We start from the raw sequence: 54094 nt of genomic DNA, 5'->3' as shown, positions 1-54094 counted from the left end.
GTCAAATTGGAGGGCCTGTTGTCCGGGCCTCTGGCAGTCTCTATGGGGGTGCCACAGGGTTCAATTGTTGGACCGACTCTCTTCTCTGTATGCATCAATGATGTCGCTCTTGCTGCTGGTGAGTCTCTGATCCACCTCTATGCAGATGACACCATTCTGTATACTTCTGGCCCTTCTTTGGACACTGTGTTAACAACCCTCCAGGCAAGCTTCAATGCCATACAACTCTCCTTTCGTGGCCTCCAATTGCTCTTAAATACAAGTAAAACTAAATGCATGCTCTTCAACCGATCGCTGCCTGCACCTGCCCGCCTGTCCAACATCACTACTCTGGACGGTTCTGACTTAGAATATGTGGACAACTACAAATACCTAGGTGTCTGGTTAGACTGTAAACTCTCCTTCCAGACATATCAAACATCTCCAATCCAAAGTTAAATCTAGAATTGGCTTCCTATTTCGCAACAAAGCATCCTTCACTCATGCAGCCAAACATACCCTTGTAAAACTGACCATCCTACCGATCCTCGACTTCGGCGATGTCATTTACAAAATAGCCTCCAATACCCTACTCAATAAATTGGATGCAGTCTATCACAGTGCCATCCATTTTGTCACCAAAGCCCCATATACTAACCACCACTGCGACCTGTACGCTCTCGTTGGCTGGCCCTCGCTTCATTCTCGTCGCCAAGCCCACTGGCTCCAGGTCATCTACAAGACCCTGCTAGGTAAAGTCCCCCCTTATCTCAGCTCGCTGGTCACCATAGCAGCACCCACCTGTAGCACGCGCTCCAGCAGGTATATCTCTCTGGTCACCCCCAAAACCAATTCTTCCTTTGGCCGCCTCTCCTTCCAGTTCTCTGCTGCCAATGACTGGAACAAACTACAAAAATCTCTGAAACTGGAAACACTTATCTCCCTCACTAGCTTCAAGCACCAGCTGTCAGAGCAGCTCACAGATTACTGCACCTGTACATAGCCCATCTATAATTTAGCCAACTACCTCTCCCCCTACTATATTTATTTATTTATTTATTTAGCTCCTTTGCACCCCATTATTTATATCTCTACCTTGCACATTCTTCCACTGCAAATCTACTATTCCAGTGTTTTTCTTGCTATATTGTATTTACTTTGCCACCATGGCCTTTTTTTCCCTTTACCTCCCTTATCTCACCTCATTTGCTCACATTGTACTGTATATAGACTTATTTTTCTATTGTATTATTGACTGTAATGTTTGTTTTACTCCATGTGTAACTCTGTGTTGTTGTATGTGTCGAACTGCTATGCTTTATCTTGGCCAGGTCGCAATTGTAAATGAGAACTTGTTCTCAACTTGCCTACCTGGTTAAATAAAGGTGAAATCTTTTTTCTTTTTTTAACATATATCAGAAGGCCTTTGTTTAAGCGTTATACCCAAATACAGTGGTGTTAGGAATCTCCTGGTTTACAGGCCACATCAGGCCTGCAAGTCACATTATACTGGCTTGAAAATTGATGTGTAATTCCTATTGGAATCCAGCCAGAGTTAGGATATCCAACAAGTGGAATTGTTAATCACCTGCAGCCTGCATTTAGAATGACTGCTAGGGTAGGGAAGGGTAATTTATCTTTGTGTAACATAAAATATATCAACCAATAATGTATACTGAAAAAATAAACGCAACATTTAAAGTGTTGGTCCCATGTATCATAATCTGAAATGTAAGATCCCCGAAATATTCCATACTCACAAAAAAAAGCATATTTTTTCTCAAATTCTGAGCACAAATTTGTTTACATCCCTCTTAGTGAGCATTTCTCCCCTGCCAAGATATTCCATCCACCTGACAGGTGTGGCATACCAATAAGCTGATTAAATAGCATGCTCATTACACAGGTGCACCTTGTGCTGCTTACAACAAAAGGTCACTCTAAAAAGGTGCAGTTTTGTCACACAATACAAGGCCACAGATGTCCAAGTTTTGAGGGAGTGTACAATTGGCCTGCTGACTACAGGAATGTCCACCAGAGCTGTTGCTAGAAAATTGAATGTTCCTTTATCTACCATAAACAGCCTCCAACGTAATTTTAGGGAATTTGGCAGTACATCCAACCGGCCTCATGTGTAGTCATGCCATCCCAGGACCTACATGTCACTGGTGTAGATAGGAGTAGGCAGGAAGTAGTCAAATGTTTAAAACTTCTGAATTTATTTAAGCATCATGTATCAAATAGGCACAGGGCGAACCCAAAGTGCAAAATATGAAGTACTCAGGAAATGGTAGGAGAGATTCATCTCAGGAAAACAAGTAACATTTACAATGACAGACAAAGACAAATAACAGAGGGAGTATATATACAGTGATAGAGTGGGGATTGGAACCAGACGTGCGTAATGATGATGAGACATGCCCGGGGTTGATGAGTGAAGGGCGTTTGCCAGCAGTAGGTTTGGCAGCAGCTAGAAGGCCGGCGACGTTGAAAGCCTGAGCTGTACAGGAGGTGGAGCCAAAGCAAAGGCTGTTGTGACACTACAGTACACATCCGGCTTCTTCACCTGCGGGATTGTCTGTTACCAGCCATTTGGACAGCTGATGAAACTGTGGTTTTGCACAATAGAAGAATTTCGGCTCAAACCGTCTCAGGGAAGCTCATTTGCGTGCTCGTCGTCCTCACCAGGGTCTTGACCTGACTGCAGTTCGGCATCGTAACTGACTTCATTGGACAAATGCTCACCTTCGATGGCCACTGGCACACTGGAGAAGTGTGCTCTTCACGGATGAATCCCGGTTTCAGCTATACTGGGCAGATGGCAGACAGTGAGTATGGTGTCATGTGGGCGAGTGGTTTGCTGATGTCAGCGTTGTGAACGGAGTGCCTCGTGGAGGCGGTGAGGTTATGGTATGGGCAGGCATAAGCTTCAGACGACGAACATAATTGCATTTTATCAATGGCAATTTGAATGCACATCCTGATGAGATCCTGAGGCCCATTGTCGTGCCATTCATCCAGTGCCATCATCTCATATTTCAGAGTTATAACGCACAGTCAAATGTCGCAAGGATCTATATTCTTTCTTTTATGGCCTGCATACTCAGACATGTCACCCATTGAGCATGTTTTGGATGCTCTAGATCAACTTGTACTAAAGTATGTTCCAGTTCCCGCCAATATCCAGAAACTTCGCACAGCCATTGAAGAGGAGTGGGACAACATTCCACAGAACACAATCAACAGCCTGATCAACTTTATGCGATGGACATGTGTCGCGTTGCATGAGTTAAATGGTGGTTGCACCAGATATTGACTGGTTTTCTGATCCAATCCCCTACCTTTTTTTAATGGTTTTGTGACGAACAGATGCATATCTGTATTCCCAGTCACGTGAAATGCATAGATTAAGGCATAATGCATTTATTTTATTTGAGTGATGTCCTTATATGTACTATAACTCAGTAAAATCTTTGAAATTGTTGCGTGTTGCTTTTATATTTATTTTCAGTGAACATGCAAAAAACACAGATATCACATTAAAACAACTAATTCTGCCATCTCCCTGCAATAGAGCGAGCTGGGAAATATTATATGTTTCTATGTAGAACCCTTCATGTCTTCCAAATAATCATCAAAGAACCCTCTGTTCCAAAAACAGTTCATAGGATGTTAAAGAGTCTAGGTAGAACTCTTTGCTTTACAAACGATTGTCTTCCCAAAAACAGTTATTCTGATGTAAATGGTTCTTGGTAGAACACTATCCCTCCGCAATGAACCCTTTTGAAACTACTTTTCCAAAGTGTACAGTAACTAAATCATTATCAACTTTGTTGTCAGCTCCACCATTGTCATCATAACTATCCTCTACCCAGATTCTGCACTGTTCTGCGTGTCTCCACAGTGTGTTGTTTATTTCAGTGCTCTGGTTAGTGGTTTGTGATTTGGATGTCTTTATCTCTGTATGGATCAGTAGAGGGAGATGTAATCCCTGCCAGAATGCATCCCAATAGACTAAAGTGGCTTCCTCTCTTTTTCTCCTGCCTTTCATCTGCACAGATGTGAAATACCTATTGCTTCCACATATCTTGTGTGCTCAGATCTGTTAAGGTTATTGATAACAGATCACTATTTCAATGCATTTCTAGTCTAAAGTGATACACATTTTGCAGTGTGCAGACCACAATCAACCTGATACCTCTGAGGACTCATTCTTCTGGTGTTTCTGTTCATCCTCCCAATGGCACATGTTCAAAGTGGATGAAAAAACAAAAAACAACACTGGCTGTTAAATCAAAATAACAAATACAATTAGAATTACAACCCTTGATGACTCCATCTTAACTTAATTGTATCCCATAAGGTAATTCAATAAATAGTCAAATAGACCAGAGACAGGTGTCCCTCAGTCAGGGCCAGCACTCGCTCTCTGTCGTTCTCGTGGTTCAAATCACACATAGGACTATTATAAACTATTATAAACTTCTGCTAGTTATTAGTGCTTACATAGCCCATTTAAATCTCAACCAATGTCTAGTCTCTTTAGTAAGGGTGATCAGGCCTCACCAGAAAGTCAGAACAGAGGTCAGAGGTCGTTCAACCCCATTATGTGATTGTTTCTTTCCCTGTACCTCAAAAATTATTTAAAGATATTTCAAAAATGTCAAACATTTTGTGTATCAGGTTTAGATTGGGTTTTAAATGACATTTTCTATCAAGAGAATTTACATATGTGCAACCAAAACTCGGACAATAGATACTTCAGAACATTTAATTTGTGTGCCCTTTAATAAGGTACATCATTTCTAACCTGTGAAAAACCCACTCAAACCAAAATAAAAGACCCCAAACAATAAAGCAGTATTTTACACCATTAACAACATTCATAACAGGTAAAAACAAACAAAATGGCCAAGCCTTACTTAATTTGGGGCTCCTTCAACAGCCAACTTCGGGAACCTTTATACTAACTCCCAAGGCACCTGCCTCAGAAAGCATTTCAAAATGGAGAGATACAGAATTATTGATAAACACGTTAAAAAAAACTTGGAAGTCCTGGAAGAAAGAAAATAAACATGTTCTTAGTTTGCAGATCTTAATCAGTCCTAAAAATTGATCAGTCCTAAAAATTCTTAATCTTAATCAAGATTACTGCATTTTGGGCAGGAAGTCTTGATAAACCCATCCGTATACAGAATTATACTTCAGACACATCAGATGATACGGTGTCCCGTAAAGCTGGATAGACACCTTCTGAAGTAAACCATCTCAGAGCTCCTCTCTGTAATCTTAATCTTTTTGACCTGTTGCATTGACATACAGGTCTGTACTAACTGTCCCTGGGACATAAACAATTCAAAATATGAAACCTAATCAAATGAAATCAATGTTTATTTGTCACGTGCGCCGAAAACAACAGGTTACACCTTAGGTGTAGACCTGTTGTTTAACCCCAATTTTTTCCTAAAATGACATACCCAGATCTAACTGCCTGTCTAACTGCTCAGGCCCTGAAGCAAGGATATGCATATTCTTGGTACCATTTGAAAGGAAACACTTTGACGTTTATGGAAATGTAATAGGAATGTGGTAGAATATAACACAATAGATCTGGTAAAAGATAATACAAAGAAAAACCAACCGTTCTTTTGTATTTTTTTGTACCATCATCTTTGAAATGCAAGAGAAAGGCCATGATGTATTATTCCAGCCCAGGTGCAATTTAAATTATGTTCACTAGATGGCATCAGTGTATGTGCAAAGTTTGAGACTGATCCAATGAACCACTGCATTTCTGTTCAAAATGCTGTATCAAGACTGCCCAAATGTGCCTAAATAGTTTATTAATATCCTTTCATGTTCAAATTTGTGCACTCTCCTCAAAAGATAGCATGATATTCTTTCACTGTAATAGCTACTGTAAATTGGACAGTGCAGTTAGATTAACAAGACTTTAAGCTTTCTGCCAATATCAAATATGTCTATGTCCAGGGATTTATTTTATTACTTACAACTTCATGCTAATCACATTAGCCTACATTAGCTCAACCGTCCCATGGGGGGACACTGATCCCGTAGTTAACAGCCACTCGCGACAAAAGCCCCAGCTGAAATGCTATTGTCAGAATCCATAAATGAAATTGTGTAATGAAGCATTTGTGTAACTGTATGAAGCGAAGGTCTTAATAAGCCATGGTTTTACAAAAACCCAGAATGAAGGGTTTGAAATTATGAAGTGTCTGGTTTTATGTGTTGATTTCCCTTACTTTGATAGAAGTATCAGACCTTTTGATAGAAGCTATAATATAATGCTTACCATAAAATGTAATGATAATTATCACAGATTGAGTGATACAAGGAGGGAACGTGATAAAAAAATGTATGTTTGTGCTTTTCTATTAACCAATTTCTGTGTTCTATGTTTGTGCTTTTCTAATAATCAATTTATGTGTTCATGCAAGTGATTGATTGCAGTATCTGCAATTTGTCAGTACGCCCAGACCCTTGTTTTGAGAACAAAAGATATCTCAGTTTCAAGGTCTCAGCTTAGAGAGAAGAAGCCTCGTGAGGTATTGGTCTGTTACGTGCAAGACCCAGTATATGTCGGTCACATAAATGAAACAAACGTTAATGATGAATTAAATATGAATGATGAAAAAGCTAAACCATTCAAATATAACTTGTCTGTATATAAGAGAACTAACGGGACTGCCCCAGTAGAGCATGTGTACTTGGTGCATTGAGTTGGTTGGAACCTCTCCAGCAAGCTGATAAAAAATAATGATTCATTTAAGATTAACTTCCAGTGTCCCTGTGTAGAATTTCCACGACAGTGTTTACAGTAGGCTATATCCAGATTGATGGCAAATAGTTTTTGTGCCATATCCATTCACTGTCATGCATTCCACTCATATTGTCTCGTCCTTAAATTCCCGCATGGAGTCACTCATCTCAGTAATCTATTAATAAATGCATTAAATGCATACTTCCATGTTATTCATGTGTTGTATATTGTTTGTGTATTCAAACATGAAAGAAACTCAGCAAAAAAATAAATATTCCTTTTTAAGGACCCTGTCTTTCAAAGATAATTCGTAAATATCAAAATAACTTCACAGATCTTCATTGTTAATGGTTTAAGGATAGGCAGAATGCTGCCCCCTTTGGAGGAATTGCGTGCCCAAAATGGCTATATATTGGCTGTGTCTTTGGTGGTGGTTTGACATAAATATGTGCTATGTTTTCGCCGTAAAACATTTTAGAAATCTGACTCGCTGGGTAGATGAACAGGGTGTTTTTCTTTCATTTGAGCTATTGGACTTGTTAATGTGTGGAGGTTAAATATTTCTAAGAATATTTTTGCATTCTGTGCGCCATCTTTTGAGTTGAGCGTGGGGGGGGGGGTGCCCTTGGGGAACCTGGTAGCGTGAACAAGTTAAACACTTTCCCATGCTGGTTCAATGAAACATAAACAATTAATGAACATGCACTTGTGGAACTGTCGTTAAGACATTAACAGCTTACAGACGGTAGGCAATTAAGGTCACAGTATTTGAAAACTTAGGACACTAAAGAGTCCTTTCTACTGAGTCATCTGCGTGAACGTGCCTTTAGGCATGCTGCAAGGAGGCATGAGGACTGCAGATGTCGCCAGGGCAAAAAAATGCAATGTCCATACTAAGACAGCGCTACAGGGAGACAAGACGGACAGCTGATTGTCCTCTCAGTGGCAGTCCACGTACAACAACACCTGCACAGGATCGGTACATCCGAACATCACACCTGCGGGACAGGTACAGGATGGCAACAACAACTGCCAAAGTTACATCAGGAACACACAATCCCTCCATCAGTGTTCAGACTGTCCACAATAGGCTGAGAGAGGCTGGACTGAGGGCTTGTAGGCCTGTTGTAAGGCAGGTCCTCACCAGACATCACCGGCAACAACGTCGCCTACGGGCACAAACCCACCGTCGCTGGACCAGACAGGACTGGCTGAAAGTGCTCTTCACTGATGAATCGCGGTTTTGTCTCACCAGGGGTGTTGGTCGGATTCGCATTTATCGCCGAAGGAATGAGCGTTACACAGAGGCCTGTACTCTGGAGTGGGATCTATTTGGAGGTGGAGGGTTCGTCATGGTCTGGGGCGGTGTGTCACAGCATCATCGGACTGAGCTTGTTGTCATTGCAGGCAATCTCAACGCTGTGCATTACAAGGAAGACATTCTCCTCTCTCATGTGGTACCCTTCCTGCAGGCTCATCCTGATCGGACCCTCCAGCATGACAATGCCACCAGCCATACTGCTCCTTATGTGTGTGATTTCCTACAAGAAAGGAATGTCAGTGTTCTGCCATGGCCAGCGAAGAGACCGGATCTCAATCATTGAGCGCGTCTGGGACCTGTTGGATCGGAGGGTGTGGGCTAGGACCATTCCCCCCAGAAATGTTTGGGAACTTGCAAGTGCCTTGGTGGAAGAGTGGAGTAACATCTCACAGCAAGAACTGGCAAATCTGGTGCAATCCATGAGGAGGAGATGCACTGCAGTACTTAATGCAGCTGGTGGCCACATCAGATACTGACTGTTACTTTTGATTTTGACCCCCCCTTTGTTCAGGGACACATTATTCCATTTCTGTTAGTCACATGTCTGTAGAACTTGTCAGTTTATGTCTCAGTTGTTGAATCTTGTTATGTTGATACAAATATTTACACATGTTAAGTTTGCTGAAAATAAACACAGTTGACAGTGAGAGGACGTTTTTTGTTGTTGCTGAGTTTATGTGTGATGACTGTAGGCCTATCTGCATGGTGTGCTTCCATGCTCATATGCGTGTATGAAAATATGTATGTGTCACGCCCTGACCTTAGTATTCTTTGTTTTATTTATTATTTTGGTTAGGTCAGGGTGTGACATGGGTGATGTATGTGTTTTTCGCACTGTCTAGGGGTTTTGTATGTTTATGGGGTTGTTTACCATCTAGGTGTTTATGTCTGTCTATGATTGCCTAGATTGGTTCTCAATTAGAGGCAGCTGTTTATCGTTGTCTCTGATTGGGAACCATATTTAGGCAGCCATCTTCTTTGGGTATTTTGTGGGTTATTGTCTATGTCTAGTTGCCTGTGTCTGCACTAGTATTATATAGCGTTTGGTTTGTTGTTTTTGTAAGTTTGTTCAGTGTCCGTCTTTATTAAAAGTAACGTATTCATATCACTATGTGCCTTGGTCTCCTCCATTCATCGAACATGACAGAATAACCCACCATGAAAGGACCAAGCAGCGTGATAAGGAGGAACAGCGCTTTGTGGAATCGTGGACTCGGGACGAAATACTGGACGGTAAAACATCCTGGACGGTAAAACATCCTGGACCTGGGAGGAGGTAATGGCAGGGGACAAGACCCTTCCATGGTAGCAGGTGGAGAGAGCACAGAAGGAACGGCGAAGATATATGGGTACACGGCTAGCACGGAAGCCCGAGAGGCAGCCCCAAGACAATTTTTTTGGGGGTGGCACATGAGGAGATTGGCAAAGTCAGGTAGGAGACCTGAGCCAACTCCTCATGCTTACCGTGGGGAGCATGTAACTGGTCAGACACCGTGTTATGCAGAGATGCGCACGGTGTCTCCAGTGCGCATTTCTAGCCCAGTGCTGCATTTCTAGCCCAGTGCTATATTCCAGCTCCTCGCATTGGCCGGGATAGAATGAGCATCCAGCCAGGAAGGAGGGTGCCGGCTCAGCGCTCCTGGTCTCCAGTATACCTCCATGGACCAGGATATCCTGCGCCGGCTCTGCGTACTGTGAGTCTGCACAGCCCTGTGCGTCCTGTGCCAGCACCCTGCACTCGCCCTGAGGTGCGTGTCCCCAGCCCAGTACCACCAGTGCCAACACCACGCACCAGGCTTCCTGTGCGTCTCCAGAGCCCTGTACGCCCTGTTCCTCCTCCCCGCACTCGCCCTGAGGTGCGTGTCCTCAGCCCGGCAACACCAATGCCGGTACCACGCACCAGGCCTCCAGTGCGCCTCCAGAGCCCTGTACGCCCTGTTCCTCCTCCCCGCACTCGCCCTGAGGTGCGTGTCCTCAGCCCGGCAACACCAATGCCGGTACCACGCACCAGGCCTCCAGTGCGCCTCCAGAGCCCTGTACGCCCTGTTCCTCCTCCCCGCACTCGCCCTGAGGTGCGTGTCCTCAGCCCGGCACCACCAATGCCGGTACCACGCACCAGGCCTATAGTGCGCCTCGGCAGTCCATTACGCCCTGTTCCTCCTCCCCGCACTTGCCATGAGGTGCGTGTCCCCAGCCAAGTACCACCAGTGCCGGCACCACGCACCAGGCCTACAGTGCGCCTCGCCAGTCCAGAGCGTCCGGCGACAGTACCCAGTCCAGAGCGTCCGGCGACAGTACCCAGTCCAGAGCGTCCGGATCCGCCAGAGTCTCCCTCCAGTCCGGATCCGCCAGAGTCTCCCTCTAGTCCATAGGTGCCACTCACTCCAGACTCGACCATCAGTCCAGTGGTGTCCTCTAGTCCGTAGTCGGCGGTGAGGGTTCCCGCTCCAGAGACATTAAGTGGGAAGTGGAGCGGGGTTCACGTCCCGAGCCAGAACCGCCACCTCGGATATATGCTCACCCAGACCCTCCCATATAGGTTTAGGTGTCCGGCCGGGAGTCCGCATCTTTGGGGGGGGGGGTACTGTCACGCCCTGACCTTAGTATTCTTTGTTTTCTTTGTTATTTTGGCTAGGTCAGGGATGGACATGGGTGATGTATGTGTTTTGTACTGTCTAGGGGTTTTGTATGTTTATGGGGTTGTTTACCATCTAGGTGTTCATGTATGTCTATGGTTGCCTAGATTGGTTCTCAATTAGAGGCAGCTGTTTATCGTTGTCTCTGATGGGGAACCATATTTAGGCAGCCATCTTCTTTGGGTATTTCATGGGTTATTGTCTATGTCTAGTTTCCTGTGTCTGCAATACTATTATATAGCTTCACGTTTGTTTAGTGTCTGTCTTATTAAAAGTAACATGTATTCATATCACGCTGCGCCTTGGTCTCCTCCATTCAACGAACATGACAGTATGCATGAACATAATGATGAATATATGTGTGTGCAGACATACAAACATGTATGAATGCATATAAATGTGTTTTGGAGCTGTATGTTAATACAGACCTGAAAATACATAGGACTACATGCGAAAATGGAGGCAAACTCACTCTGAGATATAAAGGGGGGAGAACAAGTATTTGATACACTGCAGATTTTGCAGGTTTTCCTACTTAAAGCATGTAGAGGTCTGTAATTTTTATCATAGGTTCACTTCAACTGTGAGAAACGGAATCTAAAACAACAATCCAGAAAATCACATTGTATGATTTTTAAGTAATTTATTTGCATTTTATTGTATGACATAAGTATTTGATACATCAGAAAAGCAGAACTTAATATTTGGTACAGAAACCTTTGTTTGCAATTACAGAGATCATGTTTCCTCTAGTTCTTGACCAGGTTTGCACACACTGCAGCAGGGATTTTGGCCCACTCCTCCATACAGATCCTTCTCCAGATCCTTCAGGTTTCGTGGCTGTCGCTGGGCAATAAGGACTTTCAGCTCCCTCCAAAGATTTTCTATTGGGTTCAGGTCTGGAGACTGGCTAGGCCACTCCAGGACCTTGAGATGCTTCTTACGGAGCCACTCCTTAGTTGCCCTGGCTGTGTGTTTCGGGTCATTGTCATGCTGGAAGACCCAGCCACGACCCATCTTCAATGCTGTTACTGAGGGAAGGAGGTTGTTGGCCAAGATCTCACGATACATGGCCCCATCCATCCTCCCCTCAATACGGTGCAGTCGTCCTGTCGTCCTGTTCCCTTTGCAGAAAAGCATCCCCAAAGAATGATGTTTCCACCTCCATGCTTCACGGTTGGGATGGTGTTCTTGGGGTTGTACTCATCCTTCTTCCTCCAAACAGGGCGAGTGGAGTTTAGATAAAAAAGCTCTATTTTTGTCTCATCAGACCACATGACTTTCTCCCATTCCTCCTCTGGAACATCCAGATGGTCATTGGCAAACTTCAGACGGGCCTGGACATGCGCTGGCTTGAGCAGGGGGACCTTGCGTGCGCTGCAGGATTTCAATCCATGACGGCGTAGTGTGTTACTAATTGTTTTCTTTGAGACTGTGGTCCCAGCTCTCTTCAGGTCATTGACCAGGTCCTGCCATGTAGTTCTGGACTGATCCCTCACCTTCCTCATAATCATTGATGCCCCACGAGGTGAGATCTTGCATGGAGCCCCAGACCGAGGGTGATTGACCGTCATCTTGATTTTCTTCCATTTTCTAATAATTGCGCCAACAGTTGTTACCTTCTCACCAAGCTGCTTGCCTATTGTCCTGTCGCCCATCCCAGCCTTGTGCAGGTCTACAATTTTATCCCTGATGTCCTTACACAGCTTTCTGGTCTTGGTCATTGTGGAGAGGTTGGAGTCTGTTTGATTGAGTGTGTGGACAGGTGTCTTTTATACAGGTAACGAGTTCAAACAGGTGCAGTTAATACAGGTAATGAGTGGAGAACAGGAGGGCTTCTTAAAGAAAAACTAACAAGTCTGTGAGAGCAGGAATTCTTACTGGTTGGTAGGTGATCAAATACTTATGTCATGCAATAAAATGCAAATGTATTACTTAAAAATCATACAATGTGATTTTCTGGATTTTTGATTTTTAGATTCCGTCTCTCACAGTTGAAGTGTACCTATGATAAAAATTACAGACCTCTACATGCTTTGTAAGTAGGAAAACCTGCAAAATCGGCAGTGTATCAAATACTTGTTCTCCCCACTGTATCTGGTGCTGTGAATCATTTTTCACATTATACCCTTCATACTGATGGCTTCCATATTAGTAAAAGCATTTACATTGTATAAGGTCTGTAGTGCTCTATTGATCATGTTGGGGGAGATGACAGGTAACAGTATAGGCCAGGGTTTACCAAACTTGGTCCTCGGGACTACAAGGGGTGCATGTTTTGGTTTTTGCCCTAGCACTACACAACTTATTCCAATAATCAACTAATCATCAAGCTTTGATCATCAAATCAAATGTATTTATATAGCCCTTCTTACATCAGCTGATATCTCAAATTGATGTACAGAAACTACAGCCTAAAACCCCAAACAGCAAGCAATGCAGGTGTAGAAGCACGGTGGCTAGGAAAAACTCCCTCGAAAGGCCAAAACCTAGGAAGAAACCTAGAGAGGAACCAGGCTATGAGGGGTGGCCAGTCCTCTTCTGGCTGTGCCTGGTGGAGATTATAACAGAACATGGCCAAGATGTTCAAATGTTCATAAATGACCAGCAGGGTCAAGTAATAATAATCACAGTAGTTGTCGAGGGTGCAGCAAGTCAGCACCTCAGGAGTAAATGTCAGTTGGCTTTTCATAGCCGCTCATTAGGAGTACCTCTACCGTTCCTGCTGTCTCTAGAGAGGTGAAAACAGCAGGTCTGGGACAGGTAGCATGTCCGGTGAACAGGTCAGGGTTCCATAGCTGCAGGCAGAACAGTTGAAACTGGAGCAGCAGCACGGCCAGGTGGACTGGGGACAGCAAGGAGTCGTCATGCCAGGTAGTCCTGAGGCATGGTCCTAGGGCTCAGGTCCTCCGAGAGAGGACTGTTCACCTTCACACTCCTGGGCCAGACTACACTCAATCATATGACCCACTGAAGAGATGAGTCTTCAGTAAAGACTTAAAGGTTGAGACTGAGTCTGCGTCTCTCACATGGGTAGGCAGACCATTCCGTAAAAATCGAGCTCTATAGGAGAAAGCCCTGCCTCCAGCTGTTTGCTTAGAAATTCCAAGGGACAATTAGGAGGCCTGCATCTTGTGACCGTAGCGTACGTGTAGGTATGTACGGCAGGACCAAATCATCTTTGATCATTTGCATCAGCTGTGTAGTGTTAGAGCAAAAACCAAAACATGCCCCCCTTGGGGTCCCGAAGACCGAGTTTGGGAAATGCTGCTATAGGCTGAAGCATATGTCGCACACTGTAAAAAGTCATTAGTTCAGCTAACTACATTTTTTTTGAGGAAACCCATTGCCTAGAACCATTCGAGTAACCCAAAGTATTAGTGTTCAAGACTTAAAGTAATAAAGTGACATCGCCAACCATATAGTTATCTTTTTAAGTTCTAAATACTTAACTGTTTTGTGTTCTATTAACTTTTTAACAATAAATTGTATTATGTATTCTGAAATATAACGATTGAGGTTACCTGAACATTATGTGATGTACTGAACATAAACATGCAGGGTTCCCTTTCACTTAATTATTTACCTTCATTACTTTTCTTTCTTCAAACATGCATACAACATTGTGTAAAAGTATCCTAAATTCAACAACAAAAAACATAATTTGCAAAAACGTAATAATTCTATATCAGCAAAACACAGATAAATCAAGTGTTTTTTTACTAAAATATCAATGTGTCTGACTACTACTTTGATATTTGAAGACATGTATTTATTTTTTCGACAGTATTCTTATTTAGTCTCCTACGCATCTGGAATAGACACTATTCTGTAGTTAGGACCTTAAAAGAGGGCTGGCAGCCTCTTATCATTTAAGTAAAAATGCAAAACATAATAGAATCAAGTAAGATTAACTTATTTAAGAAATGTTCAATTGACTTTAAAATATTAAATAATCATTAACTTTACATTAGCTGAACACAAATAAATACAGTTATTTACTCAGTACGTTAATATTTGTTAACAGTACTCAAAAACATGAAATTATATGAAATCTTATTGACATATAATTTAGTACCACTTTTATGATTTGAGTTCTACTGACGGTTGGAGATGTTTGAGTAGCCACTACTCATTTTCATTAATGAGTTAGCCAGTGACTTTTTAAAGTGTAGGTAGCCTGAAAAAATATATATATATTCCCCATGAAATAGCCCACTTAGGCTATAAAGCAGGTCCAACTCAGCCATGCAATGGTAGAACTCAGGGCTCCATCTCTCTCTAAGCAAAATGTGTTTTTATTTGATTCCCCGTACCCGTTACTTGCAGGCATGATTATTTATTCTTTGCACGCACTGGGTTCACCTAAATGAATGTAGTCCAGACACACGTGCACGCACACACACAGTTTACTTTCCCATTTCTATCTCACACACAGCACAGGGAGAAGGGAGAGAGGCGGTTTCTGCACGCTGCTGTGCCAATGCGCAAACACATCACGCCGTGGGATAGGTCTCCCCAAATTGAGGCTGTGCTTGAGACGATCATGCGATTGAATGATGAGCGCGTCATGCTTGTCTTTCTGTTCGGCGCGATCGGTGACTCGGAGCTCCGCAATCCCCTGGGACACTGTTCCGCCCTCGATAGCTCTGCGATCGGCGTCTCGCCATTGCTCACAACGAATGGCTGCCTGTAGCAAGAGAGTGCGGGGAGAGGGCTATCGAATCCTCCATTGAAACGTTTTGGATCAGTTTCCCAGCTAAGGGGTGAGTATCTGCTGGAGAATGAGGATGTCTGATGGGGTCGTATGAGGATGCAGGGGCGGTGGGCAAGACCGGTGTCCCTAGTTGGCACCGCGGTTTGGGGCAGATATTAGATGGGTTCGGAATGTTTCGTGGGGGTAAACTATTGTTTTGGGAAAGGTGTGCGATGGGGGATGGGTTGGTAAGAGGATGGCACCATCACAAACTTTAAACACCTCACCGGCTTGCGACTTCCGAGCCCCACATGCCTTTGTGGCTACTTTCTCCTCGGCAATATGATCGAAAACTTTTTACAGTGCACGATCAAATATTTTTATGTACCGTCAATTGTAAGAATTTATGTGAGCTACACGATTAAAATAATTGTAAGTTTCGGATACAAATATTTTGGCCATCTATCACATTGGTGAGAAGTGGTTAAATAGATGTCTTGTCTACCGACTTGAAACACCCCTGTTCTGTGCCGCACTGGTTCCGTCTGGCTCGCCCTCAGCTGCTGCGTGTCCTGAGATGACCTGTTGATGTCGGTAAAATGGAGTATAGCAGTGGGAGTCATTTCCCCATCCCCAAAATATTTAAATAAATACGATTTGGAATCGATAGCTGACACCGTGGGACAACTGTCAACCTCATCGATACAGTTTGTGACAATCTGTTGTTTTTAATTCTTGGGTAATCGCGGAAGCAGCGGATACTGTGCGGTTGTCTGAGTGCATGAGGTGGATGGTGCGCTGGGGCGAACCCAAAATATTTTAGCAGTGCTATGTTAGCTTGCTAGTTTAGCTAGCTTAGCTAGTCCTGACAGGCACCCGATTCACAGGCCTGCGGATGGGATGCGTATATTGCAATGAAAGACGGGACTAAAAGCGAAAGATGTGGACCTTTTCAAACTGATTAAAGTTCGTTAATATATCCGTATACGTTTTTGACAGCTGGCAAACGCCGTGGCGCTCCTGGATCGCGTGTTGCTGCAGTCACTGCCATTCTCTGTCGCCCCCCGGCCCGTGCCAGTGGAGCACTCCGAGCGGGCAGACTGGCACACGGCGCGGCGGTCACCTCCGTACACAGACAGCTATCGCCGCGGTTTGATCTTGTATCCTGGTCAAAACGCAACTCGCTGGAGATACAATTTGTAGCTAGTAACAGCTAGCTATCACTTAAGAGGTTTGCTTTGAACTGTTTAATTTAATTGGTATTTAATGAATGTGGTTCGGGAACAGTTTTCGATGTGATCAATTTGAGCATGCCTATATCAATTTGCATGTTACGTGAATTCATTGAAACGATGAATAATGTATTTCAATGATGGTCAGTAGCCCTTCAATAAGAAAAGTAAACATTGAATTGATAGTTGCATTGTGTGTAGGCAACATTTTATAGCAGGCAAGCTATATCCTTACAGTAGACATGGGTTTTGAAACCAGGAAATGCCTATAAAATAGTTGTGCCAGCACCTTATTTTTTTTTACCCTTATTTTACTAGGTAAATTGACTGAACACGTTCTAATTTAAAGCAATGACCTGGATATTGTTAAAGGGGAGAGGGGGGGTGTGAATGTGTGAAAGCTGGTGATGCCAGTTTGGAAATGTATCCAGGACACCGGGGTTAACATAACACCCCTACTCTTACAATAAGTGCCGTGGGATCTTTAGTGACCACAGAGAGTCAGGACACCTGCTTAACGTCCCGTCTGAAAAATGTCACCCTACACAGGGCAATGTCCCCAATCACTGCCCTGGCGCATTGGGGTCTCCTTCGACCAGAGGCAGTGGTGCCCCCTACTCCCATCCCGGGACTGACCAGGACCTTGCTTAGCCTCAGAGGCAAGCCAACAGTGGGATGCAGGGTGGTATGCTGCTGGCCACCACCCATGCAACCCTCTCTAATAATCTGTAAGGCAATCTAAATTAATTTAGCAGTTGGTGTTTTCACAGACTATCGTCTAGGAGTGTGGATAAACTGGAAAATATTTTTTACTTTCTATAAGATCACAAATACGTCGGTCCTTGGTCCATCACAACATCACATAAGCTGTGGCTGCATTTTAAATGCTGGCAAAACATTCTTGAGGCTCCTGTGAAAAGACTGGCACTTATGTTGACACTGTGTGACCTAGTTCTGTGACTGACTCCACTGCCCGGTATGAGATGTGAGGGTGAACTGGACTTCTCCTCCTCTGCCCTCTAACCTGGCTGCTGTGCCTGACATGACCCCTTTGCTGGGCACAGCCCTTGTTCAGGCCCCTCTCCTACCCTCCTTGGTCGCTCTCTCAGTGCAAACTCCACAAACACACCCAGGCTTTATTCTATTCTGTGTGTGTGTGTCCTGCCAAACTGTAAACAGGCAGTATTGTTTAGTGTGTGTGTGTGAATGTGTGTGTGTTTGTTTGCGTTGGTGTGTGTGAGTGCACATCTGTGTTTTTGCGAGAGGGCATAAGAGAGAGGGATGGAGACAAAGACGGTGTTTCTTTTACCAGTGTGGCTGGCTGGATCCCAAAGCAAGGCTTATATGTTGGGCTGCTTACTTCACCTTTAATATGTTAGTCAGACTTCTTGTGTTTCACTAGGTGAGAAGATTCTAACGGTCTGTTAATGCTGCCGCATAGTATCCACCCCGTCAATGGCAGCTTTTGTGTGTGTGTGTGTGTGTGTGTGTAGTCTATAAGCGGATGACTGCGTGTTACTGTATGTAGGTGCATAGATGCATGCTAGAACATGCATGTGTAATGGATGCAATAATAGCCTATAGCATCAGTTAGCGAATCAGATGCTTTTATGAAAAGTGACTAGTGACAGTGACACATTCAGTATGGGTGGCCCCCTGCCCGTGTTATGGGGTTAGCTGAGGTGGATGTCTGTGCTGTTTATGATTGTTATGGGGTAAGCTGAGGTGGATGTCTGTGCTGTTTATGGTTGTTATGGGGTAAGCTGAGGTGGATGTCTGTGCTGTTTATGGTTGTTATGGGGTAAGCTGAGGTGGATGTCTGTGCTGTTTATGGTTGTTATGGGGTTAGCTGAGGTGGATGTCTGTGCTGTTTATGGTTGTTATGGGGTAAGCTGAGGTGGATGTCTGTGCTGTTTATGGTTGTTGGATGTCTGTGCTGTTTATGGTTGTTAGGTGGATGTGTCTGTGCTGTTTATGGTTGTTATGGGGTAAGCTGAGGTGGATGTCTGTGCTGTTTATGGTTGTTATGGGGTTATGGGGTTAGCTGAGGTGGATGTCTGTGCTGTTTATGGTTGTTATGGGGTAAGCTGAGGTGGATGTCTGTGCTGTTTATGGTTGTTATGGGGTAAGCTGAGGTGGATGTCTGTGCTGTTTATGGTTGTTATGGGGTTAGCTGAGGTGGATGTCTGTGCTGTTTATGGTTGTTATGGGGTAAGCTGAGGTGGATGTCTGTGCTGTTTATGGTTGTTATGGGGTTAGCTGAGGTGGATGTCTGTGCTGTTTATGGTTGTTATGGGGTAAGCTGAGGTGGATGTCTGTGCTGTTTATGGTTGTTATGGGGTAAGCTGAGGTGGATGTCTGTGCTGTTTATGGTTGTTATGGGGTAAGCTGAGGTGGATGTCTGTGCTGTTTATGGTTGTTATGGGGTTAGCTGAGGTGGATGTCTGTGCTGTTTATGGTTGTTATGGGGTTAGCTGAGGTGGATGTCTGTGCTGTTTATGGTTGTTATGGGGTTAGCTGAGGTGGATGTCTGTGCTGTTTATGGTTGTTATGGGGTTAGCTGAGGTGGATGTCTGTGCTGTTTATGGTTGTTATGGATGTGTCTGTGCTGTTTATGGTTGTTATGGGGTAAGCTGAGGTGGATGTCTGGGCTGTTTATGGTTGTTATGGGGTAAGCTGAGGTGGATGTCTGTGCTGTTTATGGTTGTTATGGGGTAAGCTGAGGTGGATGTCTGTGCTGTTTATGGTTGTTATGGGGTTAGCTGAGGTGGATGTCTGTGCTGAGCTTCAGAGATAGTGGGAGGGGAGAGGAGGCGCCTGCACCCTTAAAGTTCAGTGTATCTTAATAGTTCAGAGTGGCTCACTGTCTTTGTCTCCTCCTCTTCATCCACACACACACCATTATATATGATGTTGTCGAGAGGAATGACAGACCTTTCATTTCTGTTGACTTTAGAGCATAGGCCTATGAAATATTAGAGGGTTTCAGGTTTAGGTTGTTGTATGCTTGAGAGAATAGGTTATGGGCAATTCAAACAAACCCACATTGTAGTGCTGTAGGAGTAGGATATTTACACAGATGTAAACACACATTTTACAATCAAATAACATCTCTGAATTTGTTTTAGACAGTTTCAGGCCTATAGAAATAGCAGATAGAAGTGATATGCTTTCACTTTTCAGAATAAGGTCTGTGTGTGTATGGGCATTGACATTTGCTACATATGGATAAGTAGGCTTTTTTTTAGTATTTTAAGGGTCTCCTTTCTGCTCAAAACACACTGTAAAATGGTTTACTTTGTCTGAATGACAAATGAAAGTGTTAGGTTCACTTCAGTTGCTTCCAAATGGGTATCATTACTAAACATGTTTTATCCATTGGAGGGTGCTGTCTGCTAGTGTTAAGGTCAGTGATGAGCTGATAGGATTTCCTCTCCGTATGATGGGTGCTGTCTGCTAGTGTTAAGGTCAGTGATGAGCTGATAGGATTTCCTCTCCGTATGATGGGTGCTGTCTGCTAGTGTTAAGGTCAGTGATGAGCTGATAGGATTTCCTCTCCGTATGATGGGTGCTGTCTGCTAGTGTTAAGGTCAGTGATGAGCTGATAGGATTTCCTCTCCGTATGATGGGTGCTGTCTGCTAGTGTTAAGGTCAGTGATGAGCTGATAGGATTTCCTCTCCGTATGATGGGTGCTGTCTGCTAGTGTTAAGGTCAGTGATGAGCTGATAGGATTTCCTCTCCGTATGATGGGTGCTGTCTGCTAGTGTTAAGGTCAGTGATGAGCTGATAGGATTTCCTCTCCGTATGATGGGTGCTGTCTGCTAGTGTTAAGGTCAGTGATGAGCTGATAGGATTTCCTCTCCGTATGATGGGTGCTGTCTGCTAGTGTTAAGGTCAGTGATGAGCTGATAGGATTTCCTCTCCGTATGATGGGTGCTGTCTGTTAGTGTTAAGGTCAGTGATGAGCTGATAGGATTTCCTCTCCGTATGATGGGTGCTGTCTGTTAGTGTTAAGGTCAGTGATGAGCTGATAGGATTTCCTCTCCGTATGATGGGTGCTGTCTGCTAGTGTTAAGGTCAGTGATGAGCTGATAGGATTTCCTCTCCGTATGATGGGTGCTGTCTGCTAGTGTTAAGGTCAGTGATGAGCTGATAGGATTTCCTCTCCGTATGATGGGTGCTGTCTGCTAGTGTTAAGGTCAGTGATGAGCTGATAGGATTTCCTCTCCGTATGATGGGTGCTGTCTGTTAGTGTTAAGGTCAGTGATGAGCTGATAGGATTTCCTCTCCGTATGATGGGTGCTGTCTGCTAGTGTTAAGGTCAGTGATGAGCTGATAGGATTTCCTCTCCGTATGATGGGTGCTGTCTGCTAGTGTTAAGGTCAGTGATGAGCTGATAGGATTTCCTCTCCGTATGATGGGTGCTATGGTTGGGCCTTATTTTACAGCCCTCTATTTACCTGGTGTCCTTAGAAATTATATGGTAATAATAGTTAAATTGCTTGATAATTAGGCCCTCCTTCTTAGTGGTTTCTCATTGATTGTAACATGCACCACTAGTACCATGTTACTTGTTATAGTGAACAAAAATATGAGTTCAACAATTTCAAAGATTTTTACAGAGTTACTGTATATATAAGGAAATCAGTCAATTGAAATAAATGAATTAGGCCCTAATCTATGGATTTCACTTGACTGGGCAGAGGTGCAACCATGGTTGGGCCTTGGAGGGCATTGGCCCACCCACTGGGGAGCCAGGCCCAGCCACTGGGGAGCCAGGCCCAGCCAATCAGTTTTTCCCCACGAAATGGCTTTGTTACACACATAAATGCACCTCAGTTTCATCAGCTGTCCAGGTGGCTGGTCTCAGACAATCCCGCAGGTAAAGAAGCCAGATGTGGAGGTCCTGGGCTGGCGTGGTTACATGTGGTCTGCGGTTGTAAGGCTGGTTGGACGTACTGCTAAATTCTCTGAAACGACGTTGGAGACGGCTTATGGTAGAGAAATGAACATTCAATTATCTGGCAACAGCTCTGGTGGACATTCCTGTATTCAACATGCTAATTGCCCACTCCCTCCAAACTTGAGATATCTGTAGCATTGTGTTGTGTGACAAAACTACACATTATATATAGCCTTTTATTGTCCCCAGCAAAAGGTGCAACTGTGTAATGGTCATGCTGTTTAATCAGCTTCTTGATATGCCACACCTGTCAGGTGAATGGATTATCTTGGCAAAGGAGAAATGCTCACTAAAAGAGACATACAAAAATGATGCACAACATTTGAGAGAAATAACCTTTTTGTAAGTATGGAACATTCCTGTGATCTTTTATTTCAGCTCATGAAACATGGGACCGACCAACACTTTACATGTTACATTTATATTGTTGTTCAGTGTACCAATGGTGTTGGAATCCATGATATAGGTTAAGTACAGGGCATTACTGTTTGTTGCTTCATTAGGTTGGGGACAAACGGGTCAGCCTCATGCAGAAGATTGGTAACTGATTTAATTGGCTCTTTTAAAATATGTTTCTGATATCTCTCTCTCCCTCCAGACCCTGTGGTGGTGTGCGTAGCGCACCATGGCCCAGACCCTTCAGATGGCGATTCCTAACTTTGGCAACAACGTCCTGGAGTGTCTGAACGAGCAGCGTCTCCAGGGGCTCTACTGCGATGTCTCCGTGGTCGTCAAGGGACACGCCTTCAAGGTGGGATATTACTGTGTGAATTACGTAGATTGTGTACTATAATGTACATTTAGTTTTTTAGTGTTCTGATGTGCAAGACCCATTATTTATCTATCGGTCTATCCCGGCGGTAACGGATTGATTTTTATGAGTTTATTATCCCGTTGCCCTTCATGACTTGCCATTATTGGTCAACATTTATTGATGTTAGAAAAATAACAGAGAAAATCGAATCACTGAATCAGCATCTGAATGATCAGAATCGTGACATTTTGCACCTCCCAAAAGATCATCCACACAGTTTTAAAATAAATGCATCGTTCAAACAAAGGAAACATTCCTTATATAGCTCTATAGAATCTTCTTACTCCTCCCTCCTTCTCCTCCAGGCTCACCGTGCCGTGCTTGCGGCCAGCAGCTCTTACTTCCGGGACCTGTTCAGCACTGGGGGAGGCAGCGGCTCCAAGACCCCCACAGTGGTGGAGCTCCCCCCGGCCGTCCAGCCCCAGAGCTTCCAGCAGATCCTGGCCTTCTGCTACACAGGCCGCCTCAGCATGACAGTGGGAGACCAGTTCCTCCTCATGTACACCGCAGGATTCCTGCAGATCCAGCAGATCATGGAGAAGGGCACAGAGTTCTTCCTCAAGGTAATAATACATGGGTTTTATATAGCCTTTTTAACAACCCAAGCATGTTTAAAGGAAAACTCCACCAAAAAATGATATTTTGGTATTTGTTTCATTAGTCCATTGTTGATATAGTCCAGAAAGGTTTTGCATGTCAGCAATCAACTTTTCAAGATGTATAACTTTCAAAATACAGAAATACAGACTTTATGATGCATTTTGCATCATGTGATACCGGCGGCAAAACATTTGACCAAAATATAGTTTTTGGGTGGAGTTTTCCTTTAAGGATAGGAGGCCTCCTTCAAAGGGGAGCCTTGTCCTAAATCACAATCACACACCGTGACCACAGGTTGTGCCGTTATGCTGTGCTCTTTATTCAGAGGTCTTAGAATAATACACACATACATACCAGGGTTTCTGTTAGCCTATAATAGATTGCTTTTGTCCGTATATAAAACAAAAAAAATGCAGATAAATAACATTTGCGTCGGCCAACTGCTAGGGAGAAGAGAAAATCCAATTGCGAAATAATGCTTTTTAGGCTATTTATTGATGGAAATACCGGTCAATGGAAATGCATTTGACTGGTCATGCTTATCGGTAATCTGCATAATTTAGGTAATCTGCATAATTTAGGTAATCTGCATAATTTAGTGGAAGTAAATTGGTACGTGTGTACAGTATATTTGTATGTACAGTATCTTAAAATACGAGGTCAAATTATTATTACACTGGAGTTGGAATTCCGAGTTGGGTGACTGTTCAAAACCTTTTTCCCAGTCAGAGCTTGTTTTTTCCCAGTCAGAGCTTGTTTTTTCCCAGTCAGAGCTTGTTTTTTCCCAGTCAGAGCTTGTTTTTTCCCAGTCAGAGCTTGTTTTGTCCCAGTCAGAGCTTGTTTTGTCCCAGTCAGAGCTTGTTTTGTCCCAGTCAGAGCTTGTTTTGTCCCAGTCAGAGCTTGTTTTTGTCCCAGTCAGAGCTTGTTTTTGTCCCAGTCAGAGCTTGTTTTTGTCCCAGTCAGAGCTTGTTTTTGTCCCAGTCAGAGCTTGTTTTTGTCCCAGTCAGAGCTTGTTTTTGTCCCAGTCAGAGCTTGTTTTTGTCCCAGTCAGAGCTTGTTTTTGTCCCAGTCAGAGCTTGTTTTTGTCCCAGTCAGAGCTTGTTTTTGTCCCAGTCAGAGCTTGTTTTTGTCCCAGTCAGAGCTTGTTTTTTCCCAGTCAGAGCTTGTTTTTTCCCCAGTTCCCAGTTGTCTTGAACTCACTGAAGTCAGAAGTCAGAGATTTCTGTTGCTTTGAACGCTGTGTCAAACGGCAACAGAAGGCAGGCTTCATCAGCGCGTCACACACCACTTTGCAATGAGCTGGAGGCAGTATGCATTTTGAAAACATATGTTTAATTGTTTGAAACCTGCATGTCTTATGTTGCTTCAAAGTAGCCTATTAGATCTCTCGTTCTAAATTTATAACGGATATTTTCATCTGTTACATGAAACCGCTCGCATGTGTAGTGCCCTTTTGATAATGGTGTTTTCCTGCTAATTGCGTCATGGAACGAACATTCGTGCATAGCCTACTGCCTTGTGCACAGTACTGCGCTTATAATGTGACGAAATAATAGTTAATCGACATTTTAAGCTAAACGTTGTGATCTGTTGCCTCAGACTCATTGCGTTTTATGTAGCTTAGGCCTACTGATGAATTTGGGCTCTATCGGCCCACAACTGGCCCAGAGTCTGTTTGAAATAGGCTATTTATTCTCAACAAGCTGACCAATAGAATAGGTAGCCTAAACATTTCTACTAAAGTAGATTGACACAGGCTAGTGATTTTGCTGTTGGTTACTCATCTTGTTGGCTGAGGAAAAGTAAATGTGTTTGAAGTGCACATCAGAAGGACCGCACATCGTTGCTTCCTCGACTTGCATGTTCTGTGAATATGAATGACCGTATTCTAAATGTGATTGCTGTGGTTCTGAGCCCCGTGGGTGGACGCCTTAATCACGCTATGCACCAAATGCAAATGTGTCCGGTAAATTTTCTCAAATGTCCGATAAATGAAAATGTTGCTGATCATGTGTCCATGTTCAGAAACCCTGATAGATTTTGAACGTGTTTAGCAGAACTCTAAAGAACTCTACTCCAGGCGTTACCAGAGCGACAGTACACTCAACTGGGATGCGTAAACAACCACTTATCACAATCATTGCAAGTATTTGCATATACAGTATATTTATATTTCCATAATAAACTATTGATAAATGTATTCTCTCCATATTCCTCCTCCAGGTTTCCTCGCCCAGCTGTGACTCCCAGGGCCTGCAAGCCGAGGAGGCTCCGCCCTCCGAACCCCAGAGCCCCGTCACTCAAACCGTTGCCATGGGGACTGGCAGTCGCCCCGCCTCCTGCCTTACCCCCCTCCCCCTCATGTCGCGGGTGAAGACAGAGCAGCAGGGCAACCAATCAGAAGCCTCGCCCTACTCGGTGGTGTGCACTCCTGTGGCCAAGCGCTTGTGGGAGGGCGGCAGCAGCCGAGACGGGGGTGGAGGCGGCTCAGGTGGAGGCGGATCCAGGAAGGCCGCCCGCTTTTCCCAGGAGTCTGTGCGAGGGAGTGCCATCCAGAGCTCGGGGGCGCTGGCACTGGCCATGGGGATGGGGGCCAGCGGGCCGGGGATAGGATCAGGGGTCGGAGGCCACGGCAGCGGTTCCAACGGGATTGTGGTCTCCATGGGCAACGTGGCATCGGAGGGCGCCAGCCCGGGCACGATGAGCGCCTACACCAGTGACTCGCCTATCAGTTACCATGACGAGGAGGAAGAGGAGGAGGTGACGGAGGAGCAGACGGAGGAGCAGTACAGGCAGATCTGTAACATGTACACCATGTACAGCATGCTCAACGTGGGCGCCGCAGGTACCGACGTGTGTGTGTGTGTGTGTGTGTGTGTGTATAAAGGTCAGACCAGACAGATCTGTAACATGTACACCATGTACAGCATGCTCAACGTGGGCGCCGCAGGTACCGACGTGTGTGTGTGTGTATAAAGGTCAGACCAGACAGATCTGTAACATGTACAGCATGCTCAACGTGGGCGCCGCAGGTACCGATGTGTCTGTCTGTGTGTGTGTGTGTGTGTGTGTGTGTGTGTGTGTGTGTGTGTATAAGGTCAGACCAGACAGATCTGTAACATGTACACCATGTACAGCATGCTCAACGTGGGCGCCGCAGGTACCGACCTGTGTGTGTGTGTGTGTGTGTGTATATATATAAAGGTCAGACCAGACAGATCTGTAACATGTACAGCATGCTCAACGTGGGCGCCGCAGGTACCTGTGTGTGTGTGTATAAAGGTCAGACCAGGCAGATCTAACACGTCTTTCTCCCTCTGGTAGCTGGTGAGCGTGTGGAGGCCCTGCCGGACCACTCAGAGACCCGGGGTCGTGTGTGTGTATATAAAGGTCAGACCAGGGAGATCTAACACGTCTTTCTCCCTCTGGTAGCTGGTGAGCGTGTGGAGGCCCTGCCGGACCACTCAGAGACCCGGGGTCGTGTGTGTGTGTATAAAGGTCAGACCAGGCAGATCTAACACACGTCTTTCTCCCTCTGGTAGCTGGTGAGCGTGTGGAGGCCCTGCCGGACCACTCAGAGACCCGGGGTCGTGTGTGTGTGTATAAAGGTCAGACCAGGCAGATCTAACACGTCTTTCTCCCTCTGGTAGCTGGTGAGCGTGTGGAGGCCCTGCCGGACCACTCAGAGACCCGGGGTCGTGTGTGTGTGTATAAAGGTCAGACCAGGCAGATCTAACACGTCTTTCTCCCTCTGGTAGCTGGTGAGCGTGTGGAGGCCCTGCCGGACCACTCAGAGACCCGGGGTCGTATGCGGGGTCGCCAGGACCTTTCGTCTCTCCCCGCTGAGCTCATCACACAGATAGGCAACCGCTGCCACCCCAAACTATACGAGGAGGGGGACCCCGCAGAGAAACTAGAGCTTGTCTCAGGTCAGTGTGTGTTATGTGTGTGTGGATCCATTCTGTCATTTCAGAACTGGAGTAGGAGAAGGGTCAGAGAAGGGTCTAGGGACCGAAGTGGAATGTGGCCTTGTTAAAGATGTGCTCTCTTAATTTGAACAGCGGGAAACTAATCCTGCAGCAACAGGAAATGTGAATTATTATGATGATTATAATGAATGGACATGTTGTAGGGGTTGCTAGATTTTTCGTTAGGGTGAATCTAGTCTGAAATGTTCAAATGGAAGCCTTTTTAAACCTTGAATACACCAGTTTGCATCTTCTCTGCAACAACCGAGTGATCAAATGAATATATATAAGCGGTGTACTGAGTGTAGAAAACGTTAAGAACACCTGCTCTTTCAATGACAGACTGACCAGCTATGATCCCTTATTGATGTCCCTTGTTAAATCCACTTCAATCAGTGTAGATGAAGGGGTGGAGACGGGTTGAACAAGTATTTTTAAGCCTTGAGACATAGATTGTGTATGTGAGCCATTCAGAGGGTGAATAGGCAAGACAAAATATTTAAGTGCCAGGGTATGGTAACAGGGTAACAGGGTATGGTAGTAGGTGCCAGGGGCACCAGTTTGGGTCAAGAACTGCAACGCTGCTTGGTTTTTCATGCTCAACAGTGCTCAACTGTGAGATGACTGTATGTAAGAGATGAGGCATGTGTCAGTGTGGTTAATATTAGCCACGTGGAGGCCTCTCTGGGAGCCTATGTTACGTTCCACTGCCACCTTGTCCTAGAGTCCACTGTCAGTCTACATGTGGACTACAGTCAAGTATTCCCATCTGTTTGGCCTGCTGCTTGTTTGTTTATTATGCCGAGTCAGACCCAGGATGGGTGTTTGGGTCTATGTTTCAGTGTGTGTGTTCTTCTTTGATATTGTGTGTGTAAACAGGATGTGTCTGTGTGTTTTACAGATGGTGTATGAGGGGTATATCCAGGTTTGTGTGTGTAAACAGGATGTGTCTGTGTGTGTTTTACAGATGCTGTATGAGGGGTATATCCAGGTTTGTGTGTGTAAACAGGATGTGTCTGTGTGTGTTTTACAGATGGTGTATGAGGGGTATATCCAGGTTTGTGTGTGTAAACAGGACGTGTCTGTGTGTGTTTTACAGATGGTGTATGAGGGGTATATCCAGGTTTGTGTGTGTAAACAGGACGTGTCTGTGTGTGTTTTACAGATGGTGTATGAGGGGTATATCCAGGTTTGTGTGTGTAAACAGGATGTGTCTATGTGTGTTTTACAGATGGTGTATGAGGGGTATATCCAGGTTTGTGTGTGTAAACAGGACGTGTCTGTGTGTGTTTTACAGATGGTGTATGAGGGGTATATCCAGGTTTGTGTGTGTAAACAGGATGTGTCTGTGTGTGTTTTACAGATGGTGTATGAGGGGTATATCCAGGTTTGTGTGTGTAAACAGGATGTGTCTGTGTGTTTTACAGATGCTGTATGAGGGGTATATCCAGGTTTGTGTGTGTAAACAGGATGTGTCTATGTGTGTTTTACAGATGGTGTATGAGGGTATATCCAGGTTTGTGTGTGTAAACAGGACGTGTCTGTGTGTGTTTACAGATGGTGTATGAGGGGTATATCCAGGTTTGTGTGTGTAAACAGGATGTGTCTATGTGTGTTTTACAGATGGTGTATGAGGGTATATCCAGGTTTGTGTGTGTAAACAGGACGTGTCTGTGTGTGTTTTACAGATGGTGTATGAGGGGTATATCCAGGTTTGTGTGTAAACAGGATGTGTCTGTGTGTGTTTTACAGATGGTGTATGAGGGGTATATCCAGGTTTGTGTGTGTAAACAGGATGTGTCTGTGTGTTTTACAGATGCTGTATGAGGGGTATATCCAGGTTTGTGTGTGTAAACAGGATGTGTCTGTGTGTGTTTTACAGATGGTGTATGAGGGGTATATCCAGGTTTGTGTGTGTAAACAGGACGTGTCTGTGTGTGTTTTACAGATGGTGTATGAGGGGTATATCCAGGTTTGTGTGTGTAAACAGGACGTGTCTGTGTGTGTTTTACAGATGGTGTATGAGGGGTATATCCAGGTTTGTGTGTGTAAACAGGATGTGTCTGTGTGTGTTTTACAGATGGTGTATGAGGGGTATATCCAGGTTTGTGTGTGTAAACAGGATGTGTCTGTGTGTGTTTTACAGATGGTGTATGAGGGGTATATCCAGGTTTGTGTGTGTAAACAGGACGTGTCTGTGTGTGTTTTACAGATGGTGAATGAGGGGTATATCCAGGTTTGTGTGTGTAAACAGGATGTGTCTGTGTGTGTTTTACAGATGGTGTATGAGGGGTATATCCAGGTTTGTGTGTGTAAACAGGACGTGTCTGTGTGTGTTTTACAGATGCTGTATGAGGGGTATATCCAGGTTTGTGTGTGTAAACAGGATGTGTCTGTGTGTGTTTTACAGATGGTGTATGAGGGGTATATCCAGGTTTGTGTGTGTAAACAGGACGTGTCTGTGTGTGTTTTACAGATGGTGTATGAGGGGTATATCCAGGTTTGTGTGTGTAAACAGGATGTGTCTGTGTGTGTTTTACAGATGGTGTATGAGGGGTATATCCAGGTTTGTGTGTGTAGGATTTCAATAGGGCTAGTGTCTGGAGTAGTCCATGGTGACACTATTCTGTGTGTTTTGTTTTTGTTGATGATTCTCACTAGTGTGTGTCTCTGCAGGTACGTGTGTGTTCATATCTCGAGCCCAGCTGATGAACTGTCATGTGAGTGCAGGGACCAGACACAAGGTGTTGCTCAGGAGGCTGCTGGCTGCCTTCTTCGACAGGTTAGTGTGTCTTTCTCGCTCTCACACATCTGACGTGTGTGTGTGTGTGTGTTTATACGTCTGACGTGTGTGTGTTTATAGGTCTGACGTGTGTGTGTGTTTATACGTCTGACGTGTGTGTGTGTTTATACGTCTGACGTGTGTGTGTGTTTTATAGGTCTGACGTGTGTGTGTGTGTGTGTTTTTTTACGTCTGACAAGTGTGTGTGTGTGTGTGCGCGTGCCTGCCTGCCTGCCTGCCACTGTGTTTATACGTCTGACAAGTGTGTGTGTGTGTGTGTTAACAGTTGATGGATGTCTGTATGTTTATAAAGGTATCATTATACTCTCTCCCTGTCAGGAATACTCTGGCTAACAGCTGTGGAACAGGAATCCGCTCCTCCACTAACGACCCCAGCCGCAAGCCCCTGGACAACAGAGTGTTGCACGCAGTCAAATGTGAGTGTTTCACTTAAACACAAGTGCCTTTTTGTTAGTACAAATGAACGGCTGATTTATGATTGGGCTCATCAATCCTAACTCTCTGGTCTTTTCCTCTTTTCTCTCTTATTCTCTCTCTATCCCCCTGCTTCCCTCCCTCATTCCTTCCTCCCCTCTTGCTCTCTCTCCTCCCTCCATCAGTCTACAGCCAGAACTTCGCCACGAGCTTCAAGGAGAGCGAGATGAACGCCATCGCGGCGGACATGTGCACCAACGCCCGCCGCGTCGTCCGCAAGAGCTGGATCCCCAAGCTGAAGCTGCTCATGGCCGAGGGCGACGCGTACTCCGCCTTCCTCCCTGACGCCAAGATGGAGGCCGACGCCCTAGGGGCGGAGCCAACCTTTGAACCCAACTCCCTGGAGGGCGCCGAGACGGGTGGCTCGTCTGGCGAGTCGCTGCAGGGGGTGGGCAGCGACGGAGGCACTTTGTTTTAGATGGGGAGGTGGAGTACAGAAGTGTTTAGAAGACGATGATGAATACCTATATTTCCCTGTACTCCTTTCTTCTCCTCTGGTGGTGTGGCCCATCCCCCTGGCCTTTTGATCCTCCACCTCCGACATGTGACTCTGAAACGTTGCTAGGGGAAACAGGGGTTGTTACCTGGATGTTAACCAGGAAGTTATGCTTTAATTTTGAAAGCGAGAGTCTAAGCAATCGTAACTTCCAATATGGTTTCTGCTGTATATTAGTATGGGGGTAGAGAAAGGGTGATGGGTTTGTGGGGATGCAGTATTTTTTGGGGGATTAACCAAATTCCTGCCTCACCATATCAAAACACATTCCCCTGGTTTTGAATGTAGATGTCAGCAGCATTGCACAATGTCAGTCTGAACGATTGTATCCCAACCTCTTGAGGAAAAAGAAACCGACAGAAAGATAACTACTCTATGGATATGAGAGAGACTGTAGTTTCTCTCTCTAGAATGAGAGAAAGAGAAAAGGGGAGAGAGGGAGCGATAGAAAGACCCCTAACCCACCAACCCCACACCCTTCTGTGACCAGAACAAAATGATTATGCCCTCAGTTTTAATGTACTGTCTCTCTTCTTGTAGCTTTTCTGATCACAGCTCGTTTCTCTGTTTGTAACATGGATCCAGAGATGAGGACTACAGGTGTACAACCTGTAATTGTAAAGAAATCCAAGGGGAACAGAAAAAGACGGTCATATTTTTTTGAATATGTATTTATACAACTGTTGTTGTGTACAGAGAGAAAGAGAGGGATTGGTTTTAAATCTCTGTTGTTTTATTGTATTTTGAACAGCTGTTTTTGCAAAGAAAGTCCTGCTCGGAAAAATAAGATTTAAAAGCAAATAAGTAAAAGTGCTATTTTTGCATAAAAATATGGTATTGATCAAGTGGTCAGAAAAGTCTTAACGTAGGGCCTTTTGAGTTTTTTGTTTTGACAAACTGTTGAACTGAAAAATATCTGTTTTTAAGACAGAACTGGGCACTTTCTACCTGCGGCAATCCAATATAGCTTATCTTATTCTTGTCCTTTTTTCTCTATGGAAAATGTCAAGGAAGCCTACCTATGTGGCTGTTCACAACGATGACTGACTCTGTTATGCTTGCTAGCGACGTTACTATGCTAGCTAAACTGCTTACTCGGAAATCACGGCTAAATGTAAAAATGCACAGCTTGAATCAACTGGTGGACTGCTGCAACTATCGTGCTAGCTAGCTAACCCCTCCTCTGTTGGTTAGTGACTGGTGGACTGCTGCAACTATCGTGCTAGCTAGCTAACCCCTCTGTTGGTTAGTGACTTGCTCTGAAGCAGACTACTGACATCATTACACATCATGAGGTGGTGATTCAATGACCGGAAAACATTTGGAATAATGGAATGTGCCTTTTTTAATCGACATGGATATGCAGGGGTGGGTCCTGCTTATGTTGATGTTGGGAAGGAGGGAGTAGAATGGGGGGTTTAAAAGGTGGCAGGGCGTTCAGCTTGAGACAGAGTTGTAACACACACACACACACACACGTGTTCCAAAGAGAGATGGGGTGAGGTCAGGGGGATTGGCATTCCGGTGGAGTATGTTGGTGTGTTTTAAACAGTCTCATATATGTGCGAGAGCAAGCATTTGTGTTCATTCCTTGAATGTGACTGAAAAGTATATTTGTTCCTGTGCGATTGATGTGTGTGAGTGCGCTTTAGGTGGGTGTGTGTGAGTGAGTGTGCTTTTACGTGTGTGTGTCCTCCACCTGGTAGTCTTTTGGATTGGTTTAAGACTCCCTCTGCTGGGACACTTGTCTTTGTGAACGATGACCTATACCATCTTCCATACACCTTTGCAATCCAAAAGATGTGAGACACCTTCAGATAGAAAAGTGATGTATAGAGCGGACACAATTCACTTTTCTCCATACGGCAGAGAAGCAGGTCCACTCTATGCATGACATTTCTGTCCTGATTGTTTAACTCTCTCTCACGCTTGGTAAATCCAAAATGGACAATGGTGGATATGTTAAAGGGGAGGTGAAGCACCTTTTTAAATGGGATGAACCCATGTTTCCTGCACCTTTGATAAAGGATTTTGATGTGTTGTGTGGAGAATCAACCCAAGGGATGGCCTTGTTCAAATACTTTTAAGCGGCATCCTTCCTCCCTTTCATTGATGTAAGCACTTCAGGGAAGGGACTAAAGGAAGGGTGCATTTAGAGAGTATTGGAACATAGCCTGCGTCTCAGATCTGTGGATGTGGGATGCACTGGGATGACTCCTGTTGTAAATATTGGGACCGTTGAGCTGACTTTCTTTCTACGCTCGTCTAGCGATTTCCTATGTAGGGTGATTGTGTAAAAGTGTGGAAGCGATGAAAGAGGACCGTTTTTTATATATATTTTTTATTTTTTACTTGGTCTCGCGTGTTGTCGAGACGTCATGGAGACTGATGTGTGTGTGTGTGTGAGCTCCCAGCATGCATTTGGCCTACAGGTCGGAGGAGGATGATGGTTGCTTTGGTCTTAAAGTACTGGCCTAATGTGCTACTGATTTGGTGTGACTGAAGGGAGGGAGGAGAGGTCATGTTTAGGGAGAGAGGTGTCATGGCTGCAGACTGTCCATCAGAATATTGTACAGAAAAAAATATTATTTTTCAAAATGTTTTTTCTTTTATTGCTTATGTTTTCTTTAAAGAAACATGTACTGTAAAGACCTTAAAGAAACATGTACTGTAAAGACCTTAAAGAAACATGTACTGTAAAGACCTTAAAGAAACATGTACTGTAAAGACCTTAAAGAAACATGTACTGTAAAGACCTTAAAGAAATGCTACTAATTGAAGGTGGTGAATGATTTACCTACTACTTGCTGAAGAAAAAATTGAAAAGGAAAGAAAGATAACTACGATAGCTAGACAGAGAACCAATAGCTAGACAGAGAACTGTATATATTTGTATCATTGTTTGTGATGAGGGTTCCATGAGAGGTTCTTCCGGGGGGGGGGGGGGGAGACTAGGGCACTGTACTGTCTCTTGTCTATTGGGGGGAATGATTTTTGGGGAGGTGGGTGGGTAGTAGTGGGTGTGTGGCGCTATAGAGGTCTGATTTCACCCTGCTGAACAGATCCCATGATATTATGGACACTGTCAGATCCACTCTTGTTCACCACCTGCTGTTCACATGTGGTACTGGAGCTACCACCAGATGACAGTATTTCCCCCACAGACCATAGTCATTGACTGAGTTGGTTACTAAGTGATCAAAGTTCAGTTTTGCGTGTTTTGGAGGGGGTTACTTCTCTCAGCTCTGAAGCACAAGACTAAAGGAACAGAAAGGAATGTTTGTTTGTGTGGGACAGGACAGTTCAAGCTGATTCATCCTCCATCCCTACAGGTAGATGTCCCTCCTCCCCCAACACATCTCAAGAGGATGGACAAAGGCAGTGTCCAGTGTGGTGTATATAGGCTTGGAGAAGGACCTTTTTTCACATATACATATATAAATATGAATATATGTATAGATATATACTGTATATTATACATAGAGGCACTAAAGAAGTTGGATTGTTAGTCGTGCACTCTCAGCATGAGGTATATACCCACAAACCGCTTATTGAAACCAGTGCAGTAGCATCCCCAATGTTTCTGCCCCTGCTCCTTGCCCTCTGTGACCCTGTAGTGCCAGTGCTCATTCTGTTCTCATTGTTTTCCAAGTGCCAATAACTTTGTGAAACCCCTTAACTGTGACCCAATATTAATCAAGGTAATTGCACATTAACTATTGTAAAGAAAAATCATTAAGATAAATGTCAACATGGATTTAAAAAAAACTATCTTAATAAAAGGTTTGTAACAAATGATTTGTGACCTTGCTCCTTTTTTCCCAAATATTTGTACCACAGACAAGATTGACTTGTAAATTATAGGTTTGCTCCCTGCTGTAATTAGACATGATCAAAGGTCTGTTCACTCTGTTGTGGTGATTTTGGCAATAATGAATATGGACCATTTTAAAGTGAGAGCACCAAATGGAATGTGGGCAAGGGAGTGCATAGTAAGTGAATCAAATCACAGCTCATCAAATGAATGCTTCTTGGTTCCATTTGGACCTTGACTTAGAAATGATGCATACAACTTATATTGGCCAGGGACATATTGAACCAAAGAGTCCAGATGGAGGATAGGACAGGAAATACTAGAGGTGTGATTTTGGATTGTTGGAATACAAAAGAAAGTCTCTAAATTACAATAACACAATCTGAACCGGTCTTTCTGTATTAATAGAACAAGACACTGTCATGGATGAACCTATATGAAACTGCACCATTATTTTTCAGTGTTTATATTACATGAAAGGTAAACCAAAGTATTAGGTCTTGAAGAAACCATGTAAAAGTCATGCAAAAAAATATATATATTTCACCTTGATTTAACCAGTAAGGCCAGTTGAGGACAAGTTGTGAAATTAATGAAAGCTTGCTGAGTGAGAACGTTTTCTTTGCCAATCCAGAGACAGTTGGCTGATAGTTTGATTAGCACTGAGCACGTGCATGGCTTGCTTGCTCCTTTCATCAATGTCAGATTTCCAGCGGCATCCTTGCTGCCAGATGTGCCTCCCAAAATAAATGAGTTGAGTTGACCCCAAAACGCGCCATCACTGGATTAAGCACGCTCCCGATGCCCATATTTGGGCTCAGGGAAGCAGAGCGCACAGTCGTGACAACACCAAATAAGGAGATGTGTTCTGACGCAATCCCTAATGGTTCGCACTTTATATGGCCAATGGAAGCGATGGTCTCCTAGGCGCGTCATGGATTTTTTTCACGGGAGCGCGCTCGCCTCGGTTACCCGTTGGATGTACTTTATATGGGCATCTGTTGATAACCCTTCTGAAAAACAGCCCCCATGGGAGTAATGTTATAGTAATGTGAAGCAAGAACAACATGTTCAAGAGTAATTTATCAACACAGCTTTTTCCAGAAAAAATCATTATATAATGTCTTTGATTGGTGGTCTTGGCCTGATACCAGTAGCTAAATATAAGGCTATTTGAGGCATGGCTGTTAGCCTTTTAGCCATATCATTTTTGTTAAAATGATTAATTAAACAAAATTGGAACAGTATCAAATGCACATTTTTTATTTAACCTTTAATGAGCCTAGAGGCTAATCTATTTTGCAAGAAAGACATGTTCAAGAAAGCAGCAGTCCACTTACACAAGAACATGCAATTCCCTTCCACTTAATAATAGATGCCACACACACACAATTAGCCTAGTAATAGTAAGACAATGCAACAACTCAATGGCACCGATATTTTATGAATTTTATGGGTTTCTCAGTTTCTGTTTTTTTTCATTAGCCTAGTATACAGTGTATACCTGTTGACAGTAGTCAGATTTGCATTCATATTCGGTTGTTCAAATTACACAATTATGCAAACAAATGTGGTACAAATAAACACAGCCTCAACACAACCTACACATGTGTCTGATCATAAATATAGTGTAGGAGGCTACTACATGTTATCCGCAGCTCTTGTGGGGCTTTTGGCATAGGAGGAGCTCATGGAAGAATTTACACCTCTCAGATGACAGCGAGCCACTGACGTCAGCGAAGTTATAATAAAGCGGCTTGTACAGGCAAGTTCATGTCTGTGTGTGAAGTTTGGAGAATCTAGGCCCTAACGGTAAAGTAAGGTCCAAAGTTGTGGCAATCAAATTAAAGAGTCTCTAAACGTCTTAAGATCAATAATAAGCAACAACATGGAGATCAGCGCTGAGGCCAAGAGGATTATGGTCCACGCTCTAGGCAAGCTATACAGCTCGCGCGCCCAGCGCGGGGGACACCGTCTCCACCGGAGCCTGCTGCTCACGCTCGTAATGCAGTCCGCCCGGGATATCTACCACGCATCGCAGGCCAGTTGTGAAACCACGACAGCAACAGAGACGATCCAGCAAGAGTCGCCGATGGAGGAAACAACTGGAGATCGTTTGGAGAGGGAGGTTTCCTCGTCTCTGTCTGGACTACCCGCGACCCCCCAGCCCCAGGAGATTGCAGTATCCTCCGAGGACGAAACGAACTCACACCCGCTGCACTGCAGTGTAACAGCAGGTAGAGAAGACAAGGAGAACCGGGGCCCGTCGAGGCCTGACCGTAACGCCAGGAAGAGACGGGGCAAGGCGGCCGCGGAGCCCGACTTCCTCCCCTGCAAGAAAGCGAAAATGGAGCAAGGGAGAAATACCGTTATACGGAGCTCTGTGAACTGCTACCGTGTCGGTGGGGACTCCCTGGTCTCATCGGTGCCCATGTTAAGAGCCATTGCTGCGTTTTGAAGGGACAATGAAGAGTTTGCTTTGATTTGGGTTCATAAATACAATTTTGTGACGGAGCAGGAGGAATGCGTTATGGGCAAACTATCCGGGTATGAGCCGGGTAGAGAGACAGGAGGCCGCATATGCGTTCAGACACTATAGAACGCTGTGGTCTCTAATGTTGGAAACGGGGCTGTCCCGGGAACTCAGTGGAGGTTTCTCCGAAAATTTGAGCTTGTTTTGTGAAAGAGGTGACTGACTGATCGTTACGGTAAAATAGTTCATGTTCTCCCGCTGTGACTTTCCCCGGTGGCTGTGCGCCAAAAGAGGGAGCTGGAAAAACATTGGTCTAATACTTTCTAGGGCTGGGCCTGGTCGAAAAGGACTGAAAACAATACACAGCACAAGCCCAAACCGACTGAATAGTGCTGGTTACAATGACTTTTATAGCCTACACGTGCGCCATGATCCTGGAAATACTAGACCAACTATTTGCTATTAATCACTGCGGTGGGTCCTAGTAATCCAAACTATTTGCTATTAATCACTGCGGTGGGTCCGAGTAATCCAAACTATTTGCTATTAATCACTGCTGTGGGTCCGAGTAATCCAAACTATTTGCTATTAATCACTGCTGTGGGTCCGAGTAATCCAAACTATTTGCTATTAATCACTGCGGTGGGTCCGAGTAATCCAAACTATTTGCTATTAATCACTGCGGTGGGTCCGAGTAATCCAAACATTTGACCTATTACATAAATTGATCCATTAAATGTTCTGAATGTTCTACCCGTATGATACATTCACATGTATATTTTGTTAATTTGGAATTGTACGTTAATTGGTTAAACTGTGGAACTTTTCTTCCATAAGAACCAAAATGAATTGTATCGACACTGATAACCAAAACTGTGAAACAAACCATTCCAATGACACTACCTCAGTTTTATTTATTAAAACGTTTTATAATGAACTTGAACCTTTTCTCCTTTCCTTTTAACTTGTTGTAGCCTTGTGGAAACTATTCATCATGACATGGGTGCCCACTGGGCACACACTGGTTGAATCAACCTTGTTTCCACTTCATTTCAACCCCCAAAAATCTGTTTTAACGTGGAAGACTGATTGGATTTTTTTTCACACAACATTTGACTTAAATCCTGATGACATGGTCACATTTTAGCTGAATTCACGTTAGTTGACAACTCAACCAAACGTAAATAAAAAATTAACATTGAACTGACATCTCTACCCAGTGGTTGGGCGGATGTGGGTGTGGTATGGAGTCCGCGTGACTAAAGAAACAAGGGTAGTAAGAATATTGCCCCCTGGAGTGTGTGGGGAGGAAACGGCAATGCTTGTGATGAGTCGGAAGCACGCTGTGTCATCGCTATTCTCTCGCTCTCTCTCTCACACACACACACACACACACACTGGTTATATTTCCAGGAGGTTACGCTGTTGTCAAGAATGGGACGCAGGACAAACACTATTTCCCGGTCATGAAATTACGTTAGGAATGGGTACAATGTATCACTTTGGTTGTTCACCTAGGGAAAATTGAGAGAGAGGGTCTATTGTGCCACCCTGGCAGCTGTGGAGTACAGTCAGACATGGGACACTGTTCTCCTAGTGGCATGCAGGGGCATCGGCCTGACCACCCCAATCACAATCTGGGCATGACTGCACGACTGGCCCATGCATCTGGACCAAGATTCTGGTCGGATAATCAGACAAAAAGACCGCGTGAAACGGCAATAAGGGGCTGCTGGAGCTGCTTTCATGAGGGTTTACAAATTAGTGTTTATTTTTGCACTGCTGGGGGCCGATTCCGACATGTAAATGGCATTTAATTCCCTTTGTATCCACTTTTTTCTCTATGCTTATTCTGACCTTGAATTGAATGAGAATAGCACCTGCAATTTGTTCTAGGTGGAGATGTAAGAAATTAAGGTGTGGTGGAGGTGTGTTTGCAGATATGGTGTATAATGACCTTCACTAATTCCCTCATTTCCACCAATTTTATGTGCGAGGAAACCATAAATAAGGTAGAGCAAACCTGCCGGTTCCAAGTGTAAAAACCTCTACCTTCTTTGTGAAGGAAAAGCAGCCAACAAGTGCTCAGCATACAGTTGAAGTCAGAAGTTTACATACACTTAGGTTGGGGTCATTAAAACTAGTTTTTCAACCACTCCACAATTTTCTTGTTGACTATAGTTTTGGCAAGTCGGTTAGGACATCTACTTTGTGCATGACACAGGTCATTTTTCCAACAATTGTTTACAGATTATTTCACTTCACTGTATCACAATTCCAGTGGGTCAGAAGTTTACATACACTAAGTTGGCTGTGACTTTAAACAGCTTGGAAAATTCCAGAAAGTGATGTCATGGCTTTAAAAGATTCTGACAGGCTAATTGACATCATTTGAGTCAATTGGAGGTGTACCTGTGGATGTTTTTCAAGGCCTACCTTCAAACTCAGTGCCTCTTTGCTTGACATCATGGGTAAATGAAAAGAAATCAGCCAAGACCTCAGAAAAAAAATTGTTGACCTCCACAAGACTAGTTCATCCTTGGTAGCAATTTCCAAACGCCTGAAGGTACCACGTTCATCTGTACAAACAATAGTACGCAAGTATAAACACCATGGGACCACGCAGCCGTCATACCGCTCAGGAAAGAGGCGCGTACTGTCTCCTAGAGGTACTTTGTGCAAATCAATCCCAGAACAACAGGAAAGGACCTTGTGAAGATGCTGGAGGAAACAGGTACAGAAGTATCTATAACCACAGTAAAATGAGTCCTATATCAACATAACCTGAAAGGCCACTCAGGAAGGAAGAAGCCACTGCTCCAAAACCACCATAAAAAGCCAGACTATGGTTTGCAACTGCACATGGGACAAACATCATACTTTTTGGAGAAATGTCCTCTGGTCTGATGAAACAAAGATAGAACTGTTTGGCCATAATGACCATTGTAATGTTTGGAGGAAAAAGGGGAGGCTTGCAAGCCGAAGAATACCATCCCAACAGTGAAGCACGGGGGTGGCAGCATCATGTTGTGGAGGTGCTTTGCTGCAGGAGGGACTGGTGCACTTCACAAAATAGATGGCTTCATGAGGCAGGGAAATTATGTGGATATATTGAAGCAACATATCAAGACATCAGTCAGGAAGTTAAAGCTTGGTCGCAAATGGGTCTTCCAAATGGACAATGACCCCAAACATACTTCCAAAGTTGTGGCAAAATAGCTTAAGGACAACAAAGTCAAGGTATTGGAGTGGCCATCACAAAGCCCTGACCTCAAATCTATAGGAAATTTGTGGGCAGAACTGAAAAAGCATGTGCGAGCAAGGAGGCCTACAATCCTGACTCAGTTACACCACCTCCGTCAGGAGGAATGGGCTAAAATTCACCCAACTTATTGTGCAAAGCTTGTGGAAGGCTACCCAAAATGCTTGACCCAAGTTAAACAATTTAAAGGCAATGCTACCAAATACTAATTGAGTGTATGTAAAATTCTGACCCACTGGGAATATGATGAAATAAATAAAAGCTTAAATAAATCTCTCTCTCTACTATTATTCGGACATTTCACATTCTTAAAATGAAGTGGTGATCCTAACTGACCTAAGACAGGGAATTTCTACTCGGATTAAACGTCAGGAATTGTGAAAAATTGAGTTTAAATGTATCTGGCTAAGATGTATGTAAACTTCCGGCTTCAACTGTATGTGGGAACTCCTTCAAGACTGTCGGAAAAACATTCCTCATGAAGCTGGTTGAGAGAATGCCTAGAGTGTACGAAGCTGTCATCAAGGAAAAGGGTGGCTACTTTGAAGAATCTAAAATTTGAAATATATTTTGATTTGACACTTTTTTGCTTACTACAGGATTCCATATATGTTATTTCATAGTGTTGATTGTCTTTATAATTATTCTACAATGTAGAAATGAGTAAAAAATAAAGCAAAACCTTCGAATGAATAGGTTTGTCCAAACGTTTGAATGGTACTGTATGTACAGTGCCTTGCGTAAGTATTCGGCCCCCTTGAACTTTGCGACCTTTTGCCACATTTCAGGCTTCAAACATAAAGATATAAAACAGTATTTTTTTGTGAAGAATCAACAACAAGTGGGGCACATTCATGATGTGGAACGACATTTATTGGATATTTCAAACTTTTTTAACAAATCAAAAACTGGGCGTGCAAAATTATTCAGCCCCCTTAAATTAATACTTTGTAGCGCCACCTTTTGCTGCGATTACAGCTGTAAGTCGCTTGGGGTATGTCTATCAGTTTTGCACATCCTTGCAAAACAGCTCAAGCTCAGTGAGGTTGGATGGAGAGCATTTGTGAACAGCAGTTTTCAGTTCTTTCCACAGATTCTCGATTGGATTCAGGTCTGGACTTTGACTTGGCCATTCTAACACCTGGATATGTTTATTTTTGAACCATTCCATTGTAGATTTTGCTTTATGTTTTGGATCATTGTCTTGTTGGAAGACAAATCTCCGTCCCAGTCTCAGGTCTTTTGCAGACTCCATGAGGTTTTCTTCCAGAATGGTCCTGTATTTGGCTCCATCCATCTTCCCATCAATTTGAACCATCTTCCCTGTCCCTGCTGAAGAAAAGCAGGCCCAAACCATGATGCTGCCACCACCATGTTTGACAGTGGGGATGGTGTGTTCAGGGTGATGAGCTGTGTTGCTTTTACGCCAAACATAACGTTTTGCATTGTTGCCAAAAAGTTCCATTTTGGTTTCATCTGACCAGAGCACCTTCTTCCACATGTTTGGTGTGTCTCCCAGGTGGCTTGTGGCAAACTTTAAACAACACTTTTTATGGATATCTTTAAGAAATGGCTTTCTTCTTGCCACTCTTCCATAAAGGCCAGATTTGTGCAATATACGACTGATTGTTGTCCTATGGACAGAGTCTCCCACCTCAGATGTAGATCTCTGCAGTTCATCCAGAGTGATCATGGGCCTCTTGGCTGCATCTCTGACCAGTCTTCTCCTTGTATGAGCTGAAAGTTTAGAGGGACGGCCAGGTCTTGGTAGATTTGCAGTGGTCTGATACTCCTTCCATTTCAATATTATCGCTTGCACAGTGCTCCTTGGGATGTTTAAAGCTTGGGAAATCTTTTTGTATCCAAATCTGGCTTTAAACCTCTTCACAACAGTATCTCGGACCTGCCTGGTGTGTTCCTTGTTCTTCATGATGCTCTCTGCGCTTTTAACGGACCTCTGAGACTATCACAGTGCAGGTGCATTTATACGGAGACTTGATTACACACAGGTGGATTGTATTTATCATCATTAGTCATTTAGGTCAACATTGGATCATTCAGAGATCCTCACTGAACTTCTGGAGAGAGTTTGCTGCACTGAAAGTAAAGGGGCTGAATAATTTTGCACGCCCAATTTTTCAGTTTTTGATTTGTTAAAAAAGTTTGAAATATCCAATAAATGTCGTTCCACTTCATGATTGTGTCCCACTTGTTGTTGATTCTTCACAAAAAAAAATGTGTGTAAGAAATTTGCACACTTTTCTAAAAACCAGTTTTTGCTTTGTCATTATGGGGTATTGTGTGTAAATTGATGAGGGGGAAAAATGTGGAAAAAGGGATGGGTCTGAATACATTACAAATGCAGTGTCATAGCTGTTGATAAGAGCTAGTTAAAGGAGTCATTCGTTTGGAGAAGGGATGGGTCTGAATACATTACAAATGCAGTGTCTTAGCTGTTGATAAGAGCTAGTTAAAGGAGTCATTCGTTTGGAGAAGGGATGGGTCTGAATACATTACAAATGCAGTGTCTTAGCTGTTGATAAGAGCTAGTTAAAGGAGTCATCCGTTTGGAGAAGGGATTGCAATTTAAAAAAGCAACTGTTTTGGATTATTTTTCCTTATGATCCCTGGAGGCAAATGTGAAACCAGTAATATGGAAGCAAACTGAAAATCATATCAACATGACATGGATTGTTGCCCCTGTGACATTATGAAAAAATATATGTTTTAATTTTGTGCCCAGATAATTTGCATTGATTAAATTTGGAGACACAAACTTTAGGCTTCTGTAGGGCTGGACCAACCGAGTTGATGTATGTGCTATAGAATGTTTTAATTATATGCCTAGGCTTTTCTCTGTTTTATTTTACAGCCACCTTCAGTAATACCCACATAAATGTATAACTGTCACTTTAGTGTTTGTTTTCTTCAATTTGTAGCTTACATTTCACATCATTCCATATACAGTTCCATGATTCGTGAGGATTACAGGACTATTGTTCAAACTTATTGTACACTTGTTTCCACCTTCCAATATCTCATGGTTTGAACTTGGATATGACAACTTTCAGGATGAATCAAACCAATGTATTTTGATTAATCAATATATTTAATGTGTAAAGGCTCTCCTAACCCCAAAAATACAAGATCAGAGTATTTTGAAATCTACCAGTTGCTGAAACAGAGTCAAATATGCAGATACCGTATTTGGTGGGTTTATTTCATTGATCCCTATATTCTGAACCCATTGTATTCTATTCTCAAAGTATTCTAGTGAGTCAATTGACAAAATTCGAATTAAAGGTGCACCGTATTTAAAGGGATGGCTTAAGATAAATGTATTGATAACACTATTGAATGAAACCTCCACAAGAAAATATGTTTGCAAGCAAGTGGGAGGGTTTTCAGAGGTTGAATTAAATGTATTCAAGGGAACCACGCCTGCAAAGCCCGTTACACACCTGCATAAGGTAAGTCTGAATACCAACTACTGAGAATTGAATAGGAAAAGTAACTGAACTAAATTACTATCGCCCCGCAGCACTCACTTCTGCCACCATGAACTGCTTTTAGAGGCTAATCAAGCATCATATCACCTCAATCTTACCTGCCACCCTAGACACACTTCAATTTTCTTACCGCCCCAATAGATCCACAGACGAAGCAATTGCCATCACTCTGCACACTGCCCTATCCAATCTGGACAAGAGGAATACCTATGTAAAAATACTGAGACTATTGGCATTGTCCCCAACCCACGCCCCATTTTTACGCTGCTGCTACTCTCTGTTTATTATCCATGCATAGTCACTTTACCTCAAATCAAATCAATTTATATAGCCCTTCGTACATCAGCTGATATCTCAAAGTGCTGTACAGAAACCCAGCCTAAAACCCCGAACAGCAGGCAATGCAGGTGTAGAAGCACGGTGGCTAGGAAAAACTCCCTAGAAAGGCCAAAACCTAGGAAGAAACCTAGAGAGGAACCAGGCTATGTGGGGTGGCCAGTCCTCTTCTGGCTGTGCCGGGTGGAGATTATAACAGAACATGGCCAAGATGTTCAAATGTTCATAAATGACCAGCATGGTCAAATAATAATAATCACAGGCAGAACAGTTGAAACTGGAGCAGGAGCACGGCCAGGTGAACTGGGGACAGCAAGGAGTCATCATGCCAGGTAGTCCTGAGGCATGGTCCTAGGGCTCAGGTCCTCCGAGAGAGAGAAAGAAAGAGCGAAGGAGGGAATTACAGAGAGCATACTTAAATTCACACAGGACACCGGATAGGACAGGAGAAGTACTCCAGATATAACAAACTGACCCTAGCCACCCGACACATAAACTACTGCAGCATAAATACTGGAGGCTGAGACAGGACAGGAGGGGTCAGGAGACACTGTGGCCCCATCCGATGATACCCCCGGACAGGGCCAAACAGGAAGGATATAACCCCACCACTTTGCCAAAGCACAGCCCCCACACCACTAGAGGCATATCTTCAACCACCAACTTACCATCCTGAGACAAGGCCGAGTATAGCCCACAAAGATCTCCGCTACGGCACAACCCAAGGGGGGGCGCCAACCCAGACAGGAAGATCACATCAGTGACTCAACCCACTCAAGTGACGCACCCCTCCTAGGGACAGCATGAAAGAGCACCAGTAAGCCAGTGACTCAGTCCCTGTAATAGGGTTAGAGGCAGAGAATCCCAGTGGAAAGAGGGGAACCGGCCAGGTCAGAGACTGCAAGGGCGGTTCGTTGCTCCAGAGCCTTTCCATTCACCTTCACACTCCTGGGCCAGACTACACTCAATCATATGACCCACTGAAGAGATGAGTCTTCAGTAAAGACTTAAAGGTTGAGACCGAGTTTGCGTCTCTCACATGGGTAGGCAGACCATTCCATAAAAATGGAGCTCTATAGGAGAAAGCCCTGCCTCCAGCTGTTTGCTTAGAAATTCTAGGGACAATTAGGAGGCCTGCGTCTTGTGACCGTAGCGTACGTGTAGGTATGTACGGCAGTACCAAATCAGAGAGATAGGTAGGAGCAAGCCTATGTAATGCTTTGTAGGTTAGCAGTAAAATCTTGAAATCAGCCTTGCCTTGACAGGAAGCCAGTGTAGGGAGGCTAGCACTGGAGTAATATGATCAAATTATTTGGTTCTAGTCAGGATTCTAGCAGCCGTATTTAGCACTAACTGAAGTTTATTTAGTGCTTTATCCGGGTAGCCGGAAAGTAGAGCATTGCAGTAGTCTAACCTAGAAGTAACAAAAGCATGGATAAATTTTTTTGCATCATTTTTGGACAGAAAGTTTCTGATTTTTGCAATGTTACGTAGATGGAAAAAAGCTGTCCTTGAAACAGTCTTGATATGTTCGTCAAAAGAGAGATCAGGGTCCAGAGTAACTCTGAGGTCCTTCACAGTTTTATTTGAGACGACTGTACAACCATTAAGATTAATTGTCAGATTCAACATAAGATTTCTTTGTTTCTTGGGACCTAGAACAAGCATCTCTGTTTTGTCAGAGTTTAAAAGTAGAAAGTTTGCAGCCATCCACTTCCTTATGTCTGAAACACAGGCTTCTAGCGAGGGCAATTTTGGAGCTTCACCATGTTTCATTGAAATGTACAGCTGTGTATCATCCGCATAGCAGTGAAAGTTAACATTATGTTTTCGAATGACATCCCCAAGAGGTAAAATATATAGTGAAAACAATAGTGGTCCTAAAACGGAACCTTGAGGAACACCGCAATGTACAGTTGATTTGTCAGAGGACAAACCATTCACAGAGATAAACTGACATCTTTCCGACAGATAAGATCTAAACCAGGCCAGAACTTGTCCGTGTAGACCAATTTGGGTTTCCAATCTCTCCAAAAGAATGTGGTGATCGATGGTATCAAAAGCAGCACTAAGGTCTAGGAGCACAAGGACAGATGCAGAGCCTCGGTCTGATGCCATTAAAAGGTCATTTACCACCTTCACAAGTGCAGTCTCAGTGCTATGATGGGGTCTAAAACCAGACTGAAGCATTTCGTATACATTGTTTGTCTTCAGGAAAGCAGTGAGTTGCTGCGCAACAGCCTTTTCTAAAAATATTGAGAGGAATGGAAGATTCGATATAGGCCGATAGTTTTTTATGTTTTTTGGGTCAAGGTTTGGCTTTTTCAAGAGAGGCTTTATTACTGCCACCTTTAGTGAGTTTGGTACACATCCAGTGGATAGAGAGCCGTTTATTATGTTCAACATAGGAGGGCCAAGCACAGGAAGCAGCTCTTTCAGTAGTTTCGTTGGAATAGGGTCCAGTATGCAGCTTGAAGGTTTAGAGGCCATGATTATTTTCATCATTGTGTCAAGAGATATAGTACTAAAACACTTGAGTGTCTCTCTTGATCCTAGGTCCTGGCAGACTTGTGCAGACTCAGGACAACTGAGTCCATAATTAAGGTAAGGGCTCTTCGATACTGCACGGTACTCTTTCCAAGATAGTCGGAAGACTTCCAGTTTGGTGTGGCGCCATTTCCGTTCCAATTTTCTGGAAGCTGCTTCAGAGCTTGGGTATTTTCTGTATACTATGGAGCTAGTTTCTTATGAGAAATGTTTTTCGTTTTTAGGGCTGCAACTGCATCTAGGGTATTGCGCAAGGTTAAATTGAGTTCCTCAGTTAGGTGGTTAACTGATTTTTGTCCTCTGACGTCCTTGGGTAGACAGAGGGAGTCTGGAAGGACATCAAGGAATCTTTGTGTTGTCTGTGAATTTATAGCACGACTTTTGATGTTCCTTGGTTGGGGTCTGAGCAGATTATTTGTTGCAATTGCAAACGTAATAAAATGGTGGTCCGATAGTCCAGGATTATGAGGAAAAACATTAAGATCCACAACATTTATTCCATGGGACAAAACTAGGTCCAGAGTATGACTGTGACAGTGAGTAGGTCCAGAGACATGTTGGACAAAACCCACTGAGTCGATGATGGCTCCGAAAGCCTTTTGGAGTGGGTCTGTGGACTTTTCCATGTGAATATTAAAGTCACCAAAGATGAGAATATTATCTGCTATGACTACAAGGTCCGATAGGAATTCAGGGAACTCAATGAGGAACGCTGTATATGGCCCAGGAGGCCTGTAAACAGTAGCTATAAAAAGTGATTGAGTAGGCTGAATAGATTTCATGACTAGAAGCTCAAAAGACGAAAACGTCATTTTTGTTTTGTAAATTGAAATTTGCTATCGTAAATGTTAGCAACTCCTCCGCTTTTGCAGGATGCATGGGGGATATGGTCACTAGTGTAGCCAGGAGGTGAGGCCTCATTTAACACAGTAAATTCATCAGGCTTAAGCCATGTTTCAGTCAGGCCAATCACATCAAGATTATGATCAGTGATTAGTTAATTGACTATAATTGCCTTTGAAGTAAGGGATCTAACATTAAGTATCCCTATTTTGAGATGTGAGGTATCATGATCTCTTTCAATAATGACAGGAATGGAGGAGGTCTTTATCCTAGTGAGATTGCTAAGGCGAACACCGCCATGTTTAGTTTTGCCCAACCTAGGTCGAGGCACAGACACGGTCTCAATGGGGATAGCTGAGCTGACTACAATGACTGTACTAGTGGCAGACTTCACTATGCTGGCAGGCTGGCTAACAGCCTGCTGCCTAGCCTGCACCCTATTTCATTGTGGAGCTAGAGGAGTTAGAGCCCTGTCTGTCTTGGTAGATAAGATGAGAGCACCCCTCCAGCTAGGATGGAGTCCGTCACTCCTCAGCAGGTCAGGCTTGGTCCTGTTTGTGGGTGAGTCCCAGAAAAAGGGCCAATTATCTACAAATTCTGTCTTTTGGGAGGGGCAGAAAACAGTTTTCAACCAGCGATTGAGTTGTGAGACTGCTGTAGAGCTCATCACTCCCCCTAACTGGGAGGGGGCCAGAGACAATTACTCGATGCCTACACATCTTTCTAGCTTATTTACACGCTGAAGTTATGTTGTGCTTGGTGTTCTCTGACTGTTTCATCCTAACATCGTTGGTGCTGACGTGGATAACAATATCTCTATACTCTCTACACTCGCCAGTTTTAGCGTTAGCCAGCACCATCTTCAGATTAGCCTTAACGTCAGTAGCCCTGCCGCCTGGTAAACAGTGTATGATCGCTGGATGATTCATTTTAAGTCTAACACTGCGGGTAATGGAGTCGCCAATGACTAGAGTTTTCAATTTGTCAGAGCTAATGGTGGGAAGCTTCGGAGTCTCAGACCCAGTAACGGGACTCGTTGCTTAATGGGGAAAACCGGTTAAAAGTTTCTGTCGGCTGAATGAGCAACACCAGTTGAGCATTCCTACAACATTTCCCTCCAGAAACCATGAGAAAGTGACGCTGTTTCATCCTTTCTTACACTGAAATTACCCTTGCCTAACGATTGTGTCTGAAGCTGGGCTTGTAGCACAGCTATCTTCGCCATAAGGCGATCGTTCTCCTGTATATTATGAGTACAGCGACTGCAATTAGAAGGCATCATGTTAATGTTACTACTTAGCTTCGGCTGTTGGAGGTCCTGACGAACCACGTCCAGATAAAGCATCCGGAGTGAAAAAGTTGAATGAAAAAAAAGTTGAGGGAAAAACAGAAATATAAACGGTAATTAAAAAGTAAAAAACGTAAAGTTGTCAGATAGCAAAGTAAGGTTGGCAACAAAACGCACAGCAACATGTAAACAAGTCTGCAAGTTGTGACCGGAAATGGCGTCAATCAATGAAGCAGGTGCTGTGGATGCATTTGATACCTCTACCTACATGTACATATTACCTCAATTACCTCGACTAACCGGTGCCCCCGCGTATTGACTCTGTCCCAGAACCTGCTGTTTTTAGCCTCCATATTGACTCTGTACCGGAACCTGCTGTATATAGCCTCCATATTGACTCTGTACCAGAATCTACTGCATATAGCCTCCATATTGACTCTGTCCCGGAACCTGCTGTATATAGCCTCCATATTGACTGACTAACATCCAGTAATACAACATTGGGCTTAATTATTTATTTACTAAAATACCTAACTAATCACACAGAATTACACATACACCTAATTAAATCATAACTTGATTACAAATGACGTCATAAAGGAAAACGTTCCTAGTGGGCGGAACAGATATGACAGCTTGTTACACAAAAGAAAAGGGGCTGGGTTTGAGTGAAAGAGGGAAGACTGAGGAACAAAGGGAAGAAGCTGTGCTATCGTAAATACAGTATCTTATGCATTCTAAATTACCGCCCACTTGGAAAAGGAAAATGCAATAAATATTTACTCTGAGCTGCGCTTCGGTAGGTTGGTGGTAGATGGAAGGCCATGTTGCCCAACCGAGTCCTTTGAAGAATGTCTCTGGTTGTCAATTGGATACGTTGTAGTAACGTCGTTGGGTGATAGATGGGATACTCTGGGATACTCTGTCTGTTCCTTCCTAACCCTCGTTTGCATCTGCTGTTGCTAACTCAACGGCTAGGAGGTATCACTTCTGTAGTGAATAAGATTTCAAAGTTCAAACCATTCGCAACCAAAGCTCACGCTGATGTTGGCTTCGTTCTGTAGTTATTATCTGAACCATTCTGACATAGGACCGTCGTCCTCACATCCTCGAGAACAGGAGGTTACATTGTCGTCAAGGGCATATATAGGAAGGGAGAGGAGGGCTTGTTTGAAAAGTTTTATAGCCCATGTCCCTTCACAGGGGCGGGCCACTGATTGAGCAGAGCCCTATCTTATGAAAACCCAAATCTCACATTTTAGAAGCTAAAATCGCATTTCATCCCATCACGAATAATTTCATATTCAAACATTTAAATTGAACAACAATACCATGTGAATCCGATAACTCTGATGTGTAGACTTTCCACTGTAGAGTTTGTCATCTGATCATTGATGAGAATGTCCCAGATGACAACCGAACTGACATCATTCATTAAGTACCACCGCATATGTTCCATTGGTCGGATTACCAGAATATAGTTAATTTCCCCCCACCTTCTGATGTTCCCAGAATCTCTATGTTAACTTCTTCGAGATAGGGGGCGCTCTTTTAATTTTTGGATAAAAAACGTTCCCGTTTTAAAAGATATTTTGTCGCGAAAAAATGCTCGACTATGCATGTAATTGACAGCTTTGGAAAGAAAAACCTCTGACGTTTCCAAAACTGCAAAGATATTATCTGTGAGTGCCCCAGAACTAATGCTACAGGCGAAACCAAGATGAAATTTCATACAGGAAATGGTCCAGATTTTGAATGCCCTGTGTTCCAATGTCTCCTTATATGGCTGTGAATGCGCCAGGAATGAGCCTGCACTTTCTGTCGTTTCCCCAAGGTGTCTGCAGCATTGTGAAGTATTTGTAGGCATATCATTGGAAGATTGACCATAAGAGACTACATTTACCAGGTGTCCGCCCGGTGTCCTCCGTCGAAATTATTGCGTAATCTCCAGGTCCATGAGCGTTCCATTTTCTTCAGAGGAGAAACCAAACTGCCACGAATGATTTATCATCGAATAGATATGTGAAAAACACCTTGAGGATTGATTCTAAACAATGTTTGCCATGTTTCTGTCGATATTACGGAGTTAATTTGGAAAAAAGTTTGCGTTGTAATGACTTAATATTCGGGGTTTTTCTTACCCAAACGTGATGAACAAAACGGAGCGATTTGTCCTACACAAATAATATTTTGGGAAAAACTGAACATTTGCTATCTAACTGAGTCTCCTCATTGAAAACATCTGAAGTTCTTCAAAGGTAAATTATTTTATTTGAATGCTTTTCTTGTTTTTGTGAAAATGTTGCATGCTGAATGCTAGGCTTAATGCTATGCTAGGCTATCAATACTCTTACACAAATGCTTGTTTAGCTATGGTTCAAAAGCATATTTTGAAAATCTGAGATGACAGTGTTGTTAAAACCTCTTGCTTCTACTCGGGACGCTTGCGTCCCAACTAGAGCTCTGGAAATGCAAATGCGCTACGCTAAATGCTAATAGTATTAGTTAAAACTCAAACGTTCATTAAAATACACATGCAGGGTATCGAATTAAAGCTACACTCGTTGTGAATCCAGGCAACAAGTCAGATTTTTAAAATGCTTTTCGGGGACAGCATGAGAAGCTATTATCTGATAGCATGCACCAATACACTACAACACAAAGGCCACGCAGGGGACGTAAACAAAATAATTAGCATTTCGGCGTTACACAAACCGCACAATAAAATAGAAAACAGTCATTACCTTTCACCATCTTCTTTGTTGGCACTCCTAGATGTCCCATAAACACGATTGGGTCTTTATTTCGATTAAATCGGGCCATATAAAGCCAAGATATCGTTATATGTAGACTGTGTGATAAACGAAAAAAACAGCGTTTTCACAACGTAACGTCATTTTTTAAAATTCAAAAAGTAGACGATAAACTTTCACAAAACACTTCGAAATACGTTTGTAATGCTACTTTAGGTATTAGTAAACGTTAATAAGCGATAAAAATCATCAGGAGGCGATGTAAAAATCATTAGCTGTCGTCTTGGAAAAAATTTCACGAGAGAGCTCTTCCAAATGATCTGGGCGGAGACTGGAGGTAAGTGGTTCCCCTGATTCGGTTCAACCAAGAATCAAAGATGATTCAATTCACAAGACTCTAGACAACATGGGGATGCTGTGGGAGTTGAATCCTCGCTCTTATGTAATTCGGCTCACTGTGAACAATTGCTGGAAGTGGCGCAAGGATATTTATTTCCATTTTCTGTGATCAGGTTTTCCTGCGCTTTCCGATGTAACGCACGTTATGTTATAGCCACAGTCGTGATTTAACCAGTTTTAAAAACGTCCGAGTGTTTTCTATCCACACATTCTAACCATATGAACGTACTATATTCCTGGCATGAGTAGCAGGGCGCTGAAATGTTGCGCGATTTTTAACAAAATGTTCAAAAAAGTAGAGGGTAGGAGCAACAGGTTAACAAAAGGCTAAGCTTGAGAGCAAATATATTTATTTAATTTCATTTGCGATTTTCATGAATAGTTAACGTTGCGTTATGGTAATGAGCTTCAGGCTATAACATTTACATTTAAGTCATTTAGCAGACGCTCTTATCCAGAGCGACTTACAAATTGGTGCATTCACCTTATGACATCCAGTGGAACAGTAGTGCATCTAAATCTTTTAAGGGGGTGAGAGGGATTACTTTATCCTATCCTAGGTATTCCTTAAAGAGGTGGGGTTTCAGGTGTCTCCGGAAGGTGGTGATTGACTCCGCTGTCCTGGCGTCGTGAGGGAGTTTGTTCCACCATTGGGGGGCCAGAGCAGCGAACAGTTTTGACTGGGCTGAGCGGGAACTGTACTTCCTCAGTGGTAGGGAGGCGAGCAGGCCAGAGGTGGATGAACGCAGTGCCCTTGTTTGGGTGTAGGGCCTGATCAGAGCCTGGAGGTACTGAGGTGCCGTTCCCCTCACAGCTCCGTAGGCAAGCACCATGGTCTTGTAGCGGATGCGAGCTTCAACTGGAAGCCAGTGGAGGGAGCGGAGGAGCGGGGTGACGTGGAGAGAACTTGGGAAGGTTGAACACCAGACGGGCTGCGGCGTTCTGGATGAGTTGTAGGGGTTTAATGGCACAGGCAGGGAGCCCAGCCAACAGCGAAGTTGCAGTAATCCAGACGGGGAGATGACAAGTGCCTGGATTAGGACCTGCGCCGCTTCCTGTGTGAGGCAGGGTCGTACTCTGCATGGATGTTGTAGAGCATGAACCTACAGGAACGGGCCACCGCCTTGATGTTAGTTGAGAAATCGACAGGTGTTGTCCAGGATCACGCCAAGGTTCTTAGCGCTCTGGGAGGAGGACACAATGGAGTTGTCAACCGTGATGGCGAGATCATGGAACGGGCAGTCCTTCCCGGGAGGAAGAGCAGCTCCGTCTTGCCGAGGTTCAGCTTGAGGTGGTGATCCGTCATCCACACTGATATGTCTGCCAGACATGCAGAGATGCGATTCGCCACCTGGTCATCAGAAGGGGGAAAGGAGAAGATTAATTGTGTGTCGTCTGCATAGCAATGATAGGAGAGACCATGTGAGGTTATGACAGAGCCAAGTGACTTGGTGTATAGCGAGAATAGGAGAGGGCCTAGAACAGAGCCCTGGGGACACCAGTGGTGAGAGCACGTGGTGTGGAGACGGATTCTCGCCACGCCACCTGGTAGGAGCGACCTGTCAGGTAGGACGCAATCAAGCGTGGGTCAATGGGAGATGCCCAACTCGGAGAGGGTGGAGAGGAGGATCTGATGGTTCACAGTATCGAAGGCAGCCGATAGGTCTAGAAGGATGAGAGCAGAGGAGAGAGAGTTAGCTTTGGCAGTTTGCGGAGCGCCTCCGTGATACAGAGAAGAGCAGTCTCAGTTGAATGACTAGTCTTGAAACCTGACTGATTTGGATCAAGAAGGTCATTCTGAGAGAGATAGCGGGAGAGCTGGCCAAGGACGGCACGTTCAAGAGTTTTGGAGAGAAAAGAAAGAAGGGATACTGGTCTGTAGTTGTTGACATCGGAGGGATCGAGTGTAGGTTTTTTCAGAAGGGGTGCAACTCTCGCTCTCTTGAAGACGGAAGGGACGTAGCCAGCGGTCAGGGATGAGTTGATGAGCGAGGTGAGGTAAGGGAGAAGGTCTCCTGAAATGGTCTGGAGAAGAGAGGAGGGATAGGGTCAAGCGGGCAGGTTGTTGGGCGGCCCGGCCGTCTGAAGACGCAAGATTTCATC

General features: G+C 43.9%; 3 protein-coding genes across 3 annotated transcripts; all 3 read left to right on the top strand.

Moving 5' to 3' along the window:
- The first annotated feature begins 9682 nt into the window (after positions 1-9682).
- Positions 9683-17299, top strand: LOC135567447 (uncharacterized). The gene is made up of 3 exons (XM_065014838.1): positions 9683-10189; positions 16416-16543; positions 17137-17299. Exons 1-3 carry the CDS (start codon positions 9683-9685, stop codon positions 17297-17299), a joined length of 798 nt encoding a protein of 265 aa, XP_064870910.1.
- A 2009-nt stretch (positions 17300-19308) lies between these two features.
- LOC115118736 (nucleus accumbens-associated protein 1-like) lies at positions 19309-33538 on the top strand. Its single transcript, XM_065014837.1, has 8 exons — positions 19309-21954; positions 22211-22363; positions 22732-22989; positions 25250-25871; positions 26785-26955; positions 29671-29776; positions 30116-30213; positions 30397-33538. The coding sequence occupies exons 2-8, from the start codon at positions 22238-22240 to the stop codon at positions 30687-30689; spliced, it is 1674 nt and encodes a 557-aa protein (XP_064870909.1). The 5' UTR covers positions 19309-21954; positions 22211-22237; the 3' UTR covers positions 30690-33538.
- A 2692-nt stretch (positions 33539-36230) lies between these two features.
- LOC115118738 (immediate early response gene 2 protein-like) lies at positions 36231-37991 on the top strand. The gene has a single exon (XM_029647440.2). The coding sequence runs from the start codon at positions 36470-36472 to the stop codon at positions 37037-37039; it is 570 nt and encodes a 189-aa protein (XP_029503300.1). The 5' UTR covers positions 36231-36469; the 3' UTR covers positions 37040-37991.
- Positions 37992-54094: the final 16103 nt, after the last annotated feature.

The sequence above is a fragment of the Oncorhynchus nerka genome, unplaced genomic scaffold, assembly GCF_034236695.1.
Source record: "Oncorhynchus nerka isolate Pitt River unplaced genomic scaffold, Oner_Uvic_2.0 unplaced_scaffold_2043, whole genome shotgun sequence".
Taxonomy (NCBI): domain Eukaryota; kingdom Metazoa; phylum Chordata; class Actinopteri; order Salmoniformes; family Salmonidae; genus Oncorhynchus; species Oncorhynchus nerka.
Note: the sequence above shows the minus strand (reverse complement) of the source record. Positions and strands in the feature narration are given on the sequence as shown.

Coding starts and splice junctions, on each gene's coding strand:
- LOC135567447 (XM_065014838.1), top strand. CDS start 9,683: ATGAGCATCCAGCCAGGAAGGAGGGTGCCGGCTCAGCGCTCCTGGTCT. Junction 10,190..16,415: donor GCCCGGCACCACCAATGCCG/GTACCACGCACC, acceptor CGTTTTTGACAG/CTGGCAAACGCCGTGGCGCT. Junction 16,544..17,136: donor ACGGCGCGGCGGTCACCTCC/GTACACAGACAG, acceptor TGGGATCTTTAG/TGACCACAGAGAGTCAGGAC.
- LOC115118736 (XM_065014837.1), top strand. CDS start 22,238: ATGGCCCAGACCCTTCAGATGGCGATTCCTAACTTTGGCAACAACGTC. Junction 22,364..22,731: donor TCAAGGGACACGCCTTCAAG/GTGGGATATTAC, acceptor CTTCTCCTCCAG/GCTCACCGTGCCGTGCTTGC. Junction 26,956..29,670: donor GAAACTAGAGCTTGTCTCAG/GTCAGTGTGTGT, acceptor GTGTCTCTGCAG/GTACGTGTGTGTTCATATCT.
- LOC115118738 (XM_029647440.2), top strand. CDS start 36,470: ATGGAGATCAGCGCTGAGGCCAAGAGGATTATGGTCCACGCTCTAGGC.